This window comes from Camellia sinensis, chromosome 5 (assembly GCF_055761805.1).
Source record: "Camellia sinensis isolate YWXY chromosome 5, ASM5576180v1, whole genome shotgun sequence".
Classification (NCBI taxonomy): Eukaryota; Viridiplantae; Streptophyta; class Magnoliopsida; order Ericales; family Theaceae; genus Camellia; species Camellia sinensis.
This window is the reverse complement of record NC_138965.1, coordinates 187,941,909-188,013,997: the sequence shown is the minus strand read 5'-3', so window position 1 is coordinate 188,013,997 and position 72,089 is coordinate 187,941,909. Positions and strand designations below refer to the sequence as shown.

Genomic DNA, 72,089 nt, shown 5'->3' with positions numbered 1-72,089 from the left:
TGCTCTCTTACTCCGTCTTGGTTCATCATTAGTTAAATCCTGTTGGTCGAGACTATTACTAGTCTCTTGTGTTTGATTGTCATTATTCTCTTGACTTTGTGTACAATCATAAGTTCTTTTCTGTGAACTTAATTCCTGTCCTTTCTTGTAAGGAAAGACATGTTCAAAAAACACAGCATTCCTTGACTCTATAATAGTGTTCACATTTATATAAGGTATATCTGATTTATAAGTCAGAAACCGATATGCACTACTATTCTGAGCATAACCAATAAACACACAATCTACTGTTTTTGGTCCAATCTTAGTCTTTTTAGGAACATGTACTTCAACTTTTGCCAAACACCCCCACACTTTTAAGTATTTGTAGGAAGGTGGTCGACCTTTCCACAATTCATAAGGAATGCTTTTGGTTTTCTTGTGGGGTATTCTATTAAGAACATAATTAGCAGACAATATTGCTTCCCCCCACAAGTTCTGTGGTAAGCCTGAACTTAGTAACATGGCATTCATCATTTCTTTTAGGGTTCTATTCTTCCTTTCAGCAATTCCATTTTGCTGTGGAGAATAAGGGGCTGTAGTTTGGTGAATAATGCCATGTTGTGCACAAAATTCATTTAATGGTGCATCATATTTACCACCCCTATCACTTCTAACCATTTTAATGGTTTTACCAAATTGATTTTCAACTTCTGTTTTGTAGAGTTTAAACATTTCTAAGGATTCATCTTTACTTCTAAGTAAATAAACATAACAATATCTTGTGCAATCATCGATAAATGTTATGAAATACTTTTTGCCACCTCTAGTTTGAATAAATTTTAAATCACATACATCAGTATGAATTAATTCTAGAGGTTCGGTTTTTCTTTCAACCGATTTAAATGGAGCCTTAGTTAGTTTCGCTTCTACACAAATTTCACATTTATGATTAGGATTAATTTCAAACTTTGGTATATAATCTAAACCAATTAATCTACGCAAAGCATCAAAATTCGCATGTCCTAATCTACCATGCCATAAATTTGACTCAAGAATATAAACAAAAGATGTGTTATTCTTATTCATAGCAACTTTCGGTACAACTGTCATTACATTCAACTTAAAGAGACCATCACTCATGTATCCCTTACCAACATACATACCACTCTTTGTTAATACAAATTTATCAGACTCAAATACAAGCCTAAAACCATTTTTACTTAACAAAGACCCAGAAACTAAATTCTTCCGGATGTCAGGTACATGCAGTACGTTGTTGAGGGTCAGTTCTTTCCCTGATGTCATCTTCAAGATTACTTTCCCTTGTCCAGCCACAGTAGAAGTAGAAGAATTTCCCATGAAAAGTTGTTCACCATTTGCAGCCTCATTGTAGGTAGTGAACATCTTCTTGTCCGCACATATGTGACGAGTTGCTCCAGTGTCAACCCACCACTCTTTGGGATTTCCAACCAAGTTAGCCTCAGACACCACAGCAGAGAGGTTGATGTCATTCACTCCGTCAGAGATGTAATCCAATTCTGTTACATTGGCCTGATTTGTGGTCTTCTTACTTGTACTTCCATGATTCTTTTTAGGGCGGCGGCAGTCAGAAGCTCGATGTCCAGTTTTGCCACAGTTATAGCATTTTCCTTTGAACTTCTTGCTACTATCGCCTTGTTTAGGACCATCTCCAGTAAACTTTCTCTTTTTGTTATGTGGTTTATGAACTTGTTCAACCACATTTGCCTTGGACTCAATGGGATTTTTCCCATTCCTCTTTTCAGCCTTTCGGTTATCTTCTTCAATTCTTAATCTTACAATCAATTCATCCATAGTCATCTCTTTGCGTTTATGTTTTAAATAATTTTTGAAATCTTTCCAAGCCGGTGGTAACTTTTCCACTAAAGCAGCGACTTGGAATGACTCGCTAAGAGACATACCTTCTGAATGAATATCATGCAAAATTATTTGAAAACTTTGAACTTGAGATATTACCGTTTGGGAGTCTACCATAACAAAGTCCAGAAATTTTCCGACGACAAATTTCTTCGTGCCGGCATCTTCTGTCTTGTATTTCTTCTCCAAAGAATCCCACAATTCTTTTGCTGTTTTCAGAGGACTGTATACATTATACAGCATATTGTCAAGGCCATTTAGGATGTAGTTTCTGCACAGGAAATCTGAATGTTTCCAAGCATCTACAGCGGCAACAACTTGCCGATCACTTTCACCCTCTTTAAGTGCTGGAGCCTCTTCATGGAGAAACTGGGCCAAATTAAGAGTTGTAAGATAGAACAGCATCTTCTGCTGCCATCTCTTAAACTCGGTACCGTTAAATTTTTCCGGTTTTTCTCCATGATTGATTGGTACATGAACATGGTTCTGGATAGGGACCGATGTAGGTGTAACAATAGGAGTACCACTGCCAGATGCAGTTTCAGTTGTAGTAGCCATAATCTCTGATTACAAAAATCAGAAAATATTAAAACACAAATTAATTTCCTAGTTACTAAAACCAGAAAATAATTGTAATAACAAAATAATTTTATTTTCCTTGTTACTAAAACAAGAAAAATAAAATATATAACAAGAATTTTCTGTAATACCAAATAATATTCTGAATTGTTAATGACACCAGTATCGTACTACTAGATGTTGTCAAAGAAAAGAGACAGTATATTACTACTATCTGTCAAATAGCATAAATCACTATTTGTTTTTCCAACCAGAATATTAATTTGAAAACACAGAAAATTAAATACAATGAAGATACCCAAAAAGGAATCTGTCTTAAGATTGTTGGACAATCTTCACTGTATTTAAAAGATTTAATTCTATTGTGTACACAACAACAAATAGAATTTAAAGAAATAAAGAAAAAGGAGAGAATTTGTTTGATTACAAAAATCAAACTCGAAATAAAAATAAATAAATAAACACAGATTTTATTTTGTTACAAAAACAAAATTAAAATCTGATTTAAATAAATAAAAACAACACTGAAAATAAATTAAATAACTTACTTGATTTAATTTCTTTGAATTATTTTCTGATCAAGTCCAGTGTTTAACACTGTGTCCTTAAGACAGATTCGTCCTCTCCACGGTGCTTTCAGAATTCGAACGTCTATCTCCCAGGATGAAATGATCTACCACAAACAATAGCAGCACTACTAATTGTTTGCCTTACGAACACACTAAGTGTTTACACTCTTTCTTTCGGAAATAAAATGCAGCAAGATGAAGAATATAAATAGCAGAAGTGAAATACGAAATTTCTGAATGAAAAACATCAAATGAGGGTGGTCCTATTTATAGATGTGAAGGTGGCTCTTGGTTTTGAATTGAACAGGTATGATACCTGTTGGGTTTTGAATTCAAACAGATTCAACAATTCAAACAGATAGCAATTACGGGAAGGGCCCTGTTTGGGTGTGCACTAATTCCAAAACAGTTTATTTCTGTTTGAAAACGGGAAGGGCCCTGTTTGGATGAACAAAAAATCCAAACCAATTTAATTTGAATTCTGGATTTTATTTTAATAAAAAATAGAATTAAATTCAAATGTTTTTGGCCCAAAAAGATTAGAAGCCCAGCCCGCCCGACCGGACGGCGGCGGCGGCGGCGCGCGCGTGGTGATTTTTGGGTCCAATGGGTCTAGCCCATTTTGCCCATAACCTCTCCCTCTAAAACACTTGGGTACTCCTTGGGGCACACCCCAAGTATCTCACCCTAAGTCTTATAAACCCTTTCAAAACTTCCCACCAAATCAATGTGGGACAAGCCAATTTACAACCTTAAGGAATTTCCACCAAAACTCCATTTCCATGGAGCACACTTTGGCTTCAATTTCCCATTCACTCGGTAATGGTTTTGATCAACCAAATATACCACGTGAATCACAACGCGGCATAGAACGCGTTACCACTTTGACCCGAGTAAATCGACACTCGGGGTCCACCTAAAAAATAGACCGAACTTAGGAAAAAATTCTGGTTTTATCCAGAATTTTATAACCATTTCCAACAAGAATTTGTTTTACACATGCCAACCTCTAGAGTTTTTTTTTTCCTAAAGTTTTTTAGAGTGGTGCATTGTGTGGTTGAGATTTAATGACAAGTCACATTAATTTTTCAGTATTAAATCTCAACCACACAATATACCACTTTAAGAAACTTTAGAAAAAAAATACTCTAGAGGATCTTGGTGCCCAAAATTCACAATTGACTTGGAAACAAAATTCAATTAAAATTAAAATACAATGGCCTATTTTGAGAAGTGGGTTATAATCCACTTCCTAGATTATAATTCACTTCATCTCTCACAAAAAAGCTGTTTATAAGTTGTTTATAAACAACTTTTTGGTGAAAAGCTGATTATAACCATCTTCTCAAAATAGGCAATATCAAATGACGAATATACCCTTTTAACTCCTTCCCAAAACCCCTAATCTCTTCTTCTTCCCAAAAACCAAACCCTACCACCATCTGCCACCGTCTCCTTGCCACCTCAACCCTCTTCTCCGACTTCCTTCGCCACCATTCCTTTCTCCCCCAACTACCGTACCCTTCGCCAACCTCCTCTGAAACTGCCACCTTCCTCCCACACCTCCCAGGCCACCGCCTCTCTCCTCCCTCACCGCTATGTTCTGCCTCCCCCCACTGACTTGCAGATTTGCAGTACACAGCTTTACTACATCTGTGTATAGCCCCTTGATTTGCACGAACCCCACAACTTGCCATTGGTCCAAAGCAACGCAACGAATCATTTTCTAATTTAGATTGCATCTCCATTAATACCATTGGCCATTTTGTTGTCGTCTTGTGTATATATATACTTGTATCTCTCTGTACAGTTACATATAAATTTGGCCCGGTCCTGGCCAGCACATGTGAGCCGGGACTTGAGCCTCGCGGATTCTTACCAAAATTCAGGCCAGCCTGGCTTGGCCCACGAGTCAGAAAATTAGGCCCGACCCCAAAGGGTATTCAGGTCTTGGACGAGCTTGGACAGGACTTAAAACATTTTTTTAAATTTTTTTTCTATTTTTTCACCAAAAATGATACTAGGCCACGGGTCGAGGCTTTAAGTGGGGCTTGGTATGGGCTTAACCGGGTCGGAACCACCCCGGGCTGTGAGCCATTTTTACCCCCCTAATTCTCTTATATATGTATAATATATATGTTGGATGTATACATTTTTTATTTTTTAATGAGGTCAAATTATGTACACTTTATTTACCCATTAAGATTGGCTGCGATGGTGGTTGAATTTGAATAAACTGATCGTGGTGATTTTTATTTTATTTTTTCCTTTCAAAAACTAGACAAAGATATAGTTGCAATAAGAAGGTTATAAACATCTTTTTGTCTTGTTGGTTAGCAGAGTTAATTATGTGTTTTAGTCTAAAAATATAAAGGAGGTATTTGCATATTTTTTTAAAAATACCCTAAAATAAAATAGTGTTGTTGGACTCTACGCTAGTAAAACTAGTTTGGTAAAGTAAAGAAAATGGTTTTTTTTTTTTTTTTTTTTTTTTTTTTTTGTGTGTGTGTATTTTTTGACTGTATTTGTTTTATAGATTTGGAGAGGTTTTGGAAAATGAACGAGAGAATGTATGTAAAATGTAAGTTAAATGTAATTAAATTTTATTTATATTTCATCTACATTTTTTTTTTCAAATATTTCTCAAAATTCATAAACCAAATATAATCTTACTTATCATTTTGCCCAGCAGGATTAGAGTTGCTCTTAGGCCATGTTTGTTTGGCTAATTAAGTTGGATGTGATTGTTAGTGAAAACGATGGTTAGTGAAAAGATTGTTAAATTATTTTTATATAAAATAAATAAATAAATTATTTTTATATTAAAAAAACTAAACAAATATTAAAACAAACAGGTGCACTTCGTAAAAATAAATTAAATTAAATTAAAAAAATAAATTTTTTATATAAAATAAACTAATCTCCTCACTATTTTTTTAATCCCACCCAAAACTCAGCCAAATTAATCCCCCTACTGAGAGGGATTACTAAGCCCCTTAGACTATCAATCTGCCCTCCCATTTTGAGTCAAGAGCCTCTCCTTGCAAGCTTGTGCTTGCGTCCGTGCTTGCAGGTCTTCGGGTCTACTTTTAGGTCCAATTTTGATAATCCGAACCGTTTATATTTTATGATTTATTCAGTATATCATACCTGTAAAAAATCAAGTTGATTGGATATCAGAAAGTATGTGTTTGAAAAATTGAACTAAACACTATTTTTTAAAGAATTTAATAAACAGTTTTCCGAACATATGCTTTCTGATATCCGATCAACTTAATTTTTTACAGGTATGATATACTGAATAAATCATAAAATATGAACGGTTCGGATTATCAAAATTGGGCCTAAAAATAGACCCGAAGGCCTGCAAGGACAGGCGCAAGCACGAAAGCTGCAAGGAGAGGATCCTCATTCTCCCATTTTACTACCAAACATAGTGTGGGTGGGTCTCACAGACATAGTAGTCTAATCCAGCCACTCAAGTTATGAAACAAACATGGCCTTAATCTTTTTAAAAAAAATTATTTGCAGCAGGCGTGTTATGCTGGTATGTCCAATTTCTTGATGTATGCACTTAGTTAGGTCGTGTTTGGGTAGAAAATTATCAATAGATCCTATTTTTTAGACTTATTATTATCCATTAAATCTTATTGATAAATTTATCAGATCCTCTTATTTTTATAAATGAACTTATCAATTAAGACCTATAAATAAATAAGTTTAATTAATATGACTGGTTGGTAAGTACTCCCTTAAAAAAAAAAATTTGAATATAATATAATTATAATTCATTTATATTTTTTCTCTTCGTTTCTTTTTTCAAATTCTTTTATCCAAATCCAATCACCATATGTATTTTTGGTGTGTAGATTTGTCTTCCACAAGACTAAGGGATTGTTTGGAGTGTCCTAAATAAGTGATCTTTTTATCTTTTTAGACTAAAAAATTGAAGAAAAAAATATTGATGTTTGGATTAACTTTTTGACTTTTTATGAAAAAATATGTATTAAAAAATTATATAAATTAGTATGTAGGAAAAAATTAGGATTGGGAGTTGTGCAGCTGTAATTTTTTACTTTTGGTGAATAGTGATAACTTTTTAACTTTTTAATTAACTTTTTAACTTTTTACCTTTTTTAAGAGTTGTCAAACTTGACCTAACAGACTTGTTTTGGAAAATTAGTTAACAGTTAATTTTTTTTTACCTTTTATGATCACATTACCTTTTTACATTTTTCATATTTTTTCAAGAAAAGTTTAAAAAAATCAAAAAAATTAATTTTTAACTTACTTCTTAAAATAAGCCTAAAATCAGTCGATATTTTTTATCTTTGTATGGAAAAATAGGCCTTGTTTGACAAATTGTGATTTTAGGTTCAACATCAAAAAGTCAACAAATATTCAAAAATTAAATATTTATTTTTATTCACTTTACTTTTTGTATATTTTTTAATAAAAATTTAAGAAGTCATATTAAATATATTATTTTTTTCATTTCATATTTTAATTAAAAAATTAAAAAACCACCAAAAAAACTTATTTCCAAGTGACGGCTAAAGAACGAAAACGGTTCTCACTCGGTCTATTGCTCTTGAGCAATGATAAAGAGCTCTAATATTTGAGCGCTAAAGAGGGGCTCTACATATGTGGTAAGGAAAAAAAAGCCGTTAAAGTTACTTCGGTCCCAAAGAGGTTAGCCCGGTCACCATACTAAATCTTATATCGGTTAAGGCGCAATATGGTTAGTTCAGTCTAAAAGCCTTGCTAGAAGTTAGATCGGTTTAGACTTAACACTGTTGACACAGGAGGAACTGGGGTAAGAACATTGAAGGTAGAACCGAACTAACGATAGTTCGGTCTACTCCGTGGCTCGGCGTGATCATGATTACTTCGGTCATATTGGAATTCAGCCATGATAAAAACCATCTTACTTGGTTTAAGCAGTGAGGGGGGTGTTGAAGAATAAGCATTATCTTTCAGGAGTATGAATCCTAGGAGGACTCTACATGGAGGAGTAAGAGTCCTACTTAGATTGTGCCACACGGAACCTATAAAAGCTCACAAACATCACCTATGGAGAGGTAACACAACTTTGATTCTCGAATTCACAGAGCTTCTTGTCTACTTGTCTGTTTTTCTGACTTAGGCATCGGAGGGGTTTCCGGCACACACCCGCCGGCTAGCTCACGCTTGTGTTTTCAGGGAGTAAAGTGACGCCGTACGGAGGAGCGCAGACTTGATCAACAGGATTATACGAGAAGGTTTATTTCTTTCCCGTACAATTGGCGTCGTCTGTGGGAATTCAGACAAGAACAAAACCTCTTGATCAAGATTTACCTCTTAGGAACAATGGCGCACAATGAAGATTTGCCACAGTCTGCCATCGACGGGCAAACACCAGATGGGGGTGCAAGGCGTGAAGGACTACCTTCTATCCCTCCCATGGCGGACTTGGAGCCCCAACGACATAACCCTAGGAGGGATACTAGGGGGAGGCGGACTAACAGCCCCCGTCACTCTCGTTCACAAAGTCCTGACAGACAAAGGCAGAGGATTGATCCTCAAGTTCTGGAGGACCGCATGAAGGAGCAAGACGAATTAATAAGGAAGATGACAGCGGACATGGAGGCCTTGAAGCGCCAGATGAAGGGAAAATGAGTGGCGACAGGAGAGGGGCTCAAAAACAAGACACCCCCTCGCCGCTCAGAAGACCATGGAAGGCATTCCACACCATCACAAGCAGAGAGTAGAAGCCTCAGGACAGGCGATACTCAGTCTAGAACCTCCAGAACTCGTTACTCCAAGTCTGAGAGAACGAGATCATTGAGGTCTTACACAGAGGGAAGTACCTACCGACCCTCACACTCGCACCAAACATCATCCAAACAGACGGAGTTGCCCAGATCATCCGATTTGCGGATCATGCTGGAAGAAAAGGCATGATGGAAGGAGGACACCAGGGCGCGCGACCCTCGCAGAGTTTCTGCCCTTCAACGATTGGCTCCTCGATCGCATGGAAACGTCGAGGTTGGAATGCCATTACCACGCCCTGCCTACGAACCGACGGACAAAGCATTAGCAAGGCTGCAGACCTCGCCGTTCGTTCCGGCAATTGAAAACGCACCCCTACCTACAGGCTTCCTTCAGCCCAAATTCACTACGTACGAGGGGAAAACGGACCCCTACATTCACCTAAGCCACTTCCGCCAGGTTATGGCGGTATATCGGCGAAATGAGGCTCTAATGTGCATCCTCTTCCCGTCAAGCCTTGGCGATCTAGGCTTGACTTGGTTTGAAAAACTTTCAGAAGGCAGCATAGCCTCCTGGGCGCAATTGGCGGAGGCATTTGTCACAAGGTTCAGAACAAACACCAAAACCCTGGTGGAGATTGACCAGCTACTCTCCATCGACATGGGCGAAAAAGAGACATTAAGGTCCTACAATAGTCGATACTGGGAGACATTCAACCAGATTGGGGACTGTCCCACCAATCTCGCCATTGCACAATACAAGAGAGGCCTTCCAGTCGGGAACAGACTAAGGGACTCAATCACCATGACACCACCCCTCACCATGGAAGCCTTGATGGAAAGAGTGCATCAGCACATCAGGGTAAAAGAAGATGGCGCACGTGCCAAAACAAAATCTGGCACGACCATAGTACCAGAGAAGAAGGCCTTAGCAAAGGTCGACGCGGTAGACCGTCCAAGCAAAAACGGACGAGGCAAACGAGACAACGAAGAGGACCAAGATAAAAGATGGTTGAGAGTCCTCACTGCCATAACCACGGTCTTCAAGAAACCGATCTACCGAATTCTAAGTGAAATACGGGATGAGCCTTTCGTCAGATGGCCAACTAAGCTTAGGGAAGCTCAGAAGGACTATGACAAAAGATCACGGTGCACCTTCCACAAAGAAAAGGGGCACCGCACTGAAAATTGCACGCCATTGAGACAGCACCTGGAGGAGTTGGTGGCAGCAGGTCACCTGGATAAATACATTGAAGGAGGGGCCCAACCAGCCCCCCAGGACCATAACAACCCCAACGGAATGCCAATCGACGCCCTACCTCAAGGGGTTATCAATGTGATACATGGAGTTTTCGAACCTGAGCGTGTATGCGAGCTCAGAGGATCAATCAAAAAGGCTGAGCATTTAAGAGAGGTACAAAGTGCCCAACCTGCCATCAAGAAGGGGAAGACAGAGGCCACGAACGTCATTTCTTTTTCGGATAAGGACTTGGCAAGGATATATTGCCCTCACAATGATGCCTTGATTGTCACTCTCCGAGTCAAGGATTTTGACGTCAAGCGGATTTTGATAGACCAAGGCAGTTCATGTGAAATAATGTACTACGACACCTTTAAACAGTTGAAGTTACAAGATAAAGACTTGGCACCTGCCGTATCTCCCCCGATTGGATTCAACTCCATGCCAGAATGGCCCGTTGGCAAAATAATCCTCTCAGTCAAGGCAGGAAGCGTGACGAAACAAGTGGAGTTCTGGGTATTAAAGGTCCCCTCCACTTATAACATCATCTTGGGCAGAACATGGCTGCATGCCATGCGATCGGTGGCGTCATCCTACCACCAAGTAATGCGGTTCCCCAACGATACCGGTGTAATTGAAGAGGTCTATGGAGATCAGATTATGTCCAAGCAATGCTTTATCACGGTGAATGGCAGCCGCGCTGCCAAAGGATACGTTCATTCGGTGGAAGAACCTGAGAGCAATGAACTGTTCGCAGATGTAGGCAAAGCAGCTAATCAAAAAGCTGTGGAAGACTTGGTAGAGGTAAGAATAGATGAAAAGAACCCGGATAAGTTCTTTTTGCTCGGTTCATCGTTGTCCAGCACTGAGAGATTAGAGGTCTTGGAATTTTTAACCTCTAATATCGAAGTGTTTGCTTGGACACCATACGACATGCCAGGCATTGATCCCAACTTCATCTGTCACTAACTCAATGTCCACCCATCTGCCAGATCAATCATTCAATGCACCCGTAGATCGGCACTCCACCATGCCGAAATAGTGGCAGAAGAAGTAGGAAACCTGCTGGAGGCAGGAGCAATGAGAGAGGTGCACTACCCAAGATGGATCTCCAACACAGTCGTGGTGCCAAAGAAGAATGGCAAGTGGCGTGTCTGTGTCAACTACAAAACAGTCAACAAGGCATGTCCGAAAGACAGCTTTCCTCTACCACGGATAGATCAACTGGTCGACCTAACAGCGGGACACAACCGACTTAGCTTTCTGGATGCATACAGAGGCTACCATCAAATCGCCATGCATGAACCAGATCAGGAGGTCACATCATTTACAACTCCAAGAGGACTATACTGTTACAAGGTCATGCCCTTTAGCCTAAAGAACGCAGGGGCAACATTCCACCGGATGGTCACCAAGATGTTTGAACCATTGTTAGGTAGAACAATGGAGGCTTACATCGACGACATGGTGGTCAAGAGCAAGGATGAGAATGACCATCTCAAGGACCTAGCCGAGATGTTTGAGATCCTGAAGAAGCACAAGTTGCGCCTCAATGCATCCAAGTGTGCATTCGGAGTAGGATCTGGCAAATTCCTGGGCTTCCTTGTGACCAACCGGGGTATAGAAGCAGACCCCTCCCAGATCAAAGCAATCCAGGATTTGGAGAGACCAAACTCAGTAAAAGAAGTGTAGCATCTCACCGGCATGGCAGCTGCGCTCAATCGGTTCATAAGCCGGTCATCGGACAGACTACGACCATTCTTCCATGCACTAAAAACCAAGTTCAAATGGGATGAAGAATGCGACCAAGCTCTGGAAAGCTTGAAAGAATACATGTCTTCTCCACCATTACTGGTCACCCCAATACCTGGAGAGGAACTCTTCCTGTACCTAGCAGTCTCTCAGCACGCAATTAGCGCAGTGTTGGTCCGTGCGGAAGGAAGTCAACATCTGCCCATCTATTATGTCAACAAGACATTGCTGGGAGCCGAAACAAGGTATTTGCCACTGAAAAAACTGGCATTGGCCTTGATGATGGCCTCAAGGAAGTTGTCGCACTACTTTCACGCCCACACCATAGTTGTCCTCACAACTTTCCCATTAAAAGCTCTGTTTGAGAGGGCAAACTTTTCTGGGCGAATCTTGAAATGGGCAGTTGAGTTGGAACAATTCGACATCAAGTTCCAACCCAGGACCGCGATAAAGGCCCAAGCTTTGGCAGACTTTGTCGCAGAATTGACCCCAGGAAGTCATCATATCTGCCCAGTCGACCTGACAGATACAACCAAACCAGGAATAGAAATTGACGCCAGAATAGCGCAACCCCTGGTGCAAGATATTCAGTCAGACCCCATGGCAAACCAGAGTAAAGACATCAAGGAAGAAGCAAACCATGCTACACCAAGCCAAGACTCACCAACAAAAAAAGACTTGGTACAATCAGATAGCGAGGGGCAGACAGCAAGCACGGACCTTGAAGAAAACACCAGCAACATTCTTGACCCCACAACATCATCTGACCCCTCCACTTGCTGGAAGTTGTTCGTTGGTGAGATGTGGAAGCTCTTTGTGGATGGAGCATCCAACCGGTATGGTGCAGGACTTGGCATAGTCCTCATCTCACCAGACGGCCTGGTTGTGGAGCAAGCAATCAACCTTGGCTTCCCAGCATCAAACAACGAAGCGGAGTATGAAGCACTTCTTGCAGGACTCAAATCAGTGTTCTACATGAAGGCCACCGAATTAATGGTCTACAATGACTCACAGCTGGTAATAAACTAAATTTCTGGCGACTATGAAGCAAAGGATGACAGGATGGCCAAGTACCAAGAATTGGTCAGAACAGAGATCAAGAAATTTGAAGTAGTAAGGATAGAACAGATTAGCAGGGAGGAAAACAGCAGAGCAGACGAACTAGCAGGCTTTGCGTCAATGGCAGATACATCCATCCCTCACCCACTACTAATTGACTACCTACCAAGGCCAAGCATTGAAGACCCCAAAGTAGAAGAGGTATGTTACGCCGAATTAGGCCCCTCATGGATGGATCCCATTATACTGTTCTTAAAAGACGACATCTTACCAGAAAACAAGAAAGAAGCCAACAAAATTAGAGCAAAGTCGCAGCGATTTTGGCTCTCCCCATCTATGGCATTGTACAAAAAGTCATTCTCAGGACCTTACCTAAAGTGTGTCCACCCCAGTAAAGTAGAAGCGTTCTTGTTCGAAATACATGAAGGGGTGTGCGGAAGCCACCAAGGAGAAAGATCGTTAGCTTACAGAGCCATTTCGCAAGGATACTGGTGGCCATACATGCAAGTTGACTCAGAGAAGTATGTGAAGAAGTGCGAGAAATGTCAGAAGTTCGCACATCAAATACATCAACCGGCCAGAGAACTCCTACCACTAACCAGCCCATGGCCCTTTGCAATGTGGGGCTTAGACATAGTAGGACCACTTCCAACAGCGCCCGGAAACAGGAAGTTCTTTCTCGCAGCAACAGACTACTTCACAAAGTGGGTGGAGGCAGAAACATTGGCATCAATCAAGGAAAAAGATGTGAAGAAGTTCGTCTGGCAGAATATCATTACTCGATTCGGCATACTTAAAGCCCTAATATCAGACAACGGCACCCAGTTTGATGGCAGAATCTTTAGAGGCTTTTGTGAAGAATACAAGATAGAATTCTACAATTCTACACCAGCATATCCTCAAGCAAATGGCCAAGCAGAAGCATCAAACAAGGTTGTCTTGGATGGACTGAAGAAAAGGTTAGAGAAGGCAAAAGGCAAGTGGGCGGAGGAACTTCCTCATGTTTTATGGGCTTACCGCACCACACCTCGACGATCAACAGGAGAAACACCATTCTCCTTAGTCTACGGCATGGAAGCAGTAATCCCACTGGAAGTTGGCCTTCCCACAATTAGAAGCGAAAATTTTGATCCAGACTTAAATGGAGAAGCCATAGCATTGGAGCTCGACCTCGCCGAAGAAAGAAGAGAAAGAGCACTAGTCCACATTGCCTCATATCAACAAGAGTTATCCAGAAAATATAACAAAACAGTGCATCCAAGGCAATTCAAGATCAGAGATTGGGTGCTGCGCAAAGTGATGGAAAACACCCTGGTGCTAGGAGATGGCAAGCTAGGGCCTAATTGGGAAGGTCCTTACAAAGTGGTTGGGTTAGCAGGCAAAGGGGCATACCACCTAGAAGACAAGGATGGCAAAGCAATCCCTAGGCCATGGAACACCGCCAATCTCAAGTTATTTTATTTTTAACTTTCCTCTTTCAGACATGTGTAATTTTTTGTTTCCTCAATAAATCAAGTCGATTCTTTTCAGCATAGTTGTTTTCTGTAAAAGTTAGTTTTAGTGAAGTTAGGAACATTGCAGACATTTTATTTTAAGCTGGCTGAAAAAACTAACTTAGAGGTTGGCTGGATTAAACCAACACCCCTCCTAAGCCCAGGATAAGGATCCAGGCTGCAGGACGTTTGGTCAGAATAACCAAACACTTCACTTTAGGATTGGCTGGAAAAACCAATCTAAAGGTTGGCTGGATTAAACCAACACCCTTCCTAAGCCCAGGATAAGGGTCCAGGCTGCAGGACGTTTGGTCGGAATAACCAAACACTTTACTTTAGGTTGGCTGGAAAAACCAATCTAAAGGTTGGCTGGATTAAACCAACACCCTTCCTAAGCCCAAGATAAGGATCCAGGCTGCAGGACGTTTGGTCGGAATAACCAAACACTTTACTTTAGGTTGGCTGGAAAAACCAATCTAGAGGTTGGCTGGATTAAACCAACTCTAAGTACTCTTTAGCCGAAGTAAGGACATCGGCTAAAGAATGGTTGGCTGGATTAAACCAACTCTTGGTACTCTTTAGCCGAAATAAGGACATCGGCTAAAAGAGTGGTTGGATGGATTAAACAAACTCTAAGTACTCTTTAGCCGAAGTAAGGACATCGGCTAAAGAGTGGTTGGCTGGATTAAACCAACTCTTGAAACTCTTTAGTCAAAATAAGGACATTGACTAAAAGAGTGGTTGGCTGGATTAAACCAACTCTAAGTACTATTTAGCCGAAGTAAGGACATCGACTAAAGAGTGGTTGGCTGGATTAAACCAACTCTTGGTACTCTTTAGCCGAAGTGAGGACATCGGCTAAAGAGTGGTTGGCTGGATTAAACCAACTCTAAGTACTCTTTAGCCGAAGTAAGGACATCGGCTAAAGAGTGGTTGGCTGGATTAAACCAATTCTTAGTACTCTTTAGCCGAAGTAAAGACATCAGCTAAAAGAGTGGTTGGCTAGTAAGCTCAGTCAGATTGCTCAGCTAAGACCAGAATATTGTATCTCGGCCAAAAAATACTGTGTTTCGTTCAAGTTGCAGTTAGAAAGCAAGCACAAACAGGAAAGCAAACCGAGATAACAGTTGGAACAAAAGAGTTCATTGAAAAACTCATTACAAGTGCAAGCATACAGATCAAACCGAAATAAAAGTTGAATAAAAAAACACTTCATTGATCAAATTCAAAACAAGTACAAAGGGGGGGCCATAGCCCGGTTACAAGAGCAAAAAGCAACAAGAAAAGAAAGTACAGAATCAATTAAAAAGGTCTTCAAGATCGGCTTCAATATCGACTTGAACACCGGTTGCAGATGGAAGATCAGTCTCAGTAGCAACTGGCAGAACAGTGTCAGTCGGCGGCTCAACAGTTAGGTCTTCAACCATTGGCTCCAACCGAGCTGATTGATCGTTGCCTTGCTCGTTGACTACCAGAGTAACAGTAGGCTCATTTTCTTCATCTTCATCATTTGAACCCTACAAAAATTGTTGTTGGACAGAAGCAGCATACTCCGCTAGTGAGGCCGGAATGAAATACTGAGGAGCATTGTAGACCTCGGTTTCGGGCCCACAGCCGAGCTGCTCCACAGCACTTCTCCAGCCGCACTTGAAAAATAAGTCCTTCACTCCCTCACATTGTGGAATGTAGAGGCCCTCCGTCTCCTTGAAACCTTCGGCGTTGGCACCATCCACCTTCTTCTTCAATTCAACGATTTCGGCATCCTTTTTCCCTTCGAGCTTGACTAGCTTACGAAGGTACTTGTCTTTCATCACGGTCAACGCCTTCTGTTTGTCAGCTTCAGTCGAGGTAACTAGTCCGGTTAGACGAGCTACCTCAGCCACTAGCTCGATCGTTTTTTGTTGTGATTCCTTCAGTTCGGTTGTTCTTTATTCCACCTCTGCCATGGCTTGCCTAGCCGTTTTCCTGAGCTCCAATACCTTTTGATAGGCAATTTGGCTCTTCTGAAGAGACTGAAATGAATGGAAAGAAATGAAATAACAAAACCGAACTGAAAGTTTCAATAATTTGAGAGACAAGAGGGGCATCTTACCAGGATCATGGATTTGGTGGCCGATCGGATGGCCCTTAGCTCGGTCAGGTTCTGGTGGTGTTCCATGTTTGCTGGAAGGCAAACACTCTTGGCAAGGTTAAATGCCATCAAGTGATCCTTCTCAGCAACCACCGAATCGATATCTTGGATATCTCGGTTCTGAAATTTCAGCTTTGGTGCCCACTTGGAAGAGCCAGCCCGGTCAGAAGGCTCCGGTTGTGGAATCGGTGGGTGGTTCGGTGGAGGGGTAGTTTCGTCCTCATCCGCTAGACGCTACTCGGTTGGGGTAGACCGGGCGTGCTTGGATGGGCGTGATGAAGAAGGCTGTTGAGAAGGAAGGGCCACAACGGCCTGTTGCGTTTGGCTTGGTGGCAGTACTTCGGGTCTGTTGGTTTCGGTCAAGAGGGCCCTGACTCTGTTTCTCTTGGCCATTTCTTGTTCGGCTGTGAGAGGGACCAGGATAATTTGGGGCAAAGTTGGGTCCGGTTCTGGGGCGTCCTCAAGCAGAAAGTCTGTTACTCTGGCTTTTCGGCGACCGCTGTAACGGTATGTCGGCTCAAAATTAAGAAATTTGCCCCAACTTCTTTCTGGAAAACGTAGTGCGGCGCGAAGTGTGTTCAGGTTGGGTAACTGTACAAGGATTGAAGATGGGTTGAATCTGCATAAAGAAGACAAACTGTTAGTTCGGTTCAGAAACAGGTAACTGAAATAAAACAAAGCATGCCAACAAACCGAAGTAATTATACCCGGTTCGCCTTTATTCCAGTTTATACTTCGGCCGGGGATCTGGGCTTGGTGGTCTTCAAAATTTCCAAATACCCAGAAAATATCGTCATCGTTTAAGTCTTTATCCGGCATATCTTTTATTATTTTTTCTCTGCGACGGCGTATCCTAAGGTAGTAGACCCAGCCGTCATCTTTGGAGCCAATGGAGTATTGGTGGAATATTTCTGCTAGACCGAGGTTAAGACCGGCTCGGCGGTTTAGTTCGGTTATTCCCATTATTATACGGTAAGAATTTGTGGAAAGCTGAGTTGGGCATATTCTGGTTTGTCTTAGGAATTCACAAATCAAGGGTTGAACGGGGAATCTTAGTCTGGTTTCTATTATTGATAGGAGGATGAAAGGTACATAGCCCTCTTTTCCCCATGGAACGATATCTTGTTCGGCCAGGATAAGTTGGACGTCGTCAGGGATGTTGTAATCCCTTCGGAATTCGGCCAGGCCACCAGGGGTTTCTACCAAAAACCTATACTTCCCTATTTATTTTTTAAGTTATGGATAAATTAGTTCGGTCGCAAAATTGTGCTCAGTAGTTCGGTTGAGCGCGCAGTGGAGTGCCTGGGCAACCTAAGTCTGCAAAGTGGAAAACAAAGGGGTTAAGCACAGATCATTGGACCGTGCTACAAAATAAAAGCAAGAATAAGAGTCCTACTTCAGCTATGTGGGATGCTACAGGTTCTGTCTCGGTTTCAACAAGATGCTTGGTAGCTCGGATTGAGCAGGGGGTTCGATAGCTCGGTCTTGGCGAGCGATTCGTTATCTCGGTTAAAGAGAAGGCTCTGTTAGACCAGTTGAGCCTCTAGGGGCAGCTTTCTGAGTTCGGTCTAAAAACTTAGAGAGCTGGCTTAGCCCCAAAGACCTAGCTCGGTCGAAAATTAAGGTTTCCTAGTATGCTAAGTGCAGACTTAGTTCGGTTGGATACCTCGGCTAAGGTCTATCAAGAAGTGGTTTGATTTATTGAAACTACTGGTACCAACATGGAGTGCTAGTTCGGTTAAGTAGTCCGATAGAATGACATCGACTACAAACTACTTTTTAGTTCGGTTATATGGTAATTGAGGATCAAACTAAGTGTTCTGCAGACAGCTTCATGAAGTTCATGGGGTTCTTATGAAGTTTTTCCCAGAAAACGTAAGGTAGAGCAAGAAAATATGTTTTGCAAAAACAGAAACAGTGTGCCAAGAATGAAAAAAAGCAGATGCAATGACCACAAAAGCAAAACAGGTTTGAAAAACTTACCAGGTAAAGAGAAGGAAATGGAAGTAAAAAAAAGCAGCGAGCACAAGCTTCACAGTTGCAAAGGATGGAGAACAATGGAGGCAAAAGGAGAGAAGAAAGAGTGAATGGTGTAAGTGATTCAGAAACAAAGGGTTGTTTTGTGGAAAGAGAAGGGGCAAAAGGCGGGAACTGTTCAAAATTATGCGAAGTACGAGGGCGGCGTGACAGCTGCAATAGGCCAATAAGGGCGTGCCACGTGTCATGAAAAGGAGAAACGATTCAGTTGCTGTGATTGAAGAGACGTTTTGACCAGACAAGCAGAGCCCGGTGTGGAATGAGCTCGGCTGGATAGGCTAAAAGATTTTAGCTCGGCTGGAAAAGCTAAAGGGCTTGAGCTCGGTTGGAAAAGCTAAAGGGTTTTAAGCTCGGCTGAAAAGGCTTAAAAACCTTAGCGCGGCTGGTTAAACAAGTAATCCCTATCATGCTATGCATATGGAATTAAGGGGCAATTGAGAGGGTAATTTATATGGAAATTGGGCCGAGCTACATAAATGGGTCGTTGTGGGCCTCAGTGCGAAGGGCTGAGTAAAAAGCCGTTAAAGTTACTCCGGTCCCAAAGAGGTTAGCCCGGTCACTATGCTAAATCTTATATCGGTTAAGGCGCAGTATGGTTAGTTCGGTCTAAAAGCCTTGCTAGAAGTTAGATCGGTTTAGACTTAACACTGTTGACACAGGAGGAACTGGGGTAAGAACATTGAAGGTGGAACCGAACTAACGATAGTTCGGTCTACTCCGTGGCTCGGCGTGATCATGATTACTTCGGTTATATTGGAATTCGGCCATGATAAAAACCATCTCACTTGGTTTAAGCAGTGAGGGGGGTGTTGAAGGATAAGCATTATCTTTCAGGAGTATGAATCCTAGGAGGACTCTACATGGAGGAGTAAGAGTCCTACTTGGATTGTGCCACACGGAACCTATAAAAGCTCACAAACATCACCTATGGAGAGGTAACACAACTTTGATTCTCGAATTCACAGAGCTTCTTGTCTACTTGTCTGTTTTTCTGACTTAGGCATCGGAGGGGTTTCGGCACACACCCGCCGGCTAGCTCACGCTTGTGTTTTCAGGGAGTAAAGTGACGTTGTACGGAGGAGCGCAGACTTGATCAACAGGATTATACGAGATGATTTATTTCTTTTCCGTACATGTGGTAAGGAAAAAAAAAACATAATAAAAAAAACAAACAAACAAACATACCGACCACACATCACTAGTAGACCTCACCCATTTAAAACTCCTCTAAAACTCTCTTTCTAAAACTCCCAATCTTTATTCATTGCTCTTCAATGACATTGCTGAGAAAGAAACCCCAATCCATTGCAAAGCAACTAAAGACTTGTCTCCCAACTCCAAAGACTTATTACGCTTTGCAAGTCTTTAAAGATTAGTTGTCTTCGAATTCTTCCATGTTCGTTTTCTTTATATCAATCTTTTCTTTTCTTCCCCATTTATAGCTTGTTGGTGTGGTGGAAATTTTTAACCTAAATTCGTAATTAAATTTAATGGAACAAAATAAAAATAAATAAGTATTGGAGATACTCGTATAAATTGTTTTTATTGTTACTTAATAAGTAATGTACGACGAGTAAAACTTACCATTAATAATTTAATTTTTTTAGCAGGAAATCCAATATATGAATTTATTTCTTATTTATTTTTTCAATTCAAGACGCGAATAGTGACTCCCATGTGTGTTTTAGATTTGTTTGCGAAATTACAGTTTTTTAGTGTTTTTTTTTGGCTAAGATACGAAGTGAAAAAACTAAAGTGTTTAAAAATATTTTTTTAACTTTTTATGAAAAAATGTGTAAAAAGTGAGAAAAAAAATAAAAATAAATTTTTAACTTTTTATATTGATATTTTGATTTTTTTTTTTTTTTTTTTTTTTTTTTGCTAATCTAACCACTTTGATGTGAATCTCATTGCATTGTGTTTAAAAGCGAAAAAATAAAATAAGAAAACATGAAAAGATGATCTATCGATTAAAGTTTGGGACAAATAACATCAAGAAGTCTAAAGCAGCTTCTTGGCCGAGACCCCTGATTGGCAATTTTCTTAGTTTGTGTTTTTGGCTTAGGCCCCATCGTGACCAAAAATAAAAAATGAAAAAATAAAATTTGACGTTACATGTTAAAAAAAACTCTTTTTAATCGACTCTATTAAAACTAACTTAAAATTAAATAAAAAATATAGAGTACATACATGTTAAAGGGAAAAGCCATTCAAAGAAAGTGCTGAAACTGGTAAATTCAACCCCAGTTTCTTTCACTATAATATGACTGCAATTCACAGATCAATACTTTTATTAACAAAACTCAAACCATCCCAAAGAAGACTGCGATATGTTGAATATGTGAATGAAGGAGAACACAAGTCTTTGTTAAGGAAATAATCCAATCAAATCTTTTGCCAAGCAAAATTTGCTCGGTAAGGAATTCCATCAACAAATCTTTTGCCAAGCAAAATTTGCTCGGTAAGGAATTCCAAAGTTGAACAAAACCATAAACTTTTATCTTGCCATACAAAATTATCTCGGCAAGGAATTCTGGTCTTTCTGTCAAAATGATTGTCAATTGCCCCTTGGACTGAGATAAATCTGTTTGGCGAGGCAAAAATGCAACAATTTTGGTTACAAAAATAGAACTAAGAATAAAATTTCAGATTGACAGTGTTCCACGTTCTGGGAATAGATCGACCATTTATATCCTGCAAATTTTATGCCCCTTTTCCTTGGCCTTCTTATTGACTAATTCCAAAACCGAACTCCCTTGATCTCTTCTATAGTTGTTTGCACAGCCATCCTCTGCATTTCCTGCCGGCGAGCGTGTTCCTCTAAGACATCCCTCAGGTCTTTCGAACAGCCGGAGCGAGAATATCTCGACGCTGTCGTTGGATGTGAGGGGTGGTAACTGCTGTCTTGCGTGCGAGATGTCGTCACTGGCGCGATGTAGTCTCCAGCTTTGAAGCTTCTTGTAATGGAGAGTGAAGGGGTACGGCGCCTATTTTGACTGCCGAACGGCGGGAATGGCGCGTGTTTACTGTGGTTTCTCACTCTAGCAACGGCCTTTCCCTTCATCTGGCGTCTCATGGCCTCCACCTTCGTCGCCATTTTCTTAATGATGGTATCTTGGTCTCTCAACTTATCTTCCAGGTGCCAAGTGTGTAAATCTCGCTATCAGCGACGCTCTTCTGCACTGATAGAGCGCCTAGAACTCCTTGCGTGCTTGTCTCGCGCATTTCTGGGAAGACCTCGCGTGGAGGTCTGCAAACTAGCCATCATTGGAATAGCAGGCATGCCATCTCTGCGCTAAACAGACTCTGGAGTGATGTTGTTGATGGCAGACAGCGTAATGTTGTCATTGTCTGCCATAAAAGACAATCGGAAAAGCTTGGAGGACAAGGTTTTGTCTGTCAGATTCCCACAGACGGCGCCAATTGTACGAGAAGCAAATATCCGTCGTTGTCTGTACTCCTTGTATCCAAGCTGCGCTTCACTCCAATCGACCTGAGAACACAATAATGGTGAGCTATCTGGCGATGCACTACCGGAAAACCCTCCGACGATCAAGGTAGCACCCTTTTTTAGAGAGAAAGAGGAATGTAGAGAGAAAGAGAGTTGGTATAATTCGCCTGCCCCTTTGAGTGTAAGGTTGCGTGCCTTATCTAGGCTGCTACCACGCCTCCCAAGGTTTTGCGCACACTACTTCTGTTGTCCTCATCTGGACAAGCGGTTGTACTGCCCTCTCTATTCCTTACACGTGTACGCATCAATATCGCCAAACAGCAATGGCCAAACTGCCAAATGGTATTGACGCACACCATTGTCGAGTTTTTCCTCTCGCACTCCAATTGGACCTGGCAATTTCCACCAAGCTAGGCATAGCCCGGTTAGTTCCAGCCTCAATTCCGGCCGACCATCAGGGTCGAGCTCAAAAACTAGCTCGGTTCGCCCAACTCCATTCGTTCCTGCTGACCTTGCTCAGCCTTGGACCATGGCTTCACCTAGCTTAACTTAGCCTGGTCCAACTTCCGAACCTTGGGTCAACTCAGCCGCATGATCTAGAACATCGGCCAAACTGCCCTCGGCTGTGCCAACTCGGTCGCGTAATCCAACGGCAAGGCTCAAGTCACAACTAGCTCGGCCCGTTTGCTTGGCGCAAACTCCCCTCTCATTCAAATTTAAAGTATTTTATGGACATTTCTACTCTTACAAATATTTTTTAAATGGTTAGCAATTTAGTGATATAAACATTCATATTTTACAATGTGAACATTCACATTGACGTATGAATGTTCACATTGACAGTGTGAACATTCACATTGACTTGTTAGCATTCACATTGATGGTGTGAACATTAACATTGACGATGTGAACATTCACATCAAGGAACATCCACACTATAAATGTGAATATTATTAGGGCTATTTTGGTAACTATATCACTCATAAGACTTTGTAAGAGAGGGTTCAAGAAAGGAGTTGAGAAATTCGAATTCTCTGGAATATGATAAGAGGCTTAGATTCTTCAATAATCTCAACTTAGGAACACAACAACAAAGGAGATGATGGAGATAAGAGATTGGGTGAAGAAGAAGGCAAAATGGCTAGAGAATAGAATAATGGCAAGGCTCTCCCATTGATCTCCCACTTTCACTCTCAAGGTTGATAATGGAGAAGGGAAATTAGTTCTTTCCCAAGAGTTAAAAATCTCCAAAATCCATCCCCTGTAAAGCTATGGGTGGGTGCTATTTATAGGCACCTCATGATGTAGGATGGAGCCCATGTGCAAGGCACATGGGGGATATTCTCTCTAACCACCTTGTCCGAGGGGGTGACCTCTCCGAGGAGGTGACTTCTCCGAGGAGGTGACCTCTCCGAGGAGGTGACTTCTCCGAGGATGAGAAAACCCCGAAGAGGAGATCACTCCCTCGGCGAACCCTTCTTCTTAGCCACACCTAACCAATGATCCCCAATCATCCCAAAGGGTCAGGGGTAGTCCCAGAGGACGTCCTGCCGCAAAATATTGCCGAGTCTCATGGACCCCCCGGGGTCGTGCCACCTCGACCCGGGTATAGGCTAGTTTAACCGAAGAGTGAATTTATCTCCACTCACCGTCTTCGGGATCGGGTCCTTTGTTCGAACTCCATTACGCCCATGGTTCTGGTGCGTAGATCCCGGAAAGCTCCGAGCCCGCAAGTGTTCTGGGACTCATTAACGGAGCGACTTCTAGATTGCGTCTGAATCCGTTCGAAGCCAAGTGTTTCGAACCTCTAGGTTCGTGGATCCGAACCCTTTCGAATCCGAGTGCCTCGGATCTCTAGGCTTGCTTAATACCCTTTCGAGTCCGGGCCCGAGTAAGTCTCTAGGTTTGTGGATCCGAACCCTTTCGAGGCTTAGAGCCATTCAGCCCGTTTGACGGCGATAAATCCAAGCCCACCAATCTTGGACTTGCGATAAATTCGGGCCCACTAATCTTGGGCTATTGGGCCTAAATAATTTAGTGGGCTTAAATTAGCCCCTCTTACATTTGCCCCTTGCGTGTATGAGAAATTTTAAATTTCTCAGACATGCATACTGTCATTTCTTCGACCCTGTTTTGCATCACGTTTCCCAAAAAAAAAAAAAAATATTCTGTCACGACAGTGCCTATGGATAAAGTTGATGACGCACTTCAATTTACAGAAAAAATTGACAAGCAAAAATTAAATTTACCCCTGTTTTTTTTTTTTTTTTTTTTTTTTTTTTTTTTTTTTTTTTTTTTTTATATACATGCATATATATATTAAGAATATCTGAGGGCATGTTCCATGCATCACACCCCTTTTTTTTTATTTATTTAAAGAAGAAGACTAAACCCTAAATCACAGCTCACATTTTTGCCCACAGCCGCCTTGCCTCTCTCTCTCTCTCTACAGAGGCCAACCCAGGCTTTTCTTTTTATCTTTTAGAAGGCTCAACACCAGAAGCCACTGCCGTGCTCCCCTTCTTCAAGACCGACCCAGCTTTCAACATTTTCAAAGAGGCTCTTTTTTTTTTTTTTTTTTTCTGCTAGCTCACACTGTCGCCAGCTCTAGTCCGTCTACCTTGCCGCCGTAGCACTGACTTGCCATCACCTTGCCCCAGCTCCGACGTCCGTGCGTATCGCGACCCAAGCCGCTGCTCACCGTGGGTGTTTTACTTCGGCTCATCGACGTAGCTTCTGATCTTTGGATACACCAGATCTTGGTCCTGCTTCGCCGGCGACCACCTCCACCAGTTCCAGTCAGTGCTGACTAGCTTTCCTTGCATCGCGCAACACTCTAGTGAGCCAGATGTAGATCTCCCCTGTGCACGCTACCAGCCAGCTCGTATGGCCTGCGCGCCTTACGTCCGTCAACTGCAACCTCGTTACTGCTTACAGTCGCGCCTGGCCAGCGCCGACCACGCCGCCCACTCAACGCGGCGCCGGTCTGCCCAACTGCTCTCCTTCCCTACTAAAATGGCGAATCAACAATAATTAACGACTCGGCCACGGATCCTCGAAGCTGCGTCTTTAACGGTAGCCAGTCTAATAGCCGCTCACGTTTTGGCTCTGGTTTATTGGATTTACAGCTTGGCTACTGAGAAGCAGCCTCAGAGAAGAAAGGAGCATTAGATCCAGTTTAATTTATAGTAACAGAGAAGGGAATCTTCAACTCAACAGTAGTTTTGATGGTATAAATATATACTTGGAATCTATATTCTTGGCTTTTGGCATGACTAGTGTTCTGATTATATACATCTTCAAATCCTTGCTTGAGATTCGAGACTTTTATTGATGGACTGATATAAATAAATCTTTAACACTGGGCTATTGAATTTCATGACATTGCACTCCTGCTAATATTTAAAACTTGAGCCCGTGCTTTGATGATTTTGATACAAATAGAGCTATTGAAAAATATTGATCACTCGTCGGTTGTTTCAGTTTTTTTTTTACTTTGCTGTTTGACAAACTTTGGGCAAATATATATATATATATATATATTGATTATCATATATATATTATTTTTTTTTTGTTTAGAGCTCGGATTACCCACATTAGCCTTGGCTTGTGCACAATCAATTGTTGCTTCCGGCTTCAGCTTATCCGACGTCGACCACGCACGTTCGCCCTCTCAACGCAACGTGTGTGGTTCTGCCCAACCTAGCTCCACATCGCTGCTTCCGGCTTCAGCTTATCCGACGTCGACCACGCACGTTCGCCCTCTCAACGCAACGTGTGTGGTCTTGCCCAAGCCTAGCCCAGTCTTGTTGATTACAGTCTGTAAAGCCTCTCTGATCTTAAATTTCCAGTATCGGCTTCGGACTTCACCTCTCTAACTGCCCAAATTTGTAAGTATGACATTCGACCCCCTCTTCCGAATATAAATATATTTAAATATATATAAATATATTTTTGTGGCAATGTAGAGGGCTCAAGCAATCTGATGAAAATAAAAATAAAATACATAAATAAAAACTGAATCTGAATATGGACTCAATTTTTGTGGCAATCCCAATGATATATTTTTTTTAGCTCAAACACCGTGATTTTGGCCATATGAAAACATGCACTACCACTTGAAACCTTATTGAGGTGCTTGGCTTGAACATAATTTGTTGAACTTTATCACCGAGGAAAGGCCGAATATAACTTGTTGACTAGTATTTGAGCTCCATTTTTGACATGGAGAGAGAAAACCCTGGACTTATGAATATGGACTTTGGAAAGGACATTCTTGTAATTTGCATAATGATCCATTGAATCTTGCTACTGATAAGCAATGTAATATACTTCGGATCTCGGGCCTGAAATTTACTATTGAACTTCACTTTGTCCAAATTTTGAACCCCGTATAAATTGGACCTTTAATATAGAACATAGTGACTTTAAGAAATTGACCCAATTGAACTTCATCATGAAGCGACCTATGACATTGCACCTCTTGTTGATGATAGAAGACGAAAATCTATATGTTGATGATGCACATATCGGTACTGTAATTTTTTTTGAGCTTGAGGAACACCCGAGAAAAAGAATTGTTGATGATTTCCTGGGTTGAACCTGGACTCTTGGTGTAAAAAAAAAAAAAAAATTCCTCGTAGAATTTGTTGAATTCATGGACTCTCAGAGAAACGAATAGTTGATGCCGAAATTTCATTCGAATGTGTTGCTTTAATTCCAATATTCTGAATTTTAATACGGTCAATTCCTTACTATTTATACCTGTTATTTCAGCCATATGTCTTCTCGAAAGAAACCCGTAGTCCCGGGGTCATCAGAACCAGCTCTCATGAAAGAGAGGGATGTACCTCCGGCATCTGAGTGGAGGAAATCTCCTTATTTTGGTCGGAAGGACCCCTTCTGGCGGGCGGCTACCTCCACCACTTCTCTTCTATCTCCGAAGGCGGCTCCATTATGTCTCACTGAGGACACTGGCTCTGGACATGAGGCCCTCATTTCTCCTTCCTCGGTGCTACGCTTTCGGATTGAGCGGGGGGACTTTCCGTACTGTTATCCTCAGTTCAAGGCCTTCTCAAACCCTCCTTTCGGTTGGCAAGAGTGGGTCGATGATGTCCTCTCGGACAAGAGCCTCTGTCAACGGCTTCAGGAGGCCCGGCTATTGATCCCGGTGAAAATATCTAGATCTCTATCCATCCGTCGCAACAATGCTAGCCTGGAAGCCATGGCTCTTCGGTGGAGCACCGAGACACACACCTTTATACTTGGCCAGCACGAGATGGGGCCCACCCTTGAGGATGTGTTCATGTTGCTGCGTCTGGAAGTGACCGGCCCTGATGCCTTCGACCCTGAGCAGACACCCCCCGAAGATGATTCTTTGATCCAATCTCTGAAGCTAAATCTTCAAACTTGTGGTCGGTGGAGTTCTGTTTTTGATGGTTCAGCGAGGAGGACTAGTCGAGTAAGGACGGACCGTGCCTCCTATACTGCATGGATCCGTCACTTCTTCAAGGATCTTCAGCCCTTGGCCAGAGATGCTGACCCTGACTCTCGGGAGTATGAGGCCGGTCCGATGTATGGCTCCAGGCTCTATTTCTTGGGATTTCTGGCTTGCTTCCTTTCATTCTTCATTCTTCCGAGCACACCTCCGGATTCCCTCAATCCTTTCGTCTTCCCCTTGGCAGTCAGGCTCTTCAGAGGAGATCGGATCCCTTTGGCTCCACTATTTCTTGGGAATCTCTACTATCGGCTGGATTTACTACATCGAGATATGGTTCGCTCCGTGGGTCGATATGAGCCTGTCTCCTTTATTCACAGCCAGTTCTTGCTATGTTTCTTCTTCGAGAGGTTCCCAAAATTTGCCCCTGCTCCGACTGTATTTGAGGCGGAAGTTCTTCGGGAGAAAGTGGATAAAGATGGCATCCCCGTGCTCGATACTGATGGGTCTCGGACATTTGAGAAAGCGAAGTCTTGCCAGCCGCTGATTACACGGTGGTCACGTACCATTTCCACCTTATCCTTGAATACTCTGGTGGATGATCCCCGACGCTTTGTGGCACAGCCGTATGTATGCCCACCTGTGGGTGTGGCCACACCGCTTATCTATCATGGTTCCTCCCGCTCGGTGTCCTTTCCTTTGCCGAAGAACATCCCTGCACCCTTTGTTGATATGCTGATTATGATCCGTCCGAGTTCATTACCGGTGTGGCATGAGGAAGGCGTTGATAGTGCCGTTTATAGGCCTGACCGTGTAGCATGTCAATTCGGGTTTGATCAATGTGCCCCGGGGCCAGCACCTCATTTATTATCATTTTCAGAGAGCTACGGGCGCTTCAGTCGCCGGCTTGTACACACCGTGCTTCCCATATCCGGCTCTTTGACGATGCCAGGCTTGAGCCGAGTAGGGGGTTTCACCCCCTCTTTCAGGCGGTATTGGCAGAAGAATATCGATGCGTTTATTGCATTTGTCCAGAGCAGACCGACCATATGTTTGCCTCCGCCGATTTATAAAAAGGATTCTTCTCTTCGGCTACCCGAGAGCCGAAAATCTGACCACATGTACGAGGGTTTCTTCACTTCATCTGCTCCAACTGACCCTTCTGCTCGGGCATCTGCTTCTAGCTTGGCAATTACTTCTCCAGAGCCAGTCCCTTTGAATAAGGCGTCTGGTCCTCGGACGACCCGCCTTAAGAAGATGGCTCACAAGAGGACTTCTGATGCCAGTCCTTCCGCTCCTCGCCTTTCCAAAAGGCTTCATGAGGTACCCGAAATTCTTGATTTGAAGCTACTTTCCTTCTTGCGACTATACCTTCTAAAATGAAAACTTTTATTTGCTCATGTTGTGTAGGATCCTGCGGTTGTTGACGTTCTCGGTACCGTGGCTCCTGGCCATGCTGCCTCCCCCAGGCCGGACTCAGACTTGGATGACACCCTCCCTTTGTCTGCAAGACTTGTGAAGATGTGCACCCCTCGTATAGCAGTTATAGATGACGATGATGATGAGGCTGAGTCCTCCGATCATTTTTGTGACCTTATTCCACGCACGCGTCGTCATCGCCCTACCGTAGCTGAGGAGGAGCACTACCTTGGTGACGAGTTTGTTGGGGCTCACCGTTCTGATGTTGAGATTGCTGGAGGGACTGATGCCACAGAAATTGATGTCGCGGGCCATGCTTCTAGAGGCGATGTAGAGATGAGGTGCGCCTCTGGGAATGGTGTGGAGGTGGATGTGCTAGAGATCTCTGAGACTCGCTCTGGCACTTATGGTGATTCTCATCCTCCGGCCCTCCTTCCTTCTTCAGGGATGACTACTACTGTTCAGGCTTCATCAGACATTGAGATCGATCAGGTGGTCTCTACACGACCAAGTGACTTTGTTGATGCTAGGAGTCCTTCAGTTGCCCCTGCTTTGCATATTGATTCTCCCTCTGGTAATCTTTCTTTCTGAAGTTTGTCATTTACTTATATCTGTGAGAAATCTTTACTTAAATGACTTTCCTGTTCCCTACCTCTAATAAGGCCTTCTTATCTTTTCTTCAGTGTTAGCTGCTAACGGGGTCTTGCCTTCACCTACCTCAGACTCTGCTCCAGTGTTAGCTGCTACCGGGGTCCTGCCTTCACCTGCCTCGGACTCTGCTCCGACTCTCTTTGTAACTCCTCACGGTTCTCCTTCTCAAGGGGGAACACCTGCCTTTGAGACGACTGCTAGAGGTTCTTCATCGCCAGTGCCTTCAAATATTTTGGATTTGAATCTCAGTGATTTCCACATTGATAGTGATGCTTTTGGTCTTTCCCCTTATCGTTCGGCATTCTCAGGCTCGGGACCTCTGCCGGGAGTTACCCCTCCGGGTGGTTCATCTAACCCGATAGACATTGGGGAGATTCCTGAGACTAGCAGCTTTCCGGCCCCAATTCCTCCTTCAGCTTCTGGCAAAGTATCATTTCTCCATTATTGGGTAGCTCCTGAGTTTGCTTCAGTTCTACAGCTTGTGCATTCAAGTTACTCGGAGACCTTTGCTTCATTTGCTTGCCAGTGTCCACTCATTCAGACTGCTCTTCTCGAGTCTTTTGCCACTATCTTATATAGCTTGGACACGCAACGGTTGTGTGACCTTAATGGAAAAGTAGTCGAGACGGCGTATCAGGGGATCTCTGACATGGAGCGTCACCAAGTGGACTTATCATGGCTTCGGAAGCGCCTGGATATAGCTTCGAACGCCAGTCATCGGCTGGAACTTATGTCTGTGCTTGCCTCTTATCGCACCTCTATAGATGAGACAAAGGTAACTCTTCGTGAACTTGAGTCGGGTTATGCTCGGGCCTTGGAGACTTTAGAGGCACACTCTACTGTTTGTCCTCCAGATGTAGATGTGACGGGCAGCTTCTTCGAAGGTGTCTTTAGGAAAGATTGAGTTTTTTTTTATCATTACTTTCTTGCCCCTTTCGATAAAAATGTTTTATCTAGGACAATGCAATGAAATGACAAAATTTTTGTTGTTTGGATATTTTCGCATTGTTTTCTCATTCTACTTGATAAAATATTTATTTCGAATGATAGAACAATCATATGCACATGTTTATAAAAGCTGAAATATTCTCATTAGTTCTTCAACTTTCTTGACAAAAGCATAATAGATTCACTGTAAGTGATGGGATAAAACATACACCATAGAGAAAACCAGCTTCTTCATAACGCAAGGGAAATACAACCTTTAGACAAAGTAAGAAAGTGAAAATGAATTTCAACATAGATGAGTCCAACTATGGGTAGTAATGCTTGATAAACTTTGCATTGAGCGGGCCAGTTCGGAAGCCGTCTTCAACCCTTACAAGTTTGTAGTACCCGCTTGAGCTTGCCTGAACCACCTTGTAGGGCCCTTCCCATTTTGGAGAAAACTTGGGTAAAGGCTGTCCTCGCATGATTGGGTCTACAATCTTCCATACTAGATCACCTTCTTCAAACTTCCTTGGTACCACAGTCTGGTTATAGGCTCGGGCGATGGACTCATGATACCTTTCCATGACTTTTGCAGCTCTGTCATGCTTTTCCTCTAATGCTTCCAATCTGGTGGTTCGAGGCTCCAATACCATTCCCGAGGCGAGAGCCATTCGAGCAGATGGCGTTTCCAACTCTATAGGTAACACTGCCTCGGACCCATACACAAGGGAGTAAGGAGTTGCTTGAGTTGGCTTTCTCTTCGAAGTGCGATACGCCCATAGGGCTACTATCAACTGTTCGGACCAAGTCCCCCCAAACTCATCCATCATCTTGCTCAGAATCCTTATCAGTGTCTTGTTTGTGGCTTCCGCCTGCCCGTTCCCTTTTGGATAGTAGGGTGTGGATTTGTGATGCTTCACTTGGTAAGTCTCTAGGAGGCTCTTCACATCTTTGTTTATGAAGGGAGTGCCGTTATCCGAGAGGATGGTGTTTGGTACTCCAAATCGGCAAATGATATTCTCCTTGATGAAGTTCGCGACTGCAGGCCCCGTAGCGTTCTTCAGAGGAATTGCTTCGACCCATTTTGTACTCAATTCTGTGGCTGCGAGAATCCACTTGTAACCCTTAGAAGATGTGGAGATGGGCCCTATCAGATTAAAAGCCCAGGTATGGAACGGCCATGGCGTTCGGATACTATGCAGGTCTACAGCTGGAGCATGGATCAAATTTCCGTGTTTCTGACAAGTCTGGCACCTCTTCACGTGATGGGATGCATCTGACTCCATGGTCGGCCAGTAATACCCAAGGTGTATAAGTTGCTCGAACAGCCGAGCCCCTCCTTGATGTTCAATCTCGTGGGCTCTTCCGAGGACTAGATCTGACTCCTCCCTGGAGAGACACCTCAGGGGAGTGCCCTCAATACTTCTTCTATACAGCTTGTCCTGATCAAGAAAGTACCGCCTCGCTCTCCTCTTGAGGTGTGCAATGTCCCTCGGGCTCTCAGGTAGTGTTCCCTCTTTGAGATAGTCAATGTAGACTTGCCTCCAGTCAGGGGTATCAATTTCAAAGCAACTCTCATCCTCCCGGATGTATGACTGACACTTGGGGCATTCCTTCTGTAATTGATTCGAGTCCTTCTCCATCTCGGGCCAATAATAACCTTGTCTTTGGATTCTTCTATACAGACTGATATCCCCATCCCCGCAAGACTTTTCATGGATCTGTTGTAGTCGGAAGCTTGCTTCTTGTTGGCCAACACACCGGGCTAGGAATCCGGTACCTCCTCGGAAGTAAAGTTCACCTTGAATAATTGTGAATTGGGCAAGCTTGGCCATAGTCATTTTTCCAACTTTGCTTCTGAGTTGTTCGAGGACTTCTCCTCTCCAGTCTTCCGGAAGGCCTTTGTCTTCGGGTATTATTGAAGGTTCTGTTCTCTTTTTGATAACAATTGTTGCCTCTTCCTCTGGAATGTCAACTCTTGCCCCTAATGTTGCGAGGGCATCTGAAAACTTGTTGTCGGAGCGAGGCACATGCTCTATTTCAACCTTCTGAAATTTGTCAAGAAGCCTTTGAACTGTTGTTCGATATGTGGCCAAGGCAGGCTCCTTTAAGACGAACTGTCCTGAAACTTGCTTCACTATCAGCTTTGAGTCCCCCCGGATCCGAATCTTCTTGATACTGTGCTTCTCAGCTGCTATTAAGCCTAAAATAAGAGCCTCATACTCGGCTTCGTTATTCGAACAATGGAAATCCAGTTTATAAGACAAATATAACTTTTCCCCACTTTTGCTTGTAAGGACTATCCCGGTTCCTCCCTTCCCTCCGGCTGCTGCTCCGTCAAAGCCCAATGTCCAGAAGCTTTCCTCGGAAGCCATAGCTGCATGCACCTCTCCTCTTAATTCTTCATTCACTGGTTCATAGTCACCACTTGGAAATTGAGCAAGGAGATCAGCTAAGGCTTGGCTTTTGATCGCCTTGGGGGCTACACATGTGATCTCGAATTCACCTAGTGCTAACAACCATCTTGCCACCTTCCCGGTTAGAGCAGGCTTACTGAGGAGGTATCGGATTGGATCACTTTTAGTAACAATCTGAATCTGGTGTGCTAAGAAGTAATGTCTGAGCTTTTGGGCAGTGAATACCAAAGCTAAACAATGTCTCTCTACCGGAGTATATCGGACTTCTGCTCCTCGAATCTTCCGGCTGATGTAATACACCGGGCGTTCTGCTCCATCTACCTCTTGGACCAATAATGCCCCTATGGACTTGGGGGTTGAAGTTAAATACAACATTAGAGGCACCCCGGGCTGCGGGGCTATCATGGTCTGAGGCGAGGTCAAGGCTGCCTTGATTCTCTCGAAGGCCTTTTGGTGCTCCTGGTTCCACTCGAACTTGGCATCTCCTTTTAACAATGAACCGAAAGGCGCAGAGATCTCTGCCAGTGCTGGGATAAACCTCCGAATATAAGACACCTTCCCGAGGAACTTCTTTAACTCCTTCTGAGAATGTGGGGGAGGCATTGCTCTGATAGATTTGACCTTGTCTTCATCTGCCTCGATACCATGCCTATGTACAAGAAACCCGAGGAACTTCCCGGCCGTCACCCCGAAAGCACATTTGAGAGGATTCATCCTCATTTTGAATTTCTGGCACCTCTTGAATACCTTCTCAAGGTCTCGGAGATGGTCTTCTTCTTTCTTGGATTTCACCACTAGATCATCAACATAATCTTCCACCTCATGATGGATCATGTCATGAAAGATTGCAGTCATAGCCCTTTGGTAAGTTGCACCGGCATTCTTGAGTCCGAAAGGCATGACTGTATAGAAGAAGTTTCCGAGAGGTGTTCTAAAAGCAGTCTTTTCTGCGTCCTCTTCAGCCATCTTAATCTGATTATATCCACTGAATCCATCCATGAATGAGAACATCTGGTGTCCCGAGGTAGTATCCACGAGGGTGTCGATGTGAGGAAGAGGGAATTCATCCTTCGGGCAAGATTTGTTCAAATCTCGAAAGTCTACACATACTCTGATTTGGCCATTCTTCTTCTTTACTGGCACGATGTTTGCTAACCACGTGGGGTACTGTATTGGCCGGATGAAACCAGCCTGTTGAAGTTTTTCAATCTCCTCCTTAATCTTTTCTTCGAGATCTGGATGATACTTTCGAGCAGCTTGCTTAATTGGCTTGGAGTTTGGGAACACATCAAGATAGTGGGAGACTAGGTCAGGATCTAGTCCGGGCATTTCCTTATATGACCAAGCAAACACATCTGAGTATCGGCTTATCAACTTTAACAACTGTTCCCGCTTCTCTGGGCTAAGGCTCGAACTTACGAATACCGGCCTCGGTGCATCTTGTCCATCACTCAAATCTACTTCAATAAGTTGTTCAGGCTGAGGCTTTGGCCCATCTTGCATGCATTCTGGAGCCACTTCAGGTTTTATTACTATATCATTGTCAGGAGGCTCTTCTTTTGACTCGGAGTCGGTGACTGAAGAAACCGACTCCCCGCACCTTCATAAATAGTACACCATCTTGCCTCCTTCTCGAACTTTCATCACCTTCCGAGGAATAGGCGGACTTTCTGGTCTAGACATCGCCCGCTTACTTGACTCTGCCATCGGCTCCTTGTCATCTTTGATATCCTCCCAACGAGGAATTTTGACCCCTCGAGGCTTAGAGGTGGTGGGAACTTCTTCGACAGCCAGTTCGGTGAAGTAGATGGCATCAGAATAATGAGCTTCATGGATCTCGAACGGCCTTTCTGTAGCCTGAATTGTCACCGTCTTCTTTCCCCATTTAGCCTTAACACACTGATGATAACTTGATGGTACAGCCCCATATCTATGCATCCAGGTCCTCCCTAGAATGATGTGATAATTTGCCTCAGAATCGATAATATGGAACTTGGTGGCCGAGCGAATCTCTCCAACGGCTAAATCAACTGTTACGCATCCGATAGTAACTCTCCTTTCTCCACCGAAGCCAGTGATGACTATCGGCTGCTTCACAATGCGTTCTTCAGAGATTCTGGCTTTTTCTAGAGTAGCGCGAGTCATAATGTTGATAGAGGCTCCACTATCTAGAAAGGCCCTTTTGAACTCAACCTCGTTAATAAAAACAGTCACATAAAGCGGGCGATTGTGAGAAAAAGGATACTTTCGATCAGCCTCGGAGAAAGTAATGGCACTAGATTGCTCTTTTGCCTTCCTCGGGATAGACCCCTCAGTCGACATGCATTCCTCATGGTGTGCCTCGGCTATATTAATGATAGACTTGGTGATTTCCGTTCTTGCCTCCCTGGAAAGTCCAAGCTGGTCAAAGAACTGCTTGAACTTTACACAGTCTTGCAGGGTTTTGGCATAGTGATCCGGATCTGTTTCCACTCTTGGAGGCTCGTAGTTAACCATCTCCTCGGTCTCCTCAAAATAAGATGCCACATAAACATGGTGTCCTCCTCTTCCATAGTATTCTTCTCCTCCTTCTGGATCAAAGGGATCTTTGCCATGAGTCATAAATGTTCTGCCCTCTGGATCGAGAGCACTTCCATAGTAAACTTGCTCACCCTCTGGCTCGAGGATGTCGTCCAGATAACAGTCATCGTCATCGAGATTAGCGATAGCCTCGATCATTGGGCCTTCATAAGCTATCATAGCAACATTCTTGCCCTTGTCTCGGTGTTGAGGATATGGTTGTTCTCGGATGTCTTGAGTCCCTCGCTTTTTGAACCTCAATTCGTCTGCCTCGACTTTATCTCTGAAGATTTTCCTGAGAGTCCAACACTTCTCTGTCGGATGTTTCAATGTACGATGGTAGACACAAAATTCAGGGCTCTCACGGTCCTTTTTTGATGGCATTTCTTCAACATAAGGCAATTTTAGCTCTCCGTCAGCCACCCATTCCTTAACTAGAGCTTTCACTTCCTCGATTCCACATGGATAAGAAACATTCCCCTTTTCACCATTATATTGCTTTCTTTTCTGGCCCCTATGACCTCCTCCTTGTGAATTTCGAGTATCCGGGGCAGAGGCAGCAGCAACGGTAGGTCCACGAGATGACTTGAGACTAGTCTTGTAACTGGCTTTAAATCCGGACTCCTGAGCCTGAGGGATGCTAATGTTCCGAGCTGCTTCTATTAATGCCGAGAAGGTGGGTAGCTTGTGGTTAACTAGAAACATTTTGTACCTGTTCAATGCCCCTTCTAGACAAATTTGAACCAGATAACTCTCCTCAACTGCTTCATGACAATCCACGGCCTTGTCCTGAAACCTTTTGACGTAGTCAAGGATGTCTTCACTTTCTTGTTGCTTCTCTTTACACAATGTAAGTGTGGTCACCTTCTCCGCCACTTGAAAGAACTTGGAGTGGAATTTGTTAACCATTTCCTCCCAACTTCGGACAGAGTTTGGGGCCAAATTAACATACCAACTATATGCTCGGTCGGTGAGGGACTTAGAGAATTCTCTCAGTCGGAGGACGTGGTTTGAACCATGAATACCTAGAGTCTCGATGAATCGCACAACATGTTCTCGGGCATTTCCTTGTTTGCCGTCGAACTTGATGAACTTCGGCACTGTATACCCCTCAGGGTATGGGTAGCTCAGCATCTCAATGGGGTAAGGCGGCTTGACGTCTGGATCAGGCAAAGAGGGTAAGGTCCTCTTGCCCCGTTCAAGATCGAACATGGCCTGCACATCGGCGAGAGTGAGAAACTGTTGAGGGAGAGAGTTTGATGGTGGTATTCCCGGGACTTGGCTTATGTACCCGAAGACTGAGCTAGGGGCGTCTTGGCCATTCTGGTGCTGCGAATTCATCATTGGTGAGGACATTTGACGATACTGGCCATCAGCGCCTATAGACATGCCAGTTGGTGATGGGATATTGAATTGAGGCCCGTAAAGTCCACCGTACGGCGCTGCTATACCGGGTTGTGCTTGCAGATTTGTTGTTGGCACCAAAGGAGGCCCGCTTGGTGCTTGGGTAACATTTACTGGTGGCGTGACAAGATTATGTACGGGCAGAGCTCCCTTTTGCGCCATCACGCTCCTTATGTTTTCCTGGACACCAACAGTCGCCGGAGCACCATTCATTACACTAGAAACTCCCCTAGTCACCATCGGATCTTGGCTTGGCACGCCATGGAGCCCGGGTATGGGCAAACTGCCGCCGCCTACTGTGGTTTGAGCATGTGTTACTGTGGCCGTGTTGCCATGAGCCATAGGCTGATTGGGGCTTACTTCTCCTTGGATTTGATTTTGCGCTCCGGCGGGAATAACTCCACCACCAGTTTGATTTCCGTTTGGCGCTGGTGCAAAGTTAGAACTCATCACCAACATGGTGTGGGTGAGATTCTGAAGAGTGGTAAGAATCTCCTGTTGAGTATTTTGAAGTCCTTGAATGGCTTCAAGCAAAAGTGGTTGGTTTGGAGCCGTGGTTCTGTCATCACCACCATTAGAGGATCCTTGTTGGTGAACTTCATCTTCTCCTGCCATCCTTGTTGGAGTTGTGTGGATTCCAGATCTCGTTGAGACCATTAACCAATCCGCCTCCCCAGCAGAGTCGCCAAAATGTAAGAGAGGGTTCAAGAAAGGAGTTGAGAAATTCGAATTCTCTGGAATATGATAAGAGGCTTAGATTCTTCAATAATCTCAACTTAGGAACACAACAACAAAGGAGATGATGGAGATAAGAGATTGGGTGAAGAAGAAGGCAAAATGGCTAGAGAATAGAATAATGGCAAGGCTCTCCCATTGATCTCCCACTTTCACTCTCAAGGTTGATAATGGAGAAGGGAAATTAGTTCTTTCCCAAGAGTTAAAAATCTCCAAAATCCATCCCCTGTAAAGCTATGGGTGGGTGCTATTTATAGGCACCTCATGATGTAGGATGGAGCCCATGTGCAAGGCACATGGGGGATATTCTCTCTAACCACCTTGTCCGAGGGGGTGACCTCTCCGAGGAGGTGACTTCTCCGAGGAGGTGACCTCTCCGAGGAGGTGACTTCTCCGAGGATGAGAAAACCCCGAAGAGGAGATCACTCCCTCGGCGAACCCTTCTTCTTAGCCACACCTAACCAATGATCCCCAATCATCCCAAAGGGTCAGGGGTAGTCCCAGAGGACGTCCTGCCGCAAAATATTGCCGAGTCTCATGGACCCCCCGGGGTCGTGCCACCTCGACCCGGGTATAGGCTAGTTTAACCGAAGAGTGAATTTATCTCCACTCACCGTCTTCGGGATCGGGTCCTTTGTTCGAACTCCATTACGCCCATGGTTCTGGTGCGTAGATCCCGGAAAGCTCCGAGCCCGCAAGTGTTCTGGGACTCATTAACGGAGCGACTTCTAGATTGCGTCTGAATCCGTTCGAAGCCAAGTGTTTCGAACCTCTAGGTTCGTGGATCCGAACCCTTTCGAATCCGAGTGCCTCGGATCTCTAGGCTTGCTTAATACCCTTTCGAGTCCGGGCCCGAGTAAGTCTCTAGGTTTGTGGATCCGAACCCTTTCGAGGCTTAGAGCCATTCAGCCCGTTTGACGGCGATAAATCCAAGCCCACCAATCTTGGACTTGCGATAAATTCGGGCCCACTAATCTTGGGCTATTGGGCCTAAATAATTTAGTGGGCTTAAATTAGCCCCTCTTACAGACTTATTGGAATATAAAAAAATAATATGAATTAAATGAAACATAAGTAAATAGAAAGGGATTTATAAAAAAGTATCCCTTTATTTACCCATTAAAATTGGTTGCGATAGTGGTTGAATTTGAATACAGATGGTGTGGTGAATTTTTTTTTTTTTTTTTTTGGTCCTTCCAAAAACGAGATGAAGATATAATTGTGATAAGAAGGCTATAAACATCTTTTGTCTTGTTCGTTAACAGAGTTAATTGTTTGTTTTAGTTTAAAATTATAAAGAAGGTATTGGCATATTTTTTAAAAAATACCCTAAAATAAAATAGTGTTATTGGACTCTACACTAATAAAATTAGTTAGGCAAAATAAAAAAAATGTTTTTTTTTTTTTTTTTTTTTTTTTTTTGTGTGTGTACTTTTAGACTATGTTTGATTTATAGATTTGGAGAGGATTTGGATAGACTTTGGAAAATGAACGAGAAAATATGTGTAAAATGTAAGTCAAATATAGTTATATTTTATTTACATTTCATTTATATTTTTCCTTTTCAAATATTTCTTCAAATTTATAAACTAAACATAATCTTACTTATCATTTTGCCCAACATGATTAGAGTTGCTCTTAGGCCACATTTGTTTGGTAAATTAGGTTGGATGAAATGGTTAATGAAATGATGGTTAGTGAAGAAATTGTTAATATGGGAATTGTTAGTGAGGGGATTAAGTAAAAATGTGTTTATTTTGATGATAGTATAGGATATAATTAGTGATGGGATTGTTAAATTATTTTTATATAAAATAAATAAATAAATTATTTTTATATTAAAAAAATCGAAACAAATATTAAAACAAATAGGTGCAATTGGTAAAAAAATAAAATTAAATTAAAAAAATAAAATTTTTATATAAAATAGACTAATACCCTCACTATTTTTTTAATCTCACCTAAAACTCAGCCAAGCTAATCCCCCTACTGAAGCGGATTACTAAGCTCCTTAGACTATCAATTTGCCCTCCTATTTCACTACCAAACATGCTGTGGGTGGGACTCATAGCTATCAATTTGCCTCCCATTTCAAGTCATGAAACAAACATGGCCTTAATCTTTTTATAAAAAAAAACAAAAATTTATTTGCAGCAGCAGGCTTTTTTTTTTTTTTGGGTAAGTTATTTGCAGCAGGCTTGTTAGGCTGGTATGTCCAATTTCTTGGTGTATGCACTTAGTTAGGTTGTGTTTGGGTAAAAAATTATCAGTAGGTCCTATTTTTGAGATTTATTATCCATTAAATCTTATTAATAAATTTATCAGATTCTCTTATTTTTGTAAATAAATTTATTAATTCGGACCTGTAAATAAATAAGTTTAATTAATAGAACTGATTGGTAAGTGCCCTTTAAAAAAATAAATAAAATGTGAATATAATATAATTATATTTCATTTATATTTTTTTCTTTTCGTTTCTTTTTTCAAAATCTTTTATTCAAATCCAATGACCATTTAGTTAGGTTGTGTTTGGATAGAAAATTATCGATAGGTCCTATTTTTTAGACTTATTATCCATTAAATATTATTGATAAATTTATCAGATTCTCTTATTTTTATTAATAAATTTATCAATTAGGACCTATAAATAAATAAATTTAATTAATAGAACTGATTAATAAATGCTCCTTAAAAAAAATGTAACTATAATATAATTATATTTCATTTATATTTTTTCTTTCTGTTTCTTTTTTCAAAATCTTTTATCCAAATCCAATGACCATATATATTTTTGGTGTGTAGATTTGTCTTCCACAAGACTAAAAGACTTATTTTGGAAAATTAGTTAACAGTCAAGTTTTTTTTACCTTTTATAATCACATACATTTTTCATATTTTTTTCAAGAAAAGTTTAAAAAATAAAAATTAACTTTTAACTTCCTTCTTAAAATAGGCCTAAAATCAGCAGATATTTTCTATTTTTTGTGTGAAAAAATGGGCCTTGTTTGACAAAATGTGATTTTAGGTGCAATATCAAAAAGTCAACAAATATTAAAAAATTAAATATTTATTTTTATTCACTATACTTTTTACATATTTTTTAATAAAAATTTAAAAAATCATATTAAATATATATATTTTTTCATTTTATATTTTAATTAAAAAATTAAAAAATCACCAAAAAAAACTTATTTCCAAATGATGCCTAATGAACGAAAACGGTTCTCACTCAGTCTATTGCTCTTAAGCAATGATAGAAAGCTCTAATATTTAAATTTTAAAGAGAGTTCTACACATGTGACCAAAAAAAAAAAAAAAAAACACAAAAATAATAATAATAATAAACACAGACACACACATCAGATCAGAAGTGGAACTCACCTATTTAAAGCTCCAGTAAAGCTCTCTTTCTAAAATTCTCAATCTTTATTCATTGGTCTTCAATAACGTTGCTGAGAAAGAAATCCCAATCCATTGCAAAGCAAGTAGCACCCAAGAATTTTTCCAACTAAAGACTTGTCTCCCAACTCAAAAGACTAAGCTTAGCAAGTCTTTAAAGATAAGTAGTCTTCGAATTCTTTCATGTTCCTTTTCTTTATATCAATCTTTTCTTTTCTTCACCAATTATAGCTTGTTGGTTTGGTGGAAATTTTTAACCTAAATCCATAATTAAATTTAATGGAAAAAAATAAAAATAAAAAAGTATTGGAGATACTCGTATAAATTATTTTTATTGTTACTTAATAGGTAATGTACGAAGAGTAAAACTTACCATTGGTGATTTAATTTATTTAGCAGGAAATCCAATATACAAGCGTCTCAAGCTAAATGAAGAACTTGGGTTGCCTGACAATATGAATGACGAGGCAAATGAAAGTGCAAGGAAGATGATTATGGTTGGCCTGTGGTGCATACAAACTGATCCCTCACACCGACCATCAATGAGTAGGGTGGTGGAGATGCTAGAAGGGAGCCTGGAGTCCTTGCAAATCCCGCCTAAGCCTTTCTTGTCTTCTCCCTCAAGATCACCAGCAGAATCTTCAACTACACACACACACACTTCATAACATATTGTGTGATTCACGATACTCCATGGGCAAAATTAGCATTTCCAGTGAGAATTAAGTAAATTGTATCACTTGTGTGGTTCTCTACATACATCTCTCAAAACTAGGTGAATTTGTAATGCTTGAACAATAAATTATGATTAGCTTTTATCTACAAGTAGTTATTATTCTATAAGTGCTCAAGTCCTGACTGGATTAGCATTCCCATGACTAATAATCCTAGAATTACGAATTCGTTGGATTATGTATCCTATCTTAACTAATAGTCAAGTTTAAAATAATTAATCCGTACTTCAATTATTTAACCAAACATTGGATTAATAATTTTATTGGATTATTAGTCCAATCCCAAGCTCATGTCCACCCAAACAAACATGACCTAATTGTATTATGAAGGCCTTCCAAGGCCTGAAGAAGTAGTCATCCGTTCTTTAGAATTCACATTTTCCTAAGGGCTTGAATGCTAGGCTGGAGCTAGTTACATTCAGTAAGATTTAAAAATAAATGGTATTTCTTGATCTTCTCTGACATTGAAAAAAAAAAAAAAAAATTTCTTGAAACAATGTTTTAAGATATATAATTTAAAAGAAAAACATTTACAAACAAAGATTCAATTGTATCAAGAACGTTTAGAAATGATTATTTTTTTTTTATGTTTTAGAGGATTTTTCTTTTAAAAATTAGTTAAATTAGTTTGATTGAATAGTTAAAATAAGAGTAAAATCTATTTTACTCTTGTGGTTTAACCTCAAAGCACTCCACCTTCCTAGCGTTTAAAAATAGCCAAATACCTCCTTCGTTATTTTGCAATTTATCTCCTTGCCGTTAATATTTATGTTTAAATTGACAGAATTTGTTTTACACATGCCAAGATTCACAATTGACTTGGAAAAAAAATTCAATTAAAATTAAAATACAATATCAAATGACAAATATACCCTTTTAACTCCTTCCCAAAACCCCCAATCTCTTCTTCTTCCCAAAAACCAAACCCTAACCCTAGCCATGTCCACTATTGGGTCACCTCCCCTACCACCATCTGCCACCGTCTCCCTGCCACCTCAACCCTCTTCCCCGACTTCCTTCGCAACCATTCATTTCTCCCCCAACTACCGTACCCTTCGCCAACCTCCCCTGCAACTGCCACCTTCCTCCCACACCTCCCAGGCCACTGCCTCTCTCCTCCCTCGCCACTATGTTCCGCCTCTCCCCACTGACTTGCAGATTTGCTAGACACAACTTTACTACATCTGTGTATAGCCCTTGATTTGCACGAACCCCACAACTTGCCATTGTTCCAAGGCAACGCAACTAATCATTTTCTAATTTAGATTGCTTCTCCATTAAGACCACTGGCCATTTTGTCGTCATGTGTATGTCTATATATATATATATATATATATTGTATCTCTTGATACAGTTACATATAAATTTGGCCCGGCCGGCCCGACCTATCCCGGTTAAGGCTCAGGTCTCGTGGACTCTTACAAAATTTCAAGCCAGCTTGGCTCGGCCAACAAGTCAGAAAATTAGGCCCAAGCCTAGGAGATATTTGGGCCTTGGGCGGGCTTGGGTAAGACTAGAACATTTTTTTTATTTTTTTCTATTGTTTTACCAAAAATTATATTGGGCCTCAGGTCGGGGCTTTGAGTGGGCCTTGAGTAAGCCAATGAGCTAGGCCACCGGGCCAATGGGCTGGATCAGGTTTCAAAATGATGGCCCAGGCCCAGGATCTTAAGCCTGGGCCTAACCGGATCGGTTCATCCCGAGCTGCGAATTATTTTTACCCTCCTAGTTTTCCTATATATGTATATATATATGTTGGATGTATATATTTTTTTATTTTTTAATGAGATTAAATTATGTACACTTTATTTACCCATTTAAATTGGTTGCCATGATGGTTGAATTTGAATACACAGATGGTGTGGTGATTTTTTTTTTGTTTTTGTCCTTTCAAGAACGAGATGAAGATATGGTTGCAAGAAGGTTATAAACATTTTTTTGTCTTGTTCGTTAACAGGGTTAATTGTGTGTTTTAGTCTAAAATTAAAAAGAAGGTATATTTTTATGATAATCTTACTTATCATTTTGCCCAACAGGATTAGAGTTGCTCATAGGCCACGTCTGTTTATTTTTTCTTATTTATAAAAATAAATTTATTTTTTCTTATCCAATATATAAATTTATTTCTTATTTATTTTTTCAATTCAAGACACGAATAGTGACTCCCATGTGTATTTTAGATTCGTTTGCGAAATTACATTTTTTTTTTTTTTTTTTTTTGGGGCTAAGATATGAAGTGAAGAAAATTAAAGTGTCTAAAAATAATTTTTTAACTTTTTATAAAAAAATGTGCACAAAGTGAGAAAAAATTGAAAATAAATTTTTAACTTTTTATATTGATATTTTGATTTTTTTTTTGCTAATCTAACCACTTTGATGTGAATCTCATTGCATTGTGTTTAAAAGTGAAAAAAATAAGATAAGAAAAGATGAAAAGATGATCTATCAAATAAAGTATGGGACAAATAACATCAAGAAGTCTAAAGCAGCTTCTTGCCCGAGACGCCTGATTGGCAATTTTCTTAGTTTGTGTTTTTGGCTTGGGCCCCATTGTGACCAAAAATAAAAAATAAAAAAATAAAATTTGACGTTACATGTTAAAAAATAACTCTTTTTAATCGACTCTATTAAAACTTATTTAAAATTAAATAAAAAATATAGAGTACATACATGTTAGAAAAGGGAAAAGCCATTCAAAGAAAGTGCTGAAACTGGTAAATTCAACCCCAGTTTCTTTCACTATAATATGACAGCAATTCACAGATCAATACTTTTATTAACAAAACTCAAACCATCCCCAAGAAGACTGCGATATGTTGAATATGTGAATGAAGGAGAACACAAGTCTTTGTTAAGGAAATAATCCAATCAAAGGCGTATTATAGAAATAGTTGTTTTAAAGAGTGTACAAGCACGCATTGCTACCCATGGTAAATTGAAACTCATTCATTCATATTATCCCAAGCCAACTACAACATTATATTACAACACTTAACAAAGGCACTCGGTCAGTCCCCTTTGTATAATTGTATTACATCTTTGCATGGTCAAAGAGAAAATTCCAGTGGAAGTGATTTTGCCTTGCTAGTAGTTAGAACGATCCTTATTCCATCACTCTCGCTCGACCAAGAAATGTGTCCTTTTTTGTGCTGACACAACATAGAAACATGTCCTTTTTTGGGCCGACGAGGCATTTTCCTAGTAGGAGTAACTCTCTATGCATGTGAGTCCAAGAAGGAACCTCATTCTGTCTCCTAAAAGGGACATACCATCATGTGCTATTGCCGGTTGCTTTTGCCAGAGAAGTGAAGTTCAACCTGCACAAAAACAACACCAGCACGAACCGAAATAGTGCTAAATTAAACAAAATGACGTGATTATAACAGATTTTGCAATAAGAAAAGCCAACCATGCCGATCTAGTGCCTACTGAATTGTTCCTACATGACACACACATGCAACTCAAATTTGTACTCAAAACCTAACCGCAAAGGGGCTAAACGGAAAAGAGTTTGAATTTTGTAGATAATACGACCAAAATTAAGGCTCCACTTGGATACATGGATTTGATTCAAGAAGAATAACATTCATTTCAATGTAATATTCTAGTTATGGATTTTAACAATGTATTTGAGAGTTTGGGCAATGCTACATCCCCCTAAAATAACCCCCCCTAATCCCCCTAATTTCCATATCAAGTAAAAAAAAAAAAAAAAAAAAAAAAAAAGAAAACAGTTGCCCAAAATGGAAATTAGGGGGATTAGGGGGGGTTATTTTAGGGCTCCAAATCATTTTCCTTGAGAGTTTTTAGATCAATGGATTTGAGATTTGAAATAACTTAAGTGACCATTGTTATTTGAAATCCTTCCATAAATGATTCTACTTGAACAAAAATATTAACAAAACGCACCTTTCCTATATCTATGCATCATTTACTTTAAAAATATCAATCTATATCCATTTATCAACCTTCTTACAATTTTAAAAAGTTTTAATATCAAATCCCTTCATTTCAAATCTACGTATCCAGATGGCTTTTAGTGTACTCCAGAATTTGAGGTTAATAAGTCCTCCCAAAATCACATCACACACACAAAAAATGAGCATAAACCCAAGCAGTATAAACCCATCAAGAAATTTACAGATATCAAATAACAGAAAATCAGGAAGGAAAATAAAAATCAACACTGAGCACACACTAAGATAAAAAGAGTTAGCTAACAAGACCTCAAGCTCCTCCAAGCTCACGTTCTGCAAGAACTTCGAGGAAGAACTGACGCCATTTCCTGCTGCTACAGCGACTTCTTGTTTGGTCAGTACTGTATCATTTTCAAGCTCATCAAATTCTTTTGAAGGACTTATATGGCCAAAAAACGGTCCACAGGATTGCCCACTTACAAGCTTCTCTTCTATTGTGCTTGATGAGAGACCTGCAGAAGATGAAGAAGGCAGAGCGGGTGGGCTGCATCTAACAGATCCTTCTACTTCCTGACCGTGGGACAAAGGATTCTCAGGAAATCTAGCCTTTTTTGAGACGTCATCTGTATCGGTTTCAAAGTGTTCTTTTGCTTTTGTTTCAACATGCAAACCTGCATCATCAGTCCCTGTTGCTTGACACAAGGGCTCACTTGATTTAGTTTCATCCCAGTTTCTCTTCTTCCCATTCACCGCAGGATTTGTTTGTGGAGGCCCAACTCCACCAGGAAACACAAAATGAGGAATGTTTTTGCGTCTTACATGACATACATGAATCCACATTCGAGGACTCCAGGACGGGTACATGCACACAGAGTGCTTAAATTCCTCCACTGTCGACCTTATATCAAATTGTTCACCTTCCTGAGCATTAGTGCCTTCATTCCGCCGTAAACCCATGAAATAACAACAATGCAATGGTCTGGATTTATCTACAAATTCACCAGGGTGTGGGTGGCACCGAAGCATGTTTTTTGTGTCCCTCTCAATCTAACATCAATTTCAAATGCCAATATGAGAATAGAGTGTCTGGGAAATTCTAGTGTCAATAATTAAGACAAGGGAAACGAATGTCACCTTCAAAGTAAGCTGGCGAAGACGAGATTCAATCCAACCCTTCCATTTCCTCAATTCATCGTCATTCTCAGCTGCTATATCTATCTGCAAATAATTTTTATATGCTTCAAAAAACTGAAAAGGCTCAAAGAGCGTCATCCAGCCAGCCATATTATTCTCCATCTCCTGCAAATAATACATGAAATCATAAGAACAATTTTCCATAGAACAAACAAACAAAATCCATAGAGAGAGTGTGTATGTGTGTGAGATAAAGAGAGCAAAAAGCATATAGAGCTAGCTCACATCAGAATTAAAATCAATAATCATAGCCACAAGAGTAAATGAGACTCTTTTAGAAGACGATTCTTTTTTTTTTTTTTTTTTATCAGCCTCTTTTAGAAGAAGATTCAAATCAAATACGAAACCAAGAAGTCAATAAACCTAGAATTGTCAGGCCAATGAAAATTGGAAATTTAGCAGTTAGCTTGAGGGCCACAAAGAATACACTTTTGCCTGGTGACAAAATCCTTTCCAACATGGTAAAACCAAGGTATCACATTTAGCACAATTAGACAATGTGATGAGAGGGCACAACCCAAAGACAATCAAAAGAACAAAAAAGAAAAAAGAAAAAGGAGCAAAAGACAAAATAAATCTAAGTACCAATCACAAATGACAAATACAACACAAAAAAGTAGATCAACCAGGTGCCAAATTCGCAATTCTCATCATCCTTCAGTACTTTCTAAAAAAGACTAATGCATTAGGCTCCGGGTGTAACGAATATAAGCCTATTAGGCATATTAGCCAGAAAATTACACAAATTAGGCCATATAGCCTGGATTTCTTCGTTCTTTTTTTTTTCCCTCGGCTAGAGAAACCCCAGTGATGGCAGATGCACCACATATTTTACACATCACTAATTATAATAATATTTAATGAAATTTATTCATCAATGTACATGATACACCATGTGTAACGTTGTCACATCGGTTCATAGTGCTACAAAGGAGAGACAATGATTATTCACCTTTGCATATATCTGGTCAATACACATCAAAACTATGCTATTACGTTTCTCGTAAATATTTATATCAAAAAGCTAATATAATTTAGTACGATACATCAAGATACAAGAAAAGCAAAATTTTGAAAGCAAAATAAACTAGATTGTCATAATGTCTTTATATTCAAATGAACCAAATCATAAGAAACAGACTTATGAGACCAATATGAACCTTGCCCAGACACTAGTTAACAGATAAATATTGCCCAAGCAACACGTTAACGGAGCCGACACTAGCCCCCAAGCTCTTAAAAAAACCAACCTAAGGGAATATATAATCATAGAAACTTCAAGGAGAGAAACATTTGAAGAAAAGCAACAAACGAAGCATCTATAAGCTTAAACGTTGAGTTTAACAAGAGGTTTCTACAGCAATCATGGAGAAGTAATCGAACATAAACATATTGCCTAAAAAATGGAAACAGTCAACAGATCCACGACTCATAAGAAATGGACAAAAGCAATTGTCCCAATGGCAAGGATGAAAAAAGATGATATGGCTACCAAGTAGGGAAGTGACACAACCATATTTGAAGCCAAAGAGCAACAGTTAAATTATAGTAAGTCATAGTAATTAAATATTGAAGGAGTATAGCTAAAACTGCAGGATCATTCTAGCAAAATAAATCTTAATAAACCAAATTGATACAAATCATCAAACTGTGACAATCTCCAAAATCAACATATAAAACTTTAAATTCACAAAGGTACCTCACAAATCTCATTGCCTCGCTGAAACTCTTCCATCATCACACGCAATGTGCTTCTCGACACATTGTAACTAGAGTTCATGCAGGGATATGCAGGAGTTATGATTGGCATCAGGTGCTGCCTATCCCTGAAATTTCTCCTGGGATCCCAAACAGGAAGTCCCAGAGAACCATCCCGAATAGGACATAACATGACAGGATTTGGCCACTGCCAAAGGTTATAGACCTTGAAGAACCTTGAGACCAACATATTAGGTAGTGCATTTGGGTAAAGTTGGCATATACGAGCAACAAGTAACGCCCAATTGAGACCACCAAGAAACCCCGAAACCTGATTGTGACAGAGAATCACACAGCATATGTAGTCAGAAATGAGACACAGCAGCAAGAACAAAGAAACATTAAGAATGAAAGAGCATCCTCACATGTGGATAAACCCCACGTCGCTTTGCCCAGAGTCTCATACATCTCAGTGTAGTACGAAAGCTCTGACCATGACAAAAATAAACACAATCAGCAACACATACAAAAAGCTAAATTTATGAACAAAAATATTCAATCACAACCTGAATATTTGGGACCAAACGCAAAATTTGATCAGTCACTCTGCATCGATTGAGACTACGAACTGTCTGCTCATCTACATTCTGCAGTATTGAATCTTGTGAAATATCCAAGTCCTGTAACAGACAAACATATTTAGAGATGCCCCATACACCCTTGAAAGCTTTGACAACAGTCAGATTTCACTAGCCACATCAGGCATAGACCAAACCCAGCCCTACTGCTAACCCTACAGGCTACAACAATCCGAGTTTTTCACTGAACCTACCAAATCCTTCCTGGACACATTTCCTCCCAACTTCCACAGTCGGAGCAGACTTTTGACACCACATAATAAACTAAATCATAAATGGATTAATTTCTCATTATGCATAACTCCAATGATTAACAGCACACACTACCACTAGCTCTCAAAAAATCTCTTTGCAAAGCATCGATTGGTTTTAATTTTAAGACCTAAATATTAGTAAATAAAAATGCAACAGCTGACACAGATTTATGAGCAGCAATTTTCATTTATATCTAGTCTTTCATCAAAATGTTTAATGAAAATGATTTTCACTTGAAAGCAATGTAGATTTAAAATTTTTACATCTTTGCACCGTCATACAGGAAGAGTTATATATGATGCGAATTTACCTCTACACAAGTAACTGTATCAGCGGCATTTTCAAAAGAAACCAAGGTCACTAAAAAAGATGAACAGTTAAAACCATGGCATTTTGTTGTCTTCCTTGTATGTTTGTTATACCACATTCAGAAAGTGAATACACGGTTGCACAAAAGGACGAATACTTACTTCAGGAATAGCCCAAAGTGCTACATTTGCATAAAGAAGATCTATAGACACCTCATTGAATTTGAACTGCAATACTGGAACAAAAGCATCAGGGACTGGATGCAATTCTTGTATTTCAGGCATCTCAGCCAGCATTTTGTACAGTTCACCAAAAAAATCTTCCTGCATTGAGTTACAGATGAAACTTAAGACTCATCAATCTCCACTTGAGGAAACCTAAATACAAGTACAAATTGCTGCTTATGAATGAAAAAATTCTCATCATACATCTCGAGTGGCATGTCTTGGTCCAACACATAAAGTGTCTATATCTGCACCGGGACCATGTACCTGTTTGACAGCCATAAACCAAAGAAACTCATTTCAGAAAATTGCATACAATAACATACAGGAATAATAATGGATTTATAATCTGAAAGACCGGCTCTAAGCAGTCTCTTATTATAAGCTATCCCTGCAAAACTTGTAATCTCACATCACAATAAAATCATTAATATGCAGTTTTCTGAAATCTTTGGGAGAAATTGATTCTACTCTATAAAGCATGGATATGGATATGGATATGGATATGGACACGGACACGGACACGGACACGGACACAATATGATGTTGACAAATTATGCCACAGTATTTTGCAGGTTATATGGACACCAAATGATTGATCCACAGTATTGTGCAGGTTATTGCACTCCAACATGTAGCACTAAATATTAGATGAGCTGAACATGAAAAATATAGAAATCATGCAAGTGCCTGCAAATACTTTAGAGCATAATAGATTACATATTTTCACTAGTTGGTGCATAATTCAAACTTAGAACTGTAAAAGAATCAAAAGTGGACAAGCAAATAAATCAAATATGTAGACAAATATTGAAAATAAAAGAAGAAATATAGATAAAATTCATACACCCAGCCGATAGGAACCAAAGGTGAAAATCTTTGCATTAGCTTCTTGGACCAGCTGCTCATTAAACCCTTTCGCACGAGTGATGTTCTTCATCCATATCTTCACTATCTGTTCAATTTGCCACAAGTATGTATTGCAAATGAGAAAAAACTAGTATAATTTAACAATTACTCAGATTCAAGATGGCAAGACAATTCAACCTGGCCCAATCTCCCTAACACCTCCTCCCTCCTAATAGCTTCTTCATGACTTTCATACAATCCCGCATCTGCAAGAAACTGATTCCACAACCCATCATCAAATATTGAGAATCAAAAATCTCTAACTCCAAAATAAATTTCTTGTGTACAGCTGGTTGAATATGAACACGGGAAAAGAGAGTTTCTAAAGGTTTTGGATCACAGATATTTCAATAGTAGGGAGTCACAAAACAGAAGCCTTCACTTAAGTGAGATTCATTAAACTACCCAATTGGATGCATTGCGACAACACATTTTATGTTCAACAGGAGAACACCCAAACAAAATTGCCAATTCAATTGGTGTGGATATTTTCCAACCAAAAAAATTGAATAATTCATTGGGAAAGGGACATAAAGTACAAGACAGAGCTTTCTCTCCTTGAGAACACAAACATAGAACTCAGTGTCTATTTTCTTTTTCCTACATAAAAATAAATATTCTACCATACCCATGTTCAAAACTCAATTTCTACTCTGTTTCCTCATTAGCAACCAACCAAACTATACTAACTGGGACAAATAGATTTCATTCAGTAGCATTAAAATACCAACCTTTTCCAATTCGCGAGTCTTAATCACGTCAAACTCAGTAGGCCCACCAGTGAATATTGGATCTGACATTCCAAGCCGCGGTGCAGTAGCATAGTTGCTCAAACCAAGGCTACCCATAAATTCCTTCTCTTTCCTTTCAAACCCTTTTCTTTTCTATTCTTTTCTTTTTTCTTTTTTTTTTTAGGATTCTATATGGATTTTTATCACAACTTACAGATGCATCTAATAATATCTTGCAAGTTTGCTCTTTCTCTATTTCAAGTCAGAAGCAAAAGAGCTACAATTAAGAACACAGCAATATATCAATGAATATAAAAAAATAAAAAAGATAAAAATAAAATTTTCAATAATCCTCAACTAATAGGCAAAATTGTTCATTCATTCGGGAGAGGCCACAAGGCTACAACAAATACAATCAAACCCTAAATTGCTTAATCTCGAATTGATACAACTGCAGTAGACAATTTTTTTCCCTCTCAGTAAAAAAAAAAAACCAAAAACAAAAACCCTAATCGAAAAACACGAGACCTCGATATAAGAACAAGGATTGAAATCCTAGACAGCAGAGATAATAAATGAATGAAGCCCAGCCTCCGTCTATGAATTCTGATTATTTTCTCGATACAGTGAGTCTGGTCTCTGTCTTCGAAAAAACTGGCAATCCTGGACAAACAAGGGGTTGAAGCGATTAGAATACAGATACATACATGGAGAGAGAGAGAGAGAGAGAGAGAGAGAGAGAGAGAGACTTACCGAGAGAGAGAGAACAATTTGAGTAAGTAACAGAAATAGGGTGGACGAAGAAGCAATTTGCCGATGAGAGAGTGGATAAGGTAAAGGATGGGAGGATAGAGATCGCGTTTGTTTTACAGAGGCGTCGCCGCCTCTACAGGTATTTGGGGACGCTGCTAAATGGGCCCATTTTTTTGGATAATCTGAACCGTTTACATTTTAGCATACACTAAATAGAATTTATTTGTAAAAAATTAAGTTAATCAGATATCGTTTATCTATTCATTTAACCACATTTCTATCTACAAAAATAAATAATAATTGTGATTTAAAGTATTAAAATGAATAGTAGATGAATAGGTAAACGATATCCAATTAACTTGATTTTTTGTAAGCATATTCTATTTGATGTATTTTAAAATGTAACAGTTCGTATTATCAAAATAGGCCCCGAAATGGGCCCATTTCTGCGCACAGTAGATGCTGCTGCATACTCCACGCAGCAGCGTCTCCAAACTCTATATATAGGGCTCGATATTATTATTATTTTTTTATTTTTTATTTTTGACTATTTTAATTTGGAATTAAAAAATTTAATTTGAAAGATATATATTTTTTTTATTTTTATAAGAAAAAAAATAAAATAATTATAAATTAAATGTAATATTTTATTCTATTTAGGGGTGGTCTTGGAATGATCTAAATAAGTACACTTTTTGACTTTTTATGAAATATGAGTTGGTTTGAAGTAGGGGTGCAACTTGGGCGGGCTCAACCCGAGCAACCCGAGCCCAGCCCAAATTTTTTTAGGGTTTGGACAAAATATTTATAAATTTGGAACGAGCTTGGGCAAAAATTCAGAAGTCCAAATTAAATTTGGGCGGGCTTGGGCAAAGACGTCAAGCAATCCGAGCAACCCGAAACCCGAATTATACATATATAGATATATAAAAATATTAAATATATATATAAAAAAAATTATTAGCCATTACATGATATTAAAATAATTTATATTATTAAATCATATTGAATATATATTATATATATAAATAACATAAAATCTTACTTTTTTTTTTCTTTTTTTTTTTTCACTCATAAATTGTAAGGACTACTATAGTGGCATCTCTCTTACATTATATAAATTATTTATTTTGATGGTATTAATGATTTTCTATTTTTTAAAAAAAATTGTATATAGAGTCAAATTTTAATAATTTAACAATGTAGCTGAAAAAAAAAAAAAAAAAAAAAAAAAAAAAAAAAAAAAAAAAAAAAACTGAAATTCATTTACAACTCGGTCAATTCAGGTTTAACTCGGGTCGAGCTTGAGCAGACAACCTCGGGTTACAATTCGGGCTTCGGCGGGCTTCGGCAGGTCTCAGCACAACTTAGGCTGGCCTTAGACAACCTCCCAACCCAACCAAACCTGCCCGAGTTGCACCCCTAGTTTGAAGTGATGTGGTAGAGAGGTAATGTGACTTGGTGCAACTCGGGCAAGTTCGGTCGAGTTGAGAGCTTGTTTAAGTCCAGCCCAAGTTGTGCTGAGATCTGCCAAGGCCCGAATTGTAACCTGAGATTACTTGCCCAAACCCGACTCTAGTTAAACCCGAATTGACCGAGTTGCCCAAATTGTAAATCAAATTCAGTTTTTTTTTTTTTTCCAGCTAAATTATTAAATTATTAAACTTTAACTCTATTTACATTTTTTTTTTATATAGAAAATCATTAATATCATCAAAACAAATAATTTATATAATGTAAGAAAAATGTCGATATAATAGTCTTTACAATTTATGAGTGGAAAAAAAAAATAGTAAGGTTTTATGCTATTTGTATATCTAATATATATTTAATATGATTTAATAATCTAAATTACTTTAATATGATGTAATGACTAATATTTTATATATATTTAATATTTTTATATATCTATATATGTATAATTTGGGTTTCGGGTTGCTTGGGTTATTTGATATCTTTGCCAAATCTCATCCAAATTTAATTCAGATTTTTGAATATTTACCTAAACTCGTACCGAATTTTAAAATATCTTGTGCAAGTCCTAAAAAAAATCAGACTGGGTTTGGATTGCTCGAGTTGAACCCGCTCAAGTTACACCCCTAATGACTTAAATACAATAATAATTTTTTAATTTTATATTTTTTTAAAGTATCCAAACAAGGCCTAGTTAAAATAACATATTTTATCTTATTGGATTATTATTTTAATCGCAAGCTATGCCAAACCAATCCTACAATCAATTCGTAGGAGTCGGTCCTGCTCTTCGTCACGTTTTGGGTTCCGGGTTTGGGAGGGATCCGATTAATTATACTAATCCTACTTAAATTTTGCGGGTATTTGGCAATAAAATTTTTAATCCTTTTTAGACAAAAATTCATAAAAAGATATAATAAGTTAAAATAATTAATAAGATCAAATATCAGATCAAATCCATAATCATTTTATTTTTTCTTTTATAAACACATCCAATTACATAAAAATTCAATATCTTCCCAAACATAAAAATTTTAGCATATTAAAATAGCCAAAAACTAAAATAGCCTACTAAAATAACAACTTTACAAACTCCCACTATGTTAGATTGTAAAATAATATGAACTTTGATCTGTTTGGCTTAAAATTTTTAAAAATATTTTTTGAATTTTTTGCGTTGTGTGTTTTTATTTTTAGTAAATTTTTTTATTTTAGTCAAATTTCTATCTTGGGTTAATCATAAAAAAATTTAAAGATTTCACATATTTTTCACTTTAAACCCTAATATTTCAATTTCGACAAATTAAATCTTGAAGTTCCATCCGTGTTTCAATATATCTCTTCATCCATCTCCTTTTGTATAAGGTAACGGAAGGGTTTCAATTTCGATAAATTAAACTTTAGAGTTCCATCTGTGTTTCAATTTGCCCCCTTCGTCCATCTCTGTCTGTGTAAAGTAACAGAGGGAGTTTAAAGTGAAAAATTAATGAAATCTTTGGATTTTTTTGTGTAATTAACCATTTTGAAAAATTAAAATCACTAAAAAAAATTAATTAATTACAAAATAAATTCCAAGATTTCACTTGTTTTTTTACTTTGAACTCCAGTATTTTTCACTTTAAATCCCATTAGTTACGTTACACAAACGGATATGGACGAATGGGACACATTGAAACACCGATGGAATTCTACTATTTAATTTATCGAAATTGAAATACTGGGTGTAAAGTGAAAAACATATGAAACATTATAAATTTTTTTTTTGTAATTAACCCTTTTATTTTTTATATAAAGAAAATCTAAATATACTTAAAAATAAAATATTTGTGGAGCAAATTAAAAAAAACAATAAATGCAAAAAAAAAATACAAAGTGTATTACATTTTTATATTTTTATTGTATTTTTTTATTTAAAAAATATTTTAAAAAAAACACTTTTTGTACTTTTTAAATATATGTGGATTAAGAGAACTTAAAAGGTAAAAAAAATAATTAAATATAAAAAAATATTAAAATATATATATGAATTAAAAATTCATAAATTGTTTTTGAAAATACTTACTCATTTGAAAATAAGTTATTTTAGTAATTTTTTAACTTTTTACGAAAAGGTATATAAAAAAAATAAAAAGAATAATAGAACAATTTATAATAAAAAAATTTGACTAAAACTGAAAGTTATCAAAGGAGTAAACCAAAGGGAATAAGTCTTGTGGGATTATGACTTCTTTAAAATAATGGGATTAGCATTTATATTGGAGACTCCCAATAGTTTATAAATGTTTTACTATTTTCTTATTGGACTCTTAATTTTATTTAGTGTGTTTGGTTTGAGTTTTCTGAAAATTGAATTTTTTACTTTTCATATTTTTTTTGTTTTTTAAAATTTTAAGCAATTTTAGATACATCTTACTTAGATGTATCTAAAAAGTAAAATATTTGTGAAAAAATATTTTAAAAACTAATAAATGTAGAAAAATACGAAAAATATACTGAATTTTTGTATTTTTTTGTATTTTTTTTGTTTAGTGAATTTTTTAAAGATTTTTTTCATAAAAATTATATTTTTTAAATATATTTTATGTTAGGTGTGTCTAAAAATAAAAAAAAATTGCTTAAAATATTTAAAAAATTCAGTAAAAATAAAAAAAATATGAAAAATAAGAAAGTAAAATTTTCGAAAAAGTATTTTTGAAAAACTTAAACCAAACAAAGTGATTGGTTTTTTTTTTTTTTTTTTGGTCTTCCTTGCCATTGTTCATGATTTGGCCAAAAGTAAAAGTGATAGTGGAATAAACTTCTTATATTTTTGTATTATTTTAAATTATTTTTATCATTTTGTTAAAAAAAAATTAAATTAAATCTTTTTTTTTTTATTTTAACATAGCGATGATAACAACAATAGTAATGCTACAGGGTCCAAGTAGATGACCGAACAAACAGTAATGCTACAGGCCCCAAAGAAATGACCAAATAAATGACCAAAAATCTAGTTGGACTGCCACCTAAGATTAGTGGGCCCCACCACTAAACAATTCTCATTTTCCTCTCACGTGATAGAAAGAAAGAAGCAGAAAAGAAGAAAACCAAAAACAAAAAGGCGCCAAAACCCCCTCAACTCCTTTCAGACTTTCAGTCCATTGAAAAAAGCATAATCATCACCAAAGAAAAAAAAACTATCGCCGAAGAAAATAGCCTGCGTGGAAAGAAGAAGTTGATCAAGTAAGTTTTTAATTCGTGGGATCTACTTTTTTTTGTATGATCTAACTTGCTAAAATTATAAATTTTAATTTATTTTTAAATTTCTGGAAAGCTTTTTTTTTTTCTAATTTTTGCAAGGAATTACATATTTTTAGTTTTATTATTTTTTGATTGAACAATGAATTTTTTTATTTTTTATTTTACTAAGAAATTCATGTTCTAACATTGTGTTTAGTTCATAGATTTGAATCAGATTGGAAAAAAGAAATTGTGTCCCACCTTTTTATTTTTCATTTTCAAATTCCTAATGATCTGGTTGATTCATAAACTTAGATAAAAAAAATTAAAAAAAAATTTAAAAAGTGGGTAAAACATAAATGAAATATATTTATATTTCATCTATTTTTTTATTTTATTTTTAAAATTTTTATTCAAATCCATAAACCAAACATTCCTAAATATTTGTTAAAAGTCTTAAAAGAAAAAAAAAGGTTGAAACAGTGAACAATATTATTGTGTTGTGCTCTCTTTTTCAATCTTAATGAAAGTTGTGCTGCTCTGCCTTAATTTTATTTTATTTTTAAATATGTGATGCTCTGTCTTAATATCAATTGATGGAATTGGGTTATATTTCTTTTTGTACTCCTCTGCTTTACATAAATAAAATTTTAATTTTAATATTTGTCAAAAGTCTTGGCAGATTATTTTTGGGTTTAAGAGATTTGTACTAATAATAATGCACTATTTCTGTTCAATTTTGGTGGGTTAAATGTTTGCCAAATTTTAAAATGATGTTTATAAGTCTTTGTTATATTTTAAAAGGATAGACGACAGAGTAACAAGTGATTATGGCAACACAAAATGTAATGGGGAGGATATTGAGAATGAAATGGAGAAAGCAAGTGCAGAAGTGATTGAAGATAATATTGATAATCAAACAGATGAAATAAGAAACGCAGAAGAACATTTAGAAGATCCTAAGCCGGGGATGGTATTTGACTTCGTAGATGAGGTTATGAAATTCTACACAAGATATGCAAAAGAAAAAGGTTTTGCCGTGTGCAAAAGAACTTCTAGTAAAGGAAATGATGGGGAGATGAGATATGCGACAATTACTTGTAATTGCGGTGGAAAGCAAACAATTCGATCAAGCAATCTTGTTAAGTTGCAACCACAATTGAAGACAAGTTGCAAGGCAAGGGCCACGGCAAATCTATGCACTAGTGGAAAATGGAGGTTGAATTTCGTTAATCTTGACCATAACCATGGACTAAGTCCAAGGAAAACTCGATTCTTCAAATGCAATCGGATACTTCAATCACATGTCAAACGAAGGCTTGAATTGAATGATATAGCTGGCATCAAAATGAATCAAAATTTTAATTCATTTGTAGTTGAGGGAGGTGGACATAAGGAGCTAACATTTTTGAAGAAAGATGCGAGAAACTATCTTAATGGAATAAGGTGTTTATAGCTCAAGGAAGGAGATGCTATTGCAATGCAAAACCACTTTCTGAAAATACAATCCGACAATTCTAACTTTTTTTCCATGATTGATTTAAATGAAGAAGGCCGATTGAGGAATGTATTTTGGGCAGACGCGAGGAGTAAAGCAGCTTGGCGTGAGTTTGGTGATGTAGTAACAGTTGATACGACATATTTGATTAATAAATATGACATGCCATTTGCTCTTTTTGTTGGAGTGAACCACCATGGACAATCGATATTGCTAGGATGTGGGTTAATCTCAAGTGAAGACACACAGTCATTTACATGGCTATTTCAATCTTGGCTCACATGCATGCTTGAAAGCCTTCCGAGTGCAATAATCACAGATCAAGACAAAGCTATGCAAAAGGCTATTGCGAAGGTTTTTCCTAATGCACGACACAGGTGGTGCTTGTGGCACATCATGAAAAAGGTGCCCGAAAAATTGAGATAGTACAAAGAATATGAACCAATCAAATTTGAAATGCAAAATGTTGTTTATGATTCATTGACCAAAGAAGAATTTGAAAAAAGATGGGATAGGTTCATTGAGATGTTTGAACTTCAAAGTAATGAGTGGTTACTTGGTTGTATGAAGAGAGACATCGTTGGGTGCCAGCTTTTGTCAAAGATATATTTTGGACAGGAATGTCAACAACTCAGTGTAGTGAAAGCATGCATGCCTTTTTTGATGGCTATATCAATTCGAAAACCACTTTGAAACAGTTTGTTGAATAGTATGAGAATGCATTGACAAAAAAGGTGGAAAATGAAAATCTTGAGGAATTCAATTCTTTTAGCTCATGCATCTCATGTATAAGTCATTATGAGATAGAGAAGCAATTTCAAAGTGCTTACACGAGAGCAAAATTCAAAGAGTCCCAGTGAGAGATATTAGGAAAGATTTATTGTGATTTGACTACATGTAAAGAAGATGGTGGCATTTCAAAATATACAATTGATGAATATGTCAAAGTTGGAGAGAACCATCAACGTGCAACTTTCATTGTTGTTTTTAAGGATGATACAAAAGAAGTTAATTGCAATTGTCGATTATTTGAATTTATGGGAATATTGTGCAAGCATCAAATCACAGTCTTCATGAATAGAAAGATTGACCAAGTACTGGAGAAGTACATCTTGAGGAGATGGGGATAAAAATGTTAAAAGGAGCCACATGAAAGTTCGGATTAGTTATGCCAATTGTTCTACCAAACCTGAAGTGCATCGATTTAATAAAATTTGCAATGCCTTTTATGAGGTTGCCAATTTAGGGGCTGAAACTAACGATAAGTGTGACAAGATGATTGAACGGATACAACAATTGAAATGGGAGTTCACAGAAGTTAGGGATATTTATGGTAGCAATAAGCCAAGATCTACAAGTATTCATAATGGTTTTCCCTCATGTGGTGATGGTATAATAATTCCAAAAGAGAGTAGAGCCACTCTTGATCCATTGGCTCTTCGTCAAAAGGGGTGACCTCCATTGAAAAGAAAGCAATCCATCGTTGAAAAAGCTGTTAAAAAAAAGAAGGAAAGAAATAAGAAGCAAAAGACCACCATTTGTGATGAGGGAAATGTAGTGAAGGTAATCAATATCATACATTTTTTTTACTTCTTTTATTGATTATTTTTTTGTTACTAACTTTTTATTTTTAATGCTTAAATAGGACTTTGAAGAGACTGAAAATGTTCATGTTACAACCTCTATTACGGGTTTTGGTGTGACTAGAACACAAGAGGGTTTTACCTTAGATGTAAGACATTTATTTATTTTAAATACAATGATGTCAATAGATTAAAGTATAATGGATGCAATATTTTTATCAATGTAGGAGACTGAAATGCAACGATCACAATATATTGGTGGAGAGAGTTATGCCTTTAATAGGGGATCATTAATGTGGCCGAACATGTCTGCCTATCCAAATTTTTCTGGGATACATCCATATTATGGTCATCCAAATATGCTATTAGGTGGAAGATATCCATTTCAATCAAGTACAGGAGGACAAGGCTTTGACACGAACTCAATTTTCTTCAATGGTAGTGAATCCCAGGTACATAACATGCTCTTCATTTTATTTTATTTATTTTTATATAGATTATTAGGTACAATTTCTTAAAATATGCATCTTATAATTTCTATTATTTTTATTGTACAGTAATATTCATCCATCTTGGAGAGCATGTTATGATTTAGCTCCTACTTCCATGCCATCACCAGAAGAAGATAAAGTTGAAGAAGGACCAAAGATTTGAAGTCAAAATTGAATGATGACGAAGGACCAAAGATTTGAAGCATTTTATGATTTTGTATGGATGCTTCTTTGTGTTGCTACAATTTTTTTTGAATGGATATGATATATGATTAATGTACATGGTGGAAATACTTTTCCAGCTTTTGTTTTTAACTTGACTCTTGGAACAATCACATTTGGAATCTTAAATGAAGCTTCAGAATTTGACAGATTGTAATAGTCTCAATTCATAATCTAAAATAGATTTTTGATCATTTGATCATCATTAATTTGGTGAGTGTTATTGCAAAAATTTCTTCAAGTTTTAGGATTGTTTAACCATAAATGTTGAAATTTTTTTCAATGTTAAAATATAAAATTTTGCAATTTTTCTACAATGCTCAACTTTTCAATCAACCACCATCAACCACAAATAATAAACCAACTAGCAACACAGACAAATTAACCACAAAAATAACACTAAAATTACACAACTTCATTACAAAAAGATACATAATCATTTGATTGTGTTTTACATTCATAAGTTCATAGACACTACTATTGATTACATACATTTGTGTACATTTTAAAGATTAAAAAAATAATATAAAAAAAATTGTGTACACTTTCATATAATGCCAAGCAATATTCAAAAAATATTTGGTTCATCTCCTAGAGTGAAGTCTCTAAACCATCATTCTTACTTCATTCATCATCTTTAGCATCTACTAGACCAACACCTCTATTAGAAACACCCAAATTAAAATGTCAAAAAATTGCATCTTATATCAGCACATATCAAGTACAATCTATCAAGCCTTTTTGCAAAATTCAATATTTGAACTAGTGCTCGCCACTCATTTTTCATTGTCTATTCCGAAACTTTAAGGCATCGACATTGTTTGATCTTATGCTACAACATGGAATTTTTTTCCTGTTATCAAAAAAAAAAAAAAAAAAATCAGTTGACATGCCATTTTATAAACAAAGTTACAATTTCTCAAAGGACTTTCAACAAACACCTTGAAGGTGCCACTAAATAAACAAAACTACCATTTTTCAGTTGATTTTCAACAAACAACTAGAATGCCTCAAAATAGGAAAAGAGAGGGAAACAACCCCCCCCCCCCCCAAAAAAAAGGCACAAATCGAACAAGATCCACAAATATTCAACTAGGAATGAGAGGTTGAACTCTAAAAATAAAAAATCCTAAAATAAATTCTTACAAAAGGATAGAAATGAGGATGTATAGTTGAAATTAATAGTTGAGATGTTGATTTTTATTGCTCTGTAAAAATAAAATAATAATAAAAAAAATTGATTTAGAAGCTCCTGGCATCTTCACAGAGAACAAAAAACTAGCTGCACTGAGGTTGAAAAAAAGCTAGTTGCAAATTATAGTGATTCATAATTTTAACAAGTTAGATCATACCAAAAAAAAAAAAAAAAAAGTAGATCCCACAAATTAAAAACTTACTTGATCAACTTCTTTTTACGACGCAGGCTATTTTCTTCGGCGATGATTTTTTTTTTCCTTCGGTGATGATTATGCTTTTTTCAATGAACTGAAAGTCTGAAAGGGGTTGAAGGGGTTTTGGCACCTTTTTGTTTGTTTTTTTTTTTCCCTTTTCTGCTTCTTTCTTTCTACCACGTGAGAGGAAAATGAGAATTGTTTAGTGGTGGCGCCCACTAATCTTAGGTGGCAGTCCAACTAGATTTTTGGTCATTTATTTGGTCATCTCTTTGGGGCCTGTAACATTACTGCCGAACAAATGACCACAAATTTAGCTGGCTTGCCACCCAAGGTTAGTGAGTCCCACCACTAAACAACTCTCATTCTCTCCCTAGACAATAGCACGTGATTTGTAAAAAGAATTAAAAATCACTTTTTGTAAAGCACAGGAGGTTGTTGAGTCCATTGAAAACTGAATAGTCATCATGGAAGAAAAGAAAAAAAAATCTTCATCGAAGAAAAGTAAGCTGTGTGGAAAGGAGTGGGTTGATCAAGTAAAATTTTAATTTATGAGATCTAATTTTTTGTATGATTTAATTTTAATTTATTTTTAAATTTTTGGAAAGCTTTTTTTTTCTTCTAATTTTTGCAATGAATTATATATTTTGAGGTTTATTATTTTTTGATTAATTGAACAATTATTTATTTATTTTTTTTTATTGAGAAATTCATACTCTAACATTGTGTGTTTGGTTCAAAATTTTTTTTACATAGCAACAAAAATCAACATCTCAACTATTAATTTCAATTATACATCCGCATTTCCATCCTTTTGTAAGAATTTATTTTAGGATTTTTTATTTTTATTTTTAGAGTTCATCCTCTCATTTGTAGTTGAATATTTGTGGATCTTGTTTGATTTGTGCCTTTTTTTTCTTCTTCTTATTTTGAGGCATTCTAGTTGTTTGTTGAAAATCAATTGAAAAATAGTAGCTTTGTTTATTTAGTGGCACCTTTAAAGTGGCACCTTCAAGGTGTTTGTTGAAAGTCCTCTGAGAAATAGTAACCTCGTTTATTAAATGGCATGTCAACTGATTTTTTTTTTCCCCCTCTGATAACAGGAAAATATTCCATCCTATGTCATAAGATCAAACAATGTCGATGCCTTAAAGTTTCAGAATAGACAATGACAAATGCGGGTGACGAGCACTAATTCAAATATCGGATTTTGCAAAAAGTCTTGATAGATTGTACTTGAAATGTGCTGATGCAAGATGCAATTTTTTGACATTTTAATTTGGGTGTTTCTACTAGAGGTGTTGGTCTAGTAGATGCTAAAGATGATGAATGAAGTAAGAATGATGGTTCAGAGACTTCACTCTAGGATATGAACCAAATATTTTTTTGAATATTGCTTGGCATTATATGAAAGTGTACACAAATTTTTTTTATTATTTTTTTAATCTTTAAAATGTACACAAATGTATGTAATCAGTAGTAGTGTCTATGAACTTACGAATGTACAACAAGATCAAATGATTATGTATGTTTTTGTAATGAAGTTGTGTAATTTTGGTGTTATTTTTGTGGTTAATTTGTCTGTGCTGCTACTTGGTTTATTATTTGTGGTTGATGGTGGTTGATTGAAAAGTTGAGCATTGTAGAAAAATTGCAAAAATTTATATTTTAACATCGAAAAAAAGTTCAACATTTATGGTTAAACAATTCTAAAACTTGAAGAAATTTCTGCATAACACTCAAATAATCGACAATTGCAATTAACTTCTTTCGTATCATCCTTAAAAACAATGAAAGTTGCACGTTGATGGCTTTCTCCAACCTTGACATATTCATCAATTGCATATTCTGAATGGCCACCACCTTCTTTACATATAGTCAAATCACAATAAATCTTTTCTAATATCTCTTGTTGGACAAATCTTCACTGTGTTTAAATTAATTAAATTCTATTGTGTACAAAACAACAACCAGAATGAAAAGAAATAAAGGAAAGGAGAGAATTTGTTTGATTACAAAAATCAAACTCGAAATAAAAATAAATAAATAAAAATAGATTTTATTTTGTTTCAAAAACAAAATTAAAATCTGATTTAAATAAATAAATAATAAAACACTGAAAATAAATTAAATAACTTACTTGATTTAATTTCTTCGAATTATAATCTGATCAAGTCCAGTGTTTGACATTGTGTCCTTAAGACAGATTCGTCCTCTCCACGGTGCTTTCAGAATTTGGACGTCTATCTCCCAGGATGAAATGATCTGCTACAAACAATAGCAGAACTACAAATTGTTTGCCTTACGAACACACTAAGTGTTTATACTCTTTCTTTCAGAAAATAAATGCAGCAAGATGCAGAGATTTATAGCAGAGGATGGAGTACGAAAATTGGTGTAAAATCCAAATGGGAGGCTAGTCTATTTATAGATGTAAAGGTGGCTGCTGGTTTTGAATTGAACAGGTATGAAACCTGTTGGTTTTGAATTCAAACAGATTTGAATCTGTTGGTTTCAAATTTAAACAGATACAAAACCGGGAAGGGCCCTGTTTGGGTGTGCAATAATACCAGATTGGTTTATTTCGGGAAGGGCCATGTTTGGATGTACAATAAAACCAAACCAGTTTAATTTTGAATTATGAATTTTATTTTACCAACCCAACCTCACACCACGCACCCGCGCCTAGGCCCAGCCCAGCCCGCCCGACCGGACGGACGGCGGCGTCGGCGCGCGTGTGGTGATTTTTTGGGTCTAATGGGTCTAGCCCATTTTGCCCATAACCTCTCTCTCTAAAACACTTGGGTACCCCTTGGGGCACACCCCAAGTACCAAACCCAAGCCTTATAAACCTATTCAAAACCTCCCACCAAATCAATGTGGGACAAGCCATTTTACAACCTTAAGGAATTTCCACCAAAACTCCATCTCCATGAAGCACACTTTGGCTTCAATTTCCCATTCACTCGGTAATGGTTTTGAGCAACCAAATATACCACGCGAATCACAACGCGGCATAGAACGCGTTACCATTTTGACCCGTGAAAATCGACGCACGAGGCCCACCTAAAAAATAGACCGAACTTAGGATAAAATTCTGGTTTTACCCAGAATTTATAACCATTTCCAACATCTCTCACTGGGACTCTTTGAATTTTGCTCTCGTATATGCACTTTGAAATTGCTTCTCTATCTCATAATAACTTATACATGGGATGGATGAGCTAAAAGAATTGAATTCCTCATGATTTTCATTTTCTACCTTTTTTGCCAATGCATTCTCATACTATTCAACAAACTGTTTCGGAGTGGTTTTTGAATTGATATAGCCATAAAAAAAGGCATGCATGATTTCACTACGCTGAGTTGTTGACATTCCTATCCAAAATATATCTTTGACAAAAGCTGGCACCCAACAATGTCTCTTTTCATACAACCCAAGTAACCACTCATTACTTTGAAGCTCGAACATCTCAATGAACCTATCCCATCTTTTTTCAAATTCTTCTTTGGTCAATGAATCATAAACAACATTTTGCATTTCAAATTTGATTGGTTCATATTCTTTGTACTTTCTCAATTTTTTGAGCACCTTTTTCATGATGTGCCACAAGCACCACCTGTGTCGTGCATTAGGCAAAACCTTCGCAATAGCCTTTTGCATAGCTCTGTCTTGATTTGTGATTATTGCACTCAGAGGGCTTTCAAACATGCATGTGAGCCAAGATTGAAATAACCATGTAAATGACTCTGTGTCTTCACTTGAGATTAACCCACATCCTAGCAATATTGATTATCTATAGTGGTTCACCCTAACAAAAAGAGCAAATGGCATGTCATATTTATTAACTAAATACGTCGTATCAAATGTTACTACATCACCAAACTCACGCCAAGCCGCTCTACTCCTCGCGTGTGCCCAAAATACATTTCTTAATCAGCCTTTTTCATTCAAATCAATCATGGAAAAGAAGTTAGAATTGTCGGATTGCATTTTTGGAAAGTAATTTTGCATTGCATCATCTCCTCCCTTGAGCTGTAAACGCCTTATTCCATTAAGATAGTTTCTCGCGTTCTTCTCCAAAAATGTTAGCTTCTCATGTCCACCTCCATCAACTACAAATGAATTAAAATTTTGATTAATTTTGATGCCGGCTATATCATTCAATTCAAGCCTTCATTTGATATGCAGTTAAAGTGTCCGATTGCATTTAAAGAATCGAGTTTTCCCTGGACTTAGTCCATGGTTATGGTTAAGCTTAACGAAGTTCAACCTCCACTTTCCACTAGTGCATAAATTTGCCGTGACCCTTACCTTGCAACTTGTCTTCAATTGTGGTTGCAACTTAATAAGCTTGCTTGATCGGATCTTTAGATTTCCACCGCGATTACAAGTAATTGTCGCATATCTCATCTCCCATCATTTCCTCTACTAGAAGTTCTTTTGAACACGGCAAAACTTCTTCTTTTGCATATCTTGTGTAAAATTTCATAACCTCATCTATGGAGTCAAATACCATCCCCGGCTTAGGATCCTCTAAACGTTCTTCTGCATTTCTTATTTTATCTGTTTGATTATCAATATTGTCTTCAATCATTTCTACACGTGCTTTCTCCATTTCATTCTCAATATCCTCTCCATTACTGTCACGACCCAAACCCTTCCCTATAGATCTAGCATCATGACTAGCCAGTATTTCGAGATTACCAAAGGCCTGTTTAACAATAATGTAATAATAAAGCTTGGCGGAAGCTTGTAAATAATAAAATATAACGTCCAATGAGCTGCGAGGACTTGAATAAGTAACACAAGTTTCATATACTGATATATGTACAAATACTTAAGTCCATAAAACGTTTATATACAAAATAAAACAGACGTTAGGGAATTAAATCCTAAAGCCAAAACGATTTATACAATATTCACTTGACTTCATAAGAGAGCACTCAAAAACAAGCCTTGACATTAACGGTTCGGAACCTCGCAGTGAGGCACAGTATGTTGGCTTAATAAAACGGGTTCAGGTCAACGCTGCTAACTTTACTTCGGTGCCTGACCACCTACATATATATAGTAAACTGTGAGTTAAAGCCTAGTGAACAACAAATGTGTAAAGGGGTTAAGAATGAATTCCCTTTCAGTAATTAAAAATAGTTAATTGCATCTGTAGATCAGTTATTCAATCAATGCCTCATATTTTATGTCATATCAGTCATTTAGTAATCATAGTACTCATACGTGGTACATCCAATAGCAAACAGTACAGTAGGTCTTGATAGACCGAACAGTCAGTTGATGGCTATTAATACAGTAACAGTAGTTCCAAGGATTGGAACTGACAAAGATCTCAGTAGCAGTAACAGTAACAGTCAGTTGCTGTGGATGCCACGAGTACAATTCATAAAATATGACAAACATTCATTCGGTAAATAATGTCATTTCAGAAAACAATACAGTCAACTGTTCAGAAAACAATTATAATCAAACATAACCTTACAACATTGTTACTCACAGTTGATTCTCAGGCAAATAGATAAGTAGGCGATTCAACTATCTTATGCCGCGTGATCTACATAGACACATAACAATATATAGTTGAAGCACATGCTCGGATAGTATGTAACTTATTTCACTTTGTTCTTTGTGTGTTTCTATCCTTTATCCCCATTATGGTGACCCAATCTTGGCCTAGAAATGCTTAGGATGCAATAAGGATGCCAAAATGCATTGAAAAACACTTTGTTAAATTTCTGAAAACAGGGTTCCCGCTCGAATGTAACTTTCTTCGCTCGTGCGGACATGCAAAATATGAATGGTCGCTCGAGCGTAGCTTCCTTCTCTCGAGCGGTCTACAAACTTTGAAAAAGTGCTGGTTGCATAATTTTTTCGCTCGATACCCGTTTGATGCTCACTCGAGCGTAAGACTCGGGTCTTCGCTCGAGTGCAACTCTTGTTGCTCAAGCAGACTGCAAAACATGAGCACTTCTAGGAGCATTCATTTCACGCTTGAGCAAACTTCTGGTCGCTCGAGCGAAAGCACAAGATCACAGAGTGGTCACTCGAGCGCAAGTTCTGTCCCTCGAGCGAATGGTGCAAATTTTGAAATTTTCAGATTGCATTCCCAAGCCCATAACTCGAATTCAAAGCCACAAAGCATGTTCTTTTGGGTCAAAAGCTTGAGAAAACATGGAGAATTAAAGATCACTTCATGAAATCAAGGCCCAATGTATGACACATGCATGCATTGAATTGAGCATGCCAATTATTCAAGCTAATCTTTAAACTTTATGTATGACACATGCATGCATTGAATTGAGTTCAAACTCCACAAATTATGAACAAATGAGATGATATTTACATAGTCATGTAAATCTCTCAACATTTATCAAATACATCTCTATGCATATGAGATTCAAATGGAAATTCAAACCCAATTTTTATGAAAGATGCATGCAACGCATGATTCATGCTCAAATTCATCATTTAAGCTTAATTCTTTTATCTAACTCTTCAACCCTCTTGAATTCATCCTCCTATTGAGTCAAACATTTAGTGTATGAGTTAAAATTCTCACCTCAAGTTTTCAATTCACAAGTGTAAGAGTTTAGATGTTTCAATTTTCTTCAATTCTTCAACCAACTCTAGCAATTCTCTCTTATTGATTTCAATTCTCCAAAATTGGCCCTAGTTCCTCTTCACACTCTCTCCCTCATTTGTTTGTGTGGCTCAAAGATGTAACGAAGAGAAAGGATGAGTAGTGGCACATATAATGGTCTTATATAGGCTTGATTAGTAATGATTTGTTAAAACTAATCAAATGGACATTAATTATTCTAATTATTTCGTTCCGAATCGAATTTAAATCAAACCTACCATAAATTTCTAAAATCCTAAATAACACATATCCCAAGTCAATTTCTGAATCGGATGCCGATAAGGCCTTCAATTCGAAAATCGAAACGGAAACATGAACAGATCTTTCTACGTCAAACAGATATAAATAGAAATAAGGCAACTTATGATGCAAAATTTCACTTACACTAAATTAGATTATAGCAATGCGGATTTAGGCTCTAATTCCTATTTATGATTTAATTCTAACTTGTTAAAATTAGCGAATCAGACAGGTTTAATATTCACTCTAACCTATCTGTCCGCAATAACACATTTCAAATAGTCACATGGCATAACAATAACACTTAATACTACCCAATTACACAATTAACATTAAGCACGTAATCAATCTAATTAATTTTCTTAATCAAGGAGATGGTTTCCACAGCCTCTTCGCCTTAGGACGTTTGGTCCTCCAAACTCAATTACCTTCATCCGGAAAGAATATAGGATCAAGTAGAAATAGGTCTGGAAGTCTTTTATTCATATCATCCTCTCTTTCGCAAGTTGCATAGACACCACCATGATTTTGCCAAGCCACTTTCACTAGTGGAATTTCCTTATTTCTCAACTTTTTGATCCGGCGATTAACAATTTGAATGGGTCGTTCTTCATATATATAAGCATCATTCAACACCACGTGGGCAGGCTCAATAACTTGAAAAGGATCCCGGAGATAATCCCGCAACATTAAGACATAAAAAACATTATGTATATGTTCTATTTCGGGAGGAAGTGTCACTTGATATGCCACTGGATTAATCTTTTCAATAATTTCAAATGGCCCGACATACCTCGGCGCTAACTTACCTGTGGTTCCGAAACGAGTCTGTCCTTTTATTGGTGTCACTTTTATAAAAACAGGGTCACCCACTTCGTATTTCCTGCCTCGCCTCTAGACATCCGCGTAACTTTTCTGTCGGCTTTGCACGGTTTTCAATCTTTGTTGAATTAATTACACTTTTTTTGTTGTTTCATGCACAATCTCAAGCCCAAGTAAAGGCCCATCTCCAACTTCTGCCTAATAGCTAGGAGACCAACATTTTCTTCCTGAGAGATACCTGCGCGTGTTAAACAGTTTGGACCCTTGGTCTCTTTGATCAAGGCTCACTAGTGCAATGTGAAACGTAAACGAGAGTCCATATTTGGCAACTTTTAGAAAATCCATTTTATTGCAAAAAATATTTTACCAGAAATAGACTGCGTCATCAGATCTCAGAGTTGCCACCTAATATTTTGGAAAATTAGAAAACCCATGACTCGTGCCAAGACCACTATTCGTCATAACCAAAGTTGTCTCGGTTTGGAACCTTAGGTATGAGAGGGGAAGGTCATTAATTGAGCACCCCTGCTCACCCGATCAAAAGATCGGCCTTTACTACACCATGATATGAATTTTATTTATTTTATATGTTCATATTCCGGTTATTTAATAAACCCTAAAAAAATTACTATGTGAAGCATACAAGTATAGACTATGTCACCCACTTTGGAACAACTTGATTTCATGTAGTTTTGAAAGAGTTTTAAAGATGTATAACCCAAATAAATTGAATTTACAAATATGAAAATCAACAACATTCCAAATTAAGCGCCACAACCTCCATCCACCGGCATTCATTGAGTTATATCACATAAGCAAATAGCCTCATAGTAGAACACTAAACATAGTAAAGAAAACACACACAAACAGGATGCTAAAACATAAAAACTTACATGTTTGATGTTCCGCGAACAAGCTACAAAATAAAGTTAGTAAAACATGTATGATCTTATATACAAATCCTAATGCAATTCACTCATGAGATGCAATTAAAGATTCGACTTTTAAGATATGACATGTGAATCATCTCAAGACCATGAGGTAGCTCACATAATCACATAGGAATTGATTAAATCCACAAATGCAAAATTAGCTGAATCAAGATGCATGAAACATGGATGCAAAGCATGGATATAATGAAAGACAAAATATGATAGATATTCACAGATAAAGAAAGCAAGTAAAAGAACGGAATAGAAAGAAGCGGGGCGATGAATTATTACAACACTTGAAAGAATAATTACAAACCAAATTAGAGAGGGGTGAGGAGAATATTAAAACAAAATAAAAACCTCACAATACACTCAAAATAAAATAAGCAAAAGAAAAAAAAAAGTTTCACGTGCCTTGGAAACCACCAAAAGCGGTTAACATCAGAAGACAACGTCGTCTTGTCCAAAAGAAGTTAACTGGCAGACCAACTAGGCCGGCCAACTAGGCCTAGCAAAACCTATCTTATTGCGAAACCAAGAAATGAACAAACAAGAAATATGTAAGTGGCTCAACTAACCACTACCGGTTAGATTAAAAGCAAGAAAACAAATAAAAAAAAATGCAAACTTACAACGAAACTAACATGAACCTAAAACAAGAAAACAAATATAAGGTAGAACATGCAAGATTATAACAAAACTAATATGAGACTAATACAAGAAAAATATAAGCTAGGAAATGAAAGATTACAACATAATTACTATGAAATTAAAACAAGAAAACAAATATAAGATAAAACATATAAGATTACAACAAAACTAACATGAGCCTAAAAAAAAAAAAAAAACAAATATGAGATAGCACATGCAAGATTATAACAAAACTAATATGAGACTAATACAAAAAAAATATAAGCTAGGAAATGCAAGATTACAACATATATGAAACTAAAACAAGAAAACAAATATAAGATAGAACATGCAAGATTACAACAAAACTAACATAAATCTAAAACAAAAAAAAAAAAAAAACAAACAAACAAACAAATATGAGATAGAACATGTAAGATTACAACAAAACTAATATGAGACTAATACAATAAAAATATAACCTAGGAAATGCAAGATTACAACATAATTACTATGAAATTAAAACAAGAAAGCAAATATAAGATAGAACATGCAAGATTACAACATGAACTTAAAATAAGAAAGCAAATATGAGGTAGAACATACAAGATTACAACAAAACTAATATGAAATTAAAGTAAGTGAATAAAAATAAATAAATAATTATGAGCTAAACAAAC

General features: G+C 38.3%; 3 protein-coding genes across 6 annotated transcripts; 2 read left to right on the top strand and 1 right to left on the bottom strand.

Annotated features, from left to right (window-relative positions):
- The first annotated feature begins 28,758 nt into the window (after positions 1 to 28,758).
- Positions 28,759 to 41,558, top strand: LOC145791949 (uncharacterized). The gene is made up of 3 exons (XM_082872405.1): positions 28,759 to 29,369; positions 29,479 to 29,937; positions 41,239 to 41,558. The coding sequence occupies exons 1-3, from the start codon at positions 28,898 to 28,900 to the stop codon at positions 41,556 to 41,558; spliced, it is 1,251 nt and encodes a 416-aa protein (XP_082728531.1). The 5' UTR covers positions 28,759 to 28,897.
- Positions 41,559 to 44,471: 2,913 nt separating this feature from the next.
- LOC114323034 (nuclear poly(A) polymerase 1) lies at positions 44,472 to 52,409 on the bottom strand. 4 transcript variants are annotated; one of them, XM_082870846.1, is made up of 13 exons: positions 52,253 to 52,409; positions 52,028 to 52,162; positions 51,500 to 51,776; positions 50,907 to 50,984; positions 50,707 to 50,814; positions 50,064 to 50,126; positions 49,797 to 49,958; positions 49,000 to 49,113; positions 48,859 to 48,921; positions 48,435 to 48,764; positions 46,676 to 46,840; positions 45,851 to 46,588; positions 44,472 to 44,941 (listed from the first exon to the last, which is right to left on the bottom strand). In XM_082870846.1, exons 3-13 carry the CDS (start codon positions 51,614 to 51,616, stop codon positions 44,903 to 44,905), a joined length of 1,977 nt encoding a protein of 658 aa, XP_082726972.1. In that variant the 5' UTR covers positions 51,617 to 51,776; positions 52,028 to 52,162; positions 52,253 to 52,409; the 3' UTR covers positions 44,472 to 44,902. The 4 variants fall into 4 exon arrangements, with proteins under 4 accessions (XP_082726972.1, XP_082726973.1, XP_028126290.2 ...); XM_082870847.1 differs by lacking the exon at positions 51,500 to 51,776 and having other exon boundaries at positions 52,253 to 52,389; XM_028270489.2 differs by lacking the exon at positions 44,472 to 44,941 and having other exon boundaries at positions 45,555 to 46,588.
- A 5,406-nt stretch (positions 52,410 to 57,815) lies between these two features.
- On the top strand, positions 57,816 to 58,400 carry LOC145791948 (protein FAR1-RELATED SEQUENCE 8-like). Its single transcript, XM_082872404.1, has one exon. It carries the CDS (start codon positions 57,816 to 57,818, stop codon positions 58,398 to 58,400), a length of 585 nt encoding a protein of 194 aa, XP_082728530.1.
- Positions 58,401 to 72,089: the final 13,689 nt, after the last annotated feature.

Coding starts and splice junctions, on each gene's coding strand:
- LOC114323034 (XM_028270489.2), bottom strand. CDS start 51,616: ATGGGTAGCCTTGGTTTGAGCAACTATGCTACTGCACCGCGGCTTGGA. Junction 48,922..48,999: donor GTTTGGTCCCAAATATTCAG/GTTGTGATTGAA, acceptor TGTCATGGTCAG/AGCTTTCGTACTACACTGAG. Junction 46,841..48,434: donor GAGGCAATGAGATTTGTGAG/GTACCTTTGTGA, acceptor TATTATTTGCAG/GAGATGGAGAATAATATGGC.
- LOC145791948 (XM_082872404.1), top strand. CDS start 57,816: ATGGAGAAAGCAAGTGCAGAAGTGATTGAAGATAATATTGATAATCAA.
- LOC145791949 (XM_082872405.1), top strand. CDS start 28,898: ATGTGCACCCCTCGTATAGCAGTTATAGATGACGATGATGATGAGGCT. Junction 29,370..29,478: donor GCATATTGATTCTCCCTCTG/GTAATCTTTCTT, acceptor TCTTTTCTTCAG/TGTTAGCTGCTAACGGGGTC. Junction 29,938..41,238: donor TCTACAGCTTGTGCATTCAA/GTTACTCGGAGA, acceptor GTTACTTAATAG/GTAATGTACGAAGAGTAAAA.